Source organism: Copadichromis virginalis, linkage group LG23, assembly GCF_057382275.1.
Source record: "Copadichromis virginalis isolate Kocher_CV1m ecotype Utaka linkage group LG23, C_Virginalis_male_GT1.1, whole genome shotgun sequence".
Classification (NCBI taxonomy): domain Eukaryota; kingdom Metazoa; phylum Chordata; class Actinopteri; order Cichliformes; family Cichlidae; genus Copadichromis; species Copadichromis virginalis.
The window spans coordinates 32833850-32905938 of record NC_140639.1 but is presented as its reverse complement, the minus strand read 5'-3'; the positions used below and the strand labels follow the sequence as shown (position 1 = coordinate 32905938).

The following is a 72089-nucleotide window of genomic DNA, read 5'->3' as shown; positions in this document are numbered from 1 at the left end:
TAATTTGTCAATTGTTTGTTACAAATGTTCGTATTTTAATATTCAAAAATGTTTTTGCCCAAAACATATGTGCACTATATGTCAGTAAAAATACTATGCAAATATTGCTGTCCTTGAATGCTGAGTAAACACTGACAAAGCACTGATTGTATCTCTTGTACTTTATCAACACAGTATCTAAAAACTTTGCACCGTAGTGGTTAAAATCTCATTCTAATAAGAGTTAAAAGCGCATTCGGTTATTAGGTTTATAGGGTTATTGAATTATGGTTAACGGTTGGTAGAATTTTTTTTAAACATTATCTGCCAATTACATCTGCCACCCTTCTCCAAATCTGTGCCCCTACCTGGCCCCCCCAACAAAAATTTTCTAGACACGCCACTGCAAATATCTGTCCGCGTCAGGTCCCAAACGAACACTGTGTAAATTCTTTCACCTTTTTTTTTTTTTTTTTTTGCTTGTCCCATTTGGTTCTTTTTTTTAAACTCTTTATTTTGTACTTTTTCCTTTGTATTACATACGGACAAGACAATAATAATAATAACACAACAACAAACACACAAAAAAAAAAAAAAAAACCACGAGAGGTCCCGCCCTATAAGGCTGACTGAGACTTATAAATTATCCATTTTGTCCACTGTTTTCGGTGTTTGTCAGATTTCAGTCTCAGAGTGTAAGTCATTTTTTCCATTGTATATATGTCCTCGATTACGTCCATCCAGTCTTCCAGTTTTAAAGGATCGCTTTTCAGCCAATTCTTTGTTATCACCTTTTTGCTTGACAACAACATAATCTTAAACAAATACCAGTCCTCCTTTTTTACATTTTCCCATATTCCAAAATACATTACTCGTGCCTCACACAGTACTTCATACCCCAGCACCTTCGTCATTGTTGCCGCGATTCTTTCCCAATATGATTTAATATATTTACACTTCCAAAACACATGTGAGTGATTGGCGTTCCAGTCTCCGCATAATCTCCAGCATTGTTGGGGTGTTTTCAACTGCTTGCTTTTGATATATGGAGTAATAAAAAACCTAATCACATTTTTCCAGCCATATTCTCTCCATCGTCTAGAGCTAGTGGAGTTATGCTGTGTGAGACATAAGGATCGCCAATCATCCTCTGACAACTCAATTTGTAGTTCCGATTCCCACTTTTGTTTAATATATAATGTTTCATTCCTATTCGAATTTTGTAGGCCATCATATAATTTCGACAGAATTCCTGATGGAAGATTTTTATATGCACCTGTTATTGTTCCTATTATACGATTTCTTTCTCTCGAGAGCTTCTTTCTAATTTCTGTATTGTAAAAGTGTCTTAATTGAAAGTACCTAAATAAATCTGATTTATCCAATCCGAATTGTTTCTGTAGATTCTCAAAAGATTTAAATGTTGTCCCATCTATTAATGTACACATTGCTGTAATTCCTTTATTGACCCATCTTAAAAATGTACTATCCCATTGTCCACTTTGGAATTTTCGAGAGTATGCAGGCCAAATCAGCAATTTACAATCTTCTGTAATTCTATATTTCTTCATTATTGTCCACCAGAGTTTAATAGTAAATTCAGTGATGAGATTTTTGTTCGTGGGCTGGGTAGTTTCTTCTCCCAATCTTGCTTGTGGATGACATGATAGGCAATAATTTAACTCTATATGCTTCCATTTTGAAGTATATTCTGATGAACACCAGTAAACAGTATATCTCAGCTGGGCTGCATAGAAATATTCCTTGAAATTCGGGAGGGCAAGTCCTCCTTTTTCTTTTCCTGATTGGAGTATTTTAAATCTTATTCTTGGCTTTGTCCCTTTCCAAATAAATCTACTAACTAATTTATCCCATTTACCAAACTGTGCATCTGTTATTTGGACTGGTAATGAGGTGAATAGGTACAATAACCGGGGAAGCACATTCATTTTTATTACCTCTATTCTTGAGCTAAGGTCCTTGACAAGCGGAGCCCATTTAATCAGATCTTTTTGGATTGTGTTACTAAACTTCACATAGTTTGCCTCGTATAAAGTACTTGTATCACTAGTTAAATAGACACCTAAGTATTTGATCTTATCCCATTTGGTTCTTTAGCCGTCAGAATTGTTGTCTGAAGGCCAACAAGGATACCCAATGGATTTACCTTACCAAGTGGATCATCACGGCCTTGCCGTATTGGTCCATTTGATCGACCTTTGTTGTTATTATTTATTTTATTTTGTTTTCAGTTGTTACAGACGGGACAGAGGGGGAAGAGGGACAATGAGAAAAGAAGCAAAGTCTGGAACCATTTCAATCTTATTGACAAAACAAAGGCAGAGTGTAAGAAAAGGATATCATATAGGGCTCCACAAACAACATGCACAGGCACCTGAGAACTGTCCACCCATCAGTGCAATGGGAAGATAAAACGCAGTCAGTTGAGTGTGATATTAACATTTCTAGATGCCAACTTTTCCCTTAATTAAAGATCTGGGCGTCCCCCCCCCCCCCATATTTTAATTTATATTTTATTGTGTTGTGGTTTGCAGTGTTTTGTGTTGTTTCACTTTAATTTGTTTAAAAGGAAAAAGCTGAAAATTTAAGTACTTAAGAGTTGAAATGTAAATAGTTGGTTTTTGTATTTTATAATTTATTTATTACATTTTATGTGGAGTGAATAAACAAAAGTATATTTACATGTTTTGTTTTTGGTTACTGATTAAAGGTGTTGGCCTCCAAATCTGCTGCTTACCAATTTAAATGCGATGATGATAACAGCATTTTTTTTCTCATTAAATTCCTTGAATTTCCTCTAATAGTGACTGACCTTTTTTTTTTAGCTCAAGTGCTGAAATAACTGGCCTTTTGTGAATCCTTCAATTTAAAAAATTGCTTTGTTGTTTTAGTGCTTTTGAGCCACTCCTGTGTCCTGTTAAAGTTACCTCAATACACTGCAAACTCAGTGTGGTGAGAAGAACAACACACAAGGGTGGTGATAGAGAGCTGAAATGAGTACCAATCAGCAAAATGGCATTCAGGTTGGTTATACTTAATAGACTGAAATGTGGTTCAAATCATTAAAAAGCTGGTTTATTAATATGTATTAACCCAAGAAGTTGCCACAGAACATCATCTGCCTCCATTTCACCCACCTCCTTCTTCCACATTAACCTTCTGCATGTCCTCCTTCACTACATCGATGAATCTTCTCTGTGGTCTTTCCATTTTCATCCCACCTGGGAGCTCCAATTTTAACATCTTTTGTTCAGTGCATCATCTGTCCTTTGTCTGTACAGGTCCTGATCATTACACTCGAGCTGTACTGAGCTGATGTACTAATTTCTAGTTGTGTCTCTCCAGGCCACTCCCAGCAAACTTGTTAACATCTTCAATTCTGCCACCTCCAAAGCAACCTCCTGTCGTGACATTCAACAAACATGATTTCCTGCACGATCTGGGTGTCTTTTAATACCTGACAGTGAGAGCACAGGGAAAAATGTAACTTACATCTGAAAACTGCCAGGCCATACTTGTCCTCAAGAAACCTCAAGGGTTCAGTTATAGCTACCTGGAGCTTTAATTTAACATATTCAATTCATAATTTTTATTCTGTTTCTGCATACGTCACTTTTTGTCATAGGCTTTCTTTGTTACAGGAAAGATGTTAGCAAACAGTGAATTCAATATAGTTTTAGTCTGCTGAAATTACAATTTAAACTTTGGAGCTAATAAGCAGACACACACAGGCTCTAATCATTCATTTGTCTCACTACATCTCCCAAGTGAATACGACATCGATAGAGACCCTCCATTGCTGCATGTGCTATGTGCAAATGCATTTGTGTATGTGGACGCACGTGCTGTATGTGTGTGCTTATGCATTCCCAGTGTCACATCTATGTTAACAACACATTTATTCTGACTGTACACAATAATGACTGATTAATTATTCCCATCTCCAATTACCATTCCATTACTGCCACACATGCACACACACAAATGTAGAAAACACTTTCATGTCATGATGACTAAGTGCCAGCAGTGGTTCTATGCCACTTTCTGGGGCTAATTGAGGTTAATGAATGTAAATGGTAAGTAAAAACACATTAACTAGAATAATTAAGAGTACCATAAGTTTGCTGGAAACACCACAGGAAATTACACAACCTATCAAACATGATTTCCTCCCGCTCTGTCAGAGACTGAAATATGTGTCTTGATTGAAAATTTATTTTGGCCATAAAAATGTAGTGCCGCTGAATTTGTTTCCTTGTTTTTACACCTCACAGATAACCCTGGAAGAGATGAACAGACTGTATGAGAGTGAGAGATAAAGAGATGTATGAAGAAAGTATCACAAAATGGGGGGGGGGATCAAGACAGAGAAAGAGCCTGTAAGTTAGGTAAACAGACAGGAGGTGAAAGGAGGCAGGGGAGACACATGTTAGTCAGGGGGAATCCTGCACATCACCCTGCATAAGGAGTGCAAACCTGACACTCACAAGCTGCACACCAGGCCTGGAGACAGCCTGAGAAAAAAAGATAGAAGAGGCCGAGATCACAATCATTCAGATGCTCGGGAGACAATCAGGCAAGCCAACTGGACTACTCAGGTGAACCACTGAAAAGAGAACTGGAGAGAGGATTGTAATTTTCTATTAATGTGTGAATGTCACCAATTAAGCTTGATTTGATGTAATCTAAAATAGCGTGACTCCTGGAGAGATTGTATTTGAAAGTATCAAAACAGCAAAAAAGGTAAAATAGTAAACAAAAGATGGAGTAGTTGTAGTTTCCTATGGAATGCAATTAACAACAAAAAAGCAGTCTTTCTATCAAAAAGACATATACATTGCAAGTTATAAGAATGAGCATTGCACAATATGTAAGCTTACTTCATTTGGTACAGTGAAACTAAATTTTGGCTGCACAGATCCCTTTTTTACAGCTCTGTTTTTCTGTGCCAAAAGACTTACGTATCTGCTTTTTCTTCCAATAGAAGCTGGATTTATGTGTAAAATGTAGGACTGAGAGAATGACCCTGAATTGGACAAGCTGTTAAGAAAATGATGTATATTTTATATATAATAACATGCTGTATACTGCTGTTTGAGCCAAGTCTTATAGATCAGCTGCTGCGACTGATTATTTATTAATATTACTGCCCCATCTATCATGGCAAAAAGGACTAAAAAGCGTTCTTAAAAACCTCTCAGCCAGGAAAATTCACAGAGTTGTCTGTCCAGCTGTCCAAAGTTCTCATGGAATCAGAGCTCTCCAAGCACAAGGTTATCAGACTTTCACAGGACAAAAACAGCGGATCCCACTGATTTATTCACGGCTTTTACTTTTGTAAATAGGCCATTATGCACTACTGTCTTCACACCTGCTCCACCACTTGTCATTACTGAGCAAGCAAAGCGACCCAAAAGCAGACTCTAAAGATTAAATAGAAAATCCCCTTTAATAGTGGGTGGTGAGCAGTTCAAAATACAAAATCTGATAAAGAGGAAACACAAACTAAACTGCCAGGTAATACAAAGGGAAGACATATATCACCAAAAGGACAAAGTAAAAAGGGAAAATACACAAACACAGAGGGTAATCAATTGGAAACAGCTGGGAAACAAGACAAAGGCAAGCATAATCAGACAATTGGCTAGAAGGGAAGTAGAACCAAAGAAAAAACAACTTTTACCAAAATAAAACAGGAACTAACAGATGCCAGCCATACCCGGATAAAAGCATACCTGAGGCAAGCTTTCCGGAGTGCACTAGTCTTTGCCTTGGTGGCACCAGCCATTTTAGCCAACCTGGTTTTCCATTTTAGGATGAAACCTCTTCTCACCCACACTCTGTTATTCATCTCTGTTTTTATGTTGCGGCCTTTGAGCCAGGTCGTAACATAAGTGGGGGCTCGTCCGGGATCTTTGGACATTTTAGTGGAGACTGAATGTCAGTTTGTTTTGCTTTTAAGTGGGTGAGTGATGGTGGTCACTGTAATTGTGCAAACTCCCTTTAGTAAGTGTGTTTCAGCTGGGTGGCTGTGCTGCCCTTCCATCGAAGCACTTGTTTGTTGTTTTGCTTTATTGTTTTAGTTTATTGTGTTTGGTGGCTATCCTGGGTGGGGGTACGCTTCAGAGTTTGGTAGGAGACTATATCTCTGGTCTGCTGCCTGCTCTCGAGTTCGCGTTTAAAGTTGCCTCGAGCCTGGTACACCACTGAAGACTAGGGTAGGAAAAGTAAGGGTTTTGTTGTTTTTATTGTTTTAGGCTGGGAGTTGCACATAGTAAATCAGTGGCACCAAACTCGGTAGGAGGTTTGAGACCATTCATGATTATGGTCTGTAGCTGTGGCGGGTAGGCTGTTTTTAAGTTGGCATTGTGTGTACGCCATGTGTGTGCATATGTCAGTGTTGATGGATGCTAATGAGATCCTTGTGAGGTGAGTGTTTTTGTGATGTGACCTTTTAGTGTTGTGGGGAATATGGCTATTTTGTTGGATCACTTGTGAGTGTTGTTGGCCAGGTGATGGCAATAACACTGTGGGGTGCTGAGCCACCCTTGATGTGATCATTGTGTGGCCATAGCTCTCCAGTTTGTGGTTGGTCACTAGTGTGCTTGATTTACTGAACTTTTTGGATTAAAGTAACTTGTTGTGGTATAGGGCCACTTGTATGTGACTGTTTGTGTGGTGGAGACAACAGATCACTTGTGATTATTTGTTGCTACATTTGGTTTTGTGTTGTAGCAGATCAGGTAATCATTTTGGGTTTGTGACTGTTGTGCTCCTTTGTGTTGGTCACATGTTACTTTTTGTCTGTTCAGTGTGGCAACTTCAAATCCTCATGCCCATCCATGCTTAGAGATGCCAACTATAACGTGAATACTGTGCTTCTGTTAGCTTTAACTTTTATTCCAGGTTTGTGGGTCAAGGAACTGAAGGCTTCAGAGGGGCTTTTAATAAATTTAAGGGTCCTAGAGGAACCCTTTTAAGGGAGGAGGTGTTACGTCCCTCTGCAGCTTCTAATCGTCTCAGTGTTTTCAGCTGGTGCTAATTGGCCACACCTAGTCAGGTGTGGATAAAAGCATACCTGAGGCAAGCTTTCCGGAGTGCACTAGTCTTTGCCTTGGTGGCACCAGCCATTTTAGCCAACCTGGTTTTCCATTTTAGGATGAAACCTCTTCTCACCCACACTCTGTTATTCATCTCTGTTTTTATGTTGCGGCCTTTGAGCCGGGTCGTAACACCCATACACACACCAACTTTACACTAAAGGAAACACAAAGGAGGCCAGGAAATTAACACGAAACCTCTGCCTCAGGATCTCTTACCCGGACACTTATGAAAGTACATGAAACATACAACATAGTTCATACAACACCAGCTAAGTCAGCAGTTCCCAAACTTTTTTTGTTTTACAGGAAAACTGTTGCCTCCCCCCCCAAACATCCTCCAACCACACACACCCATATTTTGCTCCACTGTGGTTTATTTCACACCTCAAACATTTAGTAAACAATTAAGCAAATACAAGTAATCTGCAATAAATTACAGGTAGGAAGAAAGTAAACTACTAACTCTTTTACGCTACGTCCACACTTACGCGGGTATTTTTGAGAACGCAGCAGTTTCGTCCACACGTAAACAAGGTTTTGAATCACCGGAAACGGAGATTTTTTAAAACTCCTTTTTTGCGTTTACGTGTGGACGAGGAATACAGAGTTTGTCACGCAACGTCAAAGGTATGTGCCTTTTTTTCACGTCATGCTGTTATTGTTATTGTTTGCATGAGATGAATTGCAGAATAGCAGACAGACACAAAATACTGTTAATCTGACTATCTTCCGGTTTTACACGCTTACACACACACACGCCGTTACTGTCCCTCCATTTAGAAAGGCAGAGGCGTCACGGTATAATTATTTTACGTGTAGTTGTTTTTTTCCTGTGTAATAATATTCAACATTGCTATCAATACATTTTTCAAAAAAATGCCTCTCTGTGCAAAATGGGTTCAAAAACATAAACAACTGTGGGATACTGTTTGTCCGTGATTTGAACCGGGGGAACAAATCGTGGCAGGATCAGCCTGATATTATTTGTATCCCACTGTAACGTTACTGTATAAAGAGCAAACGTCTCCAGGAGCAGTTAGTCATTACAAGTGTTTGTGAACTAAAAATCAAGAATGTGGGATACGAGCCCAGCGCGTCCTCCCGACCAGTGTTGGGACTAACGCGTTATTAAGCAGTAACTACGTTATTATTGTGGTAACGAGCACGGTAACTAGTTATTATGCCAAAATCAGGAACGCGTTAGTCGTTACTGGGATTTAGATAGGGTTGTTACTCGTTACTTCGTGTGGTGGCTATCACGGAGCTTCCACAGATTCAGTAACATTAGCAAGGGGTGGAGGCCATCAGGTGGATGAGAGAAAGGGGAGGCAGAAGGAAGAGAGACCCGAGGCGGCCGCCTGTCCCAGTGTGAACTGAAGTTCAGGTAAGAAGTTATGAACTGCAGTCTCTCTGGGTCAGATATAAACCAAGTTTAGGTGGAGTTTATTTTTGTTATTCTGACTTTTTACGTACTGCGTACTAGCTAGCATGACGGAGTTTCTATACAGCTGGGTGGGTGCAGTGTTGCCAACTTAGCGACTTTGTCGCTATATTTAGCGAGTTTTCAGACCCCTTAGCGACTTTTTTCCTAAAAAAAGTCGCTAAAAAAACGACGTGAAAGCACGTATTGCTTTTACTCTCAACAACCAGCGGGTGCTGTAACGCAGTCAGTTCTTCTTTTACTCTTTTACTCTTATGCTGTTTTGTGGATCACAAGGTTTAAAACTACTTATAAACACACACACAAAGTAACTCTACCAGAGTGCCTATTTCGGGTCACTTTTGCCGGTCCAAGCCCGGGTAAAGGAGCAGGGTTGGAATTGTGACATTAAAAAAAACAATAATTGCTAAAAGAAATTTAATTTGTAGTTCTAAATAAACTCTAAATGCATTTAGGACGTTTTTTACTCATTTTATGTCTCTTCCACGATGTTATTTCTCTCTCCAGCAACATAGGTTACAATTAGATTAGCATGACCAATTATGCAAATTAGGCAATGACGTCATTTAAATGAACTTTATTTTGTTCATAAGGTTAATTATTAGTTGCCAACCGTCCCGTAAAAAACAGAATCGTCTCGTATTTAGAGAAAATATCACACGTTTCATATTGAGGTGAAAAGGAATAGTTTGTCCCGGACTTCAGCTACAATGAAAAAGACACAAAGCTGGAGTCAAAGGAGCTTGCAAAGAAAAGCGTCTGGACTTCTTTAAGTTGCTTGAAGACGTTTCACCTCTCATCCGAGAAGCTTCTTCAGTTCTAATGTCAAATGGTGGAGAGTCCCAGATATAAACCTAGTGGGAGTGACCCCCCACAGAGGGACAAAAGGACCCCCTGATGTCCAAAATGTGAACATTGGCATCCTCGAAAGAGTGTCCTTTATCCTTAAGATGCAGATGGACTGCTGAGTCTTGTCCTGTGGAGGTGGCTCTTCTGTGTTGTGCCATGCGCTTGTGAAGTGGCTGTTTGGTCTCTCCAATGTAGAGGTCTGAGCATTCCTCGCTGCACTGTACAGCATACACCACCGTCTTCAAGCAACTTAAAGAAGTCCAGACGCTTTTCTTTGCAAGCTCCTTTGACTACGATGACCTGGATGACTGAGAACCTTCACAGACACACAAAGCTGGAGTTATTCTGTGTTTGCTGCACAGCTGCCTCTTCTTCTCTCATTCTCTCCCCTTCCTCTCCTGTTTCTACTTCAATCATGAAACTGATCAATGATCAGCTGATCGGCTTTTCTTTTTCTATTTCTATTTTTTTTTCTATTGGTAGGTGGCACAGTGCACTTGTGGCAAGTAAGCAAGCTAGAAGACTGGCAAAGTTATGGAAGCAACACATTAACAAGAGAATTCTGAGTAAAACCAAAGTTACTTTCCCTAATAACTAGTTACTTTGAAAATAACTTGAAGTAACTCAGTTAGTTTTGATAGAAGTAAGTAGTAATGTAACTAAGTTACTAATTTAAGTAACTTACCCAACACTGCTCCCGACGCAGGGAAAAGCAGTAATGCAGGGGAGACCTACCTCGGCCTTGTGCAGGTGAAGCCAAAAAGAAGATATGCTTCACCATATTTTCTAGTCTTTGGCTTAGAGTGAAGTTGGTTTCGAAACATTCAGCGATGTTTCATCTCCTGCTTTGCGTTTGTGTGGACGTCCCGTGTCCAAGCTTTTTTTTTTTTCTCCCCTTTTCACACCACGCCCTCGGTGCAATGGTTCAACAAGGTTGATAACTAACTTTGCCCTTAGAATTAAAACACAGTATATTTAAACTGCTTTTCACCTGTCAGATATAAACCCTACTGTCTACTGGGTTAGCAGACTGAACAGCAACCATTACCTCTATTGATCAACATATTTGTGCCTATAGGCACGTGTGTTTTCAACTGTATTTGTGAATTTGTGTGTGTGTGCATGCAGCAATGTTTGTGAGACCTCCCGCCTGCTCTTCCATTGACTTTCACTTTGGCCGATACAGGATGTCAATTTATCAGTCGATTGAATATCTACCAGTCCTTTATTTATGACAACACTGGATGAAGTGTTGCTGCTCCTTTTTCTTCTTCTCTGAAGAGGTGTGGAGAGAGACAAGTGTGTGCATGTGTGGGGAGAAGGGGGGAGGGGAGGACAAGAGAGAAGCAAAAATCAATGTATTTTTACTGAAAGCTCTTGTGTAGCAGGAACACAGACAGGAAGGAAAGGGGCAGGACAGAGAAAGGGGAAGGGGTTCAGGGTAAGAAAAGCAGTCTGAAAGGAAAGGACAGAGGGTAGGAGCTTTTTTTATGTCTCCACTCGCTTTCGTACTACTCAGAAAAATGTCATACTGGTGTCTGCATTGGACTGGAGTATTTTTGCTGTAGTCCTACAAAGTGAAGCTTCGGCTACGTTCACACTGCAGGCAAAAGCGCATCAAATCTGACTTTTTCTGACCCTATGTGACCCATATCCAATCATGGTATGACAGTGTGAACAGCACAAATCCGATATTTTCAAATCCAATCTGGGTCACTTTCATATGTGTTACTGAATCCGATACATATCTGATGTTTTAGAAAGCAACTGCTGTTTGAACGGTCATGTTGCATTAAATCCGTCTTTACGTCACTGACACAAGACAGACGCCAATTATCAGCGCTGGAGAAGACATCGTGAACGCTTCCTGGCCATCCAGTGTAGATGTTAGTGAAAATGTTGGGAAGACAACGTTGGAGAAACGTGAACATTGTATTTGTACTGTATAATCTGCAGATTTTGACAGAAATCTGCAACTATCCTTTGAAGCACCACTCCTCTTTAAAACAGCAATAATGCAAACCTTCTGTAGATTTTCTGTATTTTTTTAGTTGTTATAAACATCTATAGATATTTTGCTTTTGTTTGTTTTTTTATTAACCATATGAATACTGATGGGGCTCATTGTACTTCAGCTTAAGAAAAACAAGTAATTAAAAAGATTTTATCATTTTAATTGCTTGCACCCTAAATGCTTACAGCATAGGAAATAGATAAACACAATGTAAATAACCAGTCCATTCATTATTAGGCATCTTTTTGTATTTGGTTTTGTTTTGTGTACTTACAGTGGTGTACAAATGGAGGAAGAGTGAAACAGCAGAAGAATTAAGAAAGGAACATAAGATGATATCTCAATTCATGTGTGTCTATTCAGAGTTGTGTGCAAGTAATCACATTTGTAAATATTTAAAAAAAAAAGTAAGGATGCATAGCTAAAAAGCAAGTTTTGTTTGAAGCACTGAAAATACACATAAGTCATCAGTCAACTCAACCAACTTTTCAATTGGCTGCCTTTTTTTGCTTTACTTCTGCCATGGCCAATATGCAAATGAGTGTGGACAATAATCCACAAGTGAGTTTGTTGGTAAATTGTGGGTTTTGTTATCTCCGAGCTGAGGCTCAAAGGTTGAGGTTATACCGTGTTACCTAGAACCAGGGTTGCAGAAGTTAGCGATATAAGCGTGATAATGGACAGCTGCTAGTGGTGGCTGGCACATGCAAGGCAGGCATATGTGGGCATACTACATCCATTTAAAGGATCTGCTATATTTATATTTTTCAGTAGTTGTCATAACCAGTGTTGGGTAAGTTACTTTAAATTAGTAACTTAGTTACATTACTAGTTACTTCAAAACAAAAACTGCAGTCGTGGTGCTTTCGATTGTACTCAGAACTCGGAAATTCTGCCTTCTGAATAGGAAGATGTAGGTAACACCAGACTGAAGATGAGCTGCATACAGAGCTGGACTGGGACAAATAAATCGCCCGGGCATTTTGACTAGAGACCGGCCCACCATTACAGGAAAAATCATAAAGCCTTTGAATGAAAATACCGTAATTGTCGGGCTATAAGCCGCTACTTTTTGCACAAGCTTTGAACCCTGCGGCTTTTAGTCAGGTGCGGCTTTTCTATGGATTGTCCATGATTTTTGTCATATCATAAGACGATTTGTTTTGTTTGTTCCGCTGTTGTACGGCACTACGTTGCCTGGCGGAAGGATCGGGGTTCAAGAGTGGTATGTTAGTCACATGTCCGTCCGCCAGGCAACGTAGTGCCGTACGAAGTAGCGTGAAAAACAAACTTCAAAGTAGCGCTACGCGTTCAGCTGGAGTCGTGGATGATGAGCGGCGATAAACTTGCGAAAAGCAAGTTATGCCCAACTCCACCGGTGGATTCTGACAGCGTGGAAAAGTGTGAAAACATCCACGATCACCAACGGATTTTGAAGGGCTGGACTGCTGCATGATGGAGAGGAGGACACCGCCACGGCCCTTCTGAGGGTGTTCAACTCTGACACTGACAATGAGGATTTCTTTGGTTTTGAAAGTGACAACGAAGGAGAGAAGCGGAGAGTGGATGACGAAGCCATCCTGAGCCTGTTTGTATCCGACACTGGAGGAGAGGACTTTGGTGGTTTTAATGCGCAGGAAGAAGAGAAAGATGGTGGTGAATGACTGACTTTTCTTCTTGTTAAAGCTGTGTCACTGCACCTGAGCCTAAAAGGTAGTCCAAATCTATTTTTCTGGTGTGCTATAGGTTACTGTTATGTACTACATTTGCAAATATGTACCCATAACTTGTTTTTCAAAATATTAATAAAAGGGGTGTGTCTCCAAACAGCCATCTCTTTCCTGACAATTCCCTTTGTGCATATTCTCTTACATATGATAAGTCAACATTGAAACACCTGCGGCTTTTAGTCAGGTGCGGCTAGGATTTTCCCCTGATTTTAGCTTGTGCGGCTAATATTCAGGTGCGCTTTGTAGTCCGGGAAATACGGTAAACACTCTTGTGACAGTGATGTATACTGTTCGGATGGTATATATGTATCAATCTATCAATTGTTTGTTGCAAGACTCAGATAATTATTTTTTTTAAAAGTGAGACATTTTAAATGAGTATAAGAAAGTATTTCCTTGTGCCCCCCTTTCCCTTTTAATGCCCTACATGGACCCCTGGCAACACTTTGCTAGACCCGCCCCTGCATAGTTACCAGCTGTCAGCTACTTAGAAAAGGATCCTGGTGTTATTTGTCTCTCAGAAACAGTTCATAACTTCCTCATAACTCATTCATATCACCTAAAAGGTAAACCTGTTTCTCCATCACAGCTCTGATGATTCAGTAAGGACATCTCCTGGTTTCATCTTCATGTTTCCCTCTCATCACATAACCAAACCGACATCATGACCAGCAGGTTTACAGCTGTGGCTCCAGCAAACATCAGCTGATATTAGAAATTAATATTAAATAAATTCTAACAACAGCTGATCAAGCTTAAAAGTGCTGCTGTTTTTTACCGCGACATCCGTTGGTTTCCTCTTTCTGGCGCAAAGTGGGCGATAAACAAACAAGAGAGAAAAGCCGATCAGCTGATCATTGATTAGTTTCATGATTGAAGTAGCAACAGGAGAGGGAGGGTGAGAGGATGAGAGAAGAAGAGGCAGCTGTGCAGCGTAAACACAGAATAACTCCAGCTTTGTGTCTTTTTCATTGTAGCTGAAGTCCGGGACAAACTGTTCCTTTTCACCTCAATACGAAATGCGCAATATTTTCTCTGAATACGAGATGATTCCGTTTTTTACGGGACGGATGGCAACTCTAATAATTAACCTTATGAACAAAATTAAGTTCAACATCAGTAACATAGCACCCACCCAGCTGTATAGAAACCCTGTCATGCTAGCTAGCACGCAGTACGAAAAAGTCAGCATAACGAAAATAAACTCCACCTAAACTTGGTTCATATCTGACCCAGAGAGACTGCAGGTCATAATTTCCTACCTGAAGTTCAGTTCACCTGACACTCTCGGACCAGCCCATATGGAAAAGATATATATAAATCTTATAAAGTTTGTATCTGTCTTGTGTGAAACTTGTATGAAAAGCATATAAGAGTGAAAACAGATATAAGATCCCTTGAAAAATTATATAATGAAACTTGTATGTTTTGGATACTTACTAAAACAATGTATGAAAGTAATGCGAAAGTGGCCACTTTCATGAGTAAATCATGTAACCCTTATATGATTTACTCATGAAAGTGGCCACTTTCATGAGTAATCACATATAAGTTTTTACTATTTCTTTTCCATATGGGAACGGCCGCTTCGGGTCTCTCCTCTTGCCTCCCTTTTCCTTCATCCACCTGCTGGCCTCCACCACTTGCTAATGTTATTGAATCTGTGGAAGCTCCGCGATAGCCACCACACGAAGTAACGGATAACGAGCCTATCTAAATCCCAGTAACGAGTAACGCGTTCCCGGTTTTGGCATAATAACTACTTACCGTGCTCGTTACCACAATAATAACGTAGTTACTGTAACGCGTTACTTAATAACGCGTTAGTCCCAACACTGGTCATAACTAGCTAGTATTGGAGCAAAACAAAACAAATTAAAAAGAAAACAGATGGCTACAGCTATGATTGGTCATCTTATGGTTTACTGAGCAAGTTTTAAATGAAGTGGCTAAAATAGTTAGCTAAAAAATTCACTGTACAACAATCAGTGAAGGATTTGATATCTACCTGGATGCCATGGTGGCCGTTTATGTGTGTTAAATATGTTCTTAGGATAGCACCAAATCACAACAATAGTCACCTTAAGATGCTTCATAGTGTAAGACAAATACCTTACAATAATAGAGAGAAAACAACAATCAAACAGCCCCTTGTGTTCTGGTCAAGCACTTGGTGATAGTGAGAAGGAAAAACTCAGTTTTTAACCCTTGTATGGTGTTCGGGTCTGTGAGACCCGTTTTCAGTTTTTTTCAAAAGAAAAATTAAACAATTATTTTTTCAACCTGAAATTCATTGGCTTTGGCTTATTTTCTGTGAAGAACATAAATCCGAACTAATTTTCAATGACCTCATACTGTACCTCCCCCCACGCATTTACATTACATACAAGGTGTTCGGGTCCACTGGACCCAGGTCTAATAAAAGTGTTGAAAGTGTAGGTCCTGTGTTCCCACACTCTGTCTTCCTCCTTTCTGGTGCTGCTGATAGTGTTTTCTTCCCGTCCTGCTCCCGCACAAAGTTGCAACATTGTTGAAAATTCAACTATCAACACGTCTGCTCTTACATTCCCACACATTTTACCCTCTTTCTTTAGGGATCCAAATTTTATTTTCTCATACCCTGTCCCACCTGCAAATTAGGGGCATAATACTATAAATAAGACTTTGCCAGTGTGGTTCTTTATCACAACTGATCAAGATGGCAAAAGATTATCTGCTGCGAGGGCCATTCAATTGATTTTGGAAGAGAGAGGAGCTTCTGATGATGATGTTGACAAAGAGGTTTCAGAATATTTCACATTTCTGAGTCTGACAGTGACTTTGAAGAAGAGGATGAGGTTGAGCACCATTTAGTAACAAAACGAAGACGAGTACCCCATCTGCAGCCAGCTCCAGGACCAGAACAAGCCCACCAGACAGCAAGTGAAGAAATATGGATGTCAATAACTGGTGAAATTGAATGGTCTTCTTGCCCAAGAAATGAGCCACCCTGCAGAGCTGCTACTGTGATAAGCCAGGGCCAACACGGCTGACAGTTACTCATGTGCAGGACATTAAGTCTTCATTTGAGCTTTTCATCCCAGATTCCATCCAGAAAATTATTCTGGATTGCAGTAATCTAGAAGGAAGGTGTGTTTTTGGAGAGAGGTGGAAGGAGATGGACCAAATCCATCTAAGAACCCCAAAGGCCTACTTTGGGGTTCTTATCCTTGCTGGAGTCTTCAGGTCCAAAGGGGAATCCACAGAATGCCTGTGGGATGCAGAAACCGGCAAGAACCTTTCCATGCATCAATGTTTCTGGAAAACTTCAACAAAATTTCCAGGATTATCCGTTTTGATAACCGAGACGACAGACCAGCTCGACGGCAGAGAGACAAGCTAGCTGCCATCAGGACAGTGTGGGATAAGTGTGTGCACCACCTCCCCTGTTTTACAACCCTGGGCCTAATGTCACCATTGATGAGCAGCTGATCCCATTTAGTTGTGAAACACATTGCTTCACGTGTAAATGTGTTGTGTCTTTCCACTCACTCCACTTGATTATAACTGATTTTTTTTATAACATTTTATATAAAAGAAAAACGAGAAGCACATTAATTCATAAATGTGATCTAATAAAGGTAAAGGGAAAAAATTAACCATGTTTGCTGTTCATATGGCTTGTAATTGGGATGAAGTCAACATCTGTTGAGTAATTTAACATAAAATTGTTTGATAGTGTTAATTTGGAAAGCCAAAACTCTAGCGGGTCCACCAGACCCATGAACACTGGCTGAGTAACAAAAATACGAACACCACACAAGGGTTAAAGGAAGAAAGGACTAAAGTCACACTGTGAAAGAGAGCCAGAGATCATATTTCATTTTCATTTTCAAGTTTCACAGGTGTAGTTTCATAGTAGTGAGTGAGCCTTTGCAGACAAGTCAGCATCTTCCATGCAAACTGTGAGAACTGTTAAGTTCTCTGGGTCACCATATAGTTCTTATTTTGGAAGATCAAAGCTATTACACTGACCATAATCATTTAACATTTTTAAACACCTCCATCTTTTATGATCCTGTGAAATATCCTGAGCTCACAATTTGACTTGGCTTCTGCGATATTTGCAGCCCTACATACCTAAGTAAAACCTGCCTTTTTTCCTATAGTAAATGTAATGAATAATAATCATTGTTGTTGTTATTATTATTAATAATAATAAGCAAATCATCCAATCACATGGCAGCATGTAGACATGGTCAAGACAATCTGCTGAAGTTCACTCCAAGTATCAGATTAGGGAAGAAAGGTGAATTAATTGACATGTGCCATAGCATGGCTGTTGGTGCCAGACAGTCTGACCTGAGTATTTCAAAAACTGCTGATCTATTGGGATTTTCGCACACAATCATCTCTAGGGTATGCATAAAATGTTTATTAAAAAAAAGAAGCTATGACATGAGCTATGCCATTTACAAGTAGCTCTTGTAAATGGCAGAGGTCAGACGGGAACTGCCAGAAATCAATACGCAGCCCTAGTAAATACTCTAAAATAATACAGAGAAAACCCCAATAACAAATGATTCCTTTTCAGCAAGCCCTTTGCAAAAGAAAAACTGGGAAGGAAAACCTCCCTTTTAACAGGAAGAAACCTTCAGCAGCCACCTGCCACGACCGGTTGATTTTTCTACCAATGTTCCCTCTAAGCTGTGCACGTACGCACTGCTGGCACGGTCTCTGCACACAGAAAATCTGCGTTGTGCACAGAAAAAAAATCTAACCTGAATTGAAATTAAAATTAATACTTTAACAATTCTTTTTTGCAGTGTTAGTGTTAGTCGGTAAGTGACTGGCTGCTCCCATATGGGATTAGAACGATGCCACCTTATCCCATAGTCCAGCCAATAATGCAATCCACATTCGTATATACGCAGCTAATCAACGTCGTTGACAGGCTATGAAAGCGTCCTTATGTGCTGACACCAGTGTTTTAGCTAGCGAAGCGGCGTGGCTGATGTGGAGTGAAGCCACGTTAATGACAACGTGTACAACTATTGGAGATGTGAGCAGGACAGACGGAACAATTGACGGAAAAAGTGTGGACTTTATACCAGTTTTTAAATTGTGTTGATAGGCCACGTAAAACCAGAGTTATGATAAAAATATCTGCAATGTTTGGTTTTCTTCCTGAATATTATCGTTGCTTATATTTACTCATCAAATTTGATGCAGAACAGCTGATTGTTCTGTAAACAGTTTGAAATGTTTATTTAAAAAAACGCCCTGGCTGCATTTTTAGGTAAACAGCTGCAAAAAACTTTGTTGTTTGCATAACTCAGTTACTTTTTTGAAGAAGTAACTATATAATTAATTGCCCAACATTGGTCATTATATGCTGTATTTTGCAGACAGAGAGTTACGGGACTCTCTCCCAGACCACAGACTCATACTCATAATACAAGTCAGAGCTTTATTTAAAAAAAAGAAAAAAAAAGAAGAAGGAAAGTTTTGTTTTCAAAATTAGAGTTCAAGTTATTTTTATTTTTTTATTTTTACAAAATGTTAACATACTACACAGGTCAACAAGATTCTTTTTGAAATTTTCATCGTAAGTGGGCTAAAGCAGTTAATTAAAAGTAGTCTAACATAAATGTAAATGCTGTAATTTGATTATTTTAGTAAACCATGTAACTTGGATGGATTCGATGCTGCCGTGACCACAGTGCACACATCTGCTGTTGCTCACGGTGGTCCAAGGGACCGCTCAGGGAGTTTGTGTGTTCACTCAGACACATGAAAAATTAGAGGGAACATTGTTTCCTACAGTCAAAATTTAAAAGAAGAACTAAATGTGTTTTGTTACAGCAGTATCTAAAAGTAGAAAGAGTTCATGGACAAATAGTTTGTGCACTGCAGGATCTTATTCAAGTGTGAAAACTATTAGATTTCCTTGATTAAATGTTGATCACACATGTGATTTTACAACATAATGTGTGGGGTGTAGGCTTATTACTCTGAAATTAACTTATTAATCTCAGACGCAGTCATGATTTTAGCACTGTCTGTAGCACTGTTTAGCTTACGCGAGTGTTATTTAGACCCAGAGTTTCTGTGTTGATCGACAACTGCTCTCACAAACTCACGTGCACACATATACACACTGAATACTCACTTCAACTTGTGCTTCTTCCAGTAATTCACACTAAACTGCATTACTGAATTCTCTTCTATTATTGAATGAAAACATATTACTGTCATTTTTCATTTACAGGGAAATGCAGTTCACAGTAAAAAGTTCCTTTCCCATTAATTTCCTTTGCAGAATATGCTCTTCTTCCCCCCAGAGAAATGGGAAAATAAGGCTGATAAACAATTTAGACAGATGCTCGATCAGAGCATAGCTGAGGATGTCCCGCTCCTTATTCAGATCAGCTTTTTACTTGCAACGCTAAGGTGGATGTGGAGGCATTTGATGACAGCATATTGTGCAGATGGTTATAAATCCTCCAGCTTTTGTCCATGATGGTGATTCTTACCAAAGAGAGGTCTTTCAAACTAAATGAAGGTCAACTTGTGACATAAGGTTTGCTGCAAATAAGCTGCTAATGTAATTTTACATTTAATGAATATTTCCCCATGAAAGCAAATTGCAATTGCTAGAGAAGTGATGATACTGAGAATAAAGAGTGACAAGCTGTTAAATCACTAAAATAGGTTATGGAAATGTGAAAATGTACAAAGTAAATGTGTTTCACCACATTTTAAAAATTAAGAGCAAATTCCCTCTCTATTTTTAATTGAATTATATATTATCCACTTTAAATTTTACTGTGTTGTGTTGAAAATATATGAAAACAACTCAACATACCATCTAATTAAATTCTGCCCTTGGTGATGAAGGTTTTTTATATTTTATTTTATTTTTTTACTATTTTTAAAAAGCGTACACTGCCTCAGGTGTAAACAGAATTCACAATTCTATCAGTTACGTTCTGTGTACACTCTGGCTGGCAAAACAAGTGAAAGAAAAGCAACAGCATCTGTAAATATGTATGTATATTAACCATATGTATGTATGTAAAAGACAATGTTTTGTGCCATTGATCTAGAAATATTAAAAAAGGTGGCCTTTATTTTTATACAGTTTCATTCATTCTTCGAAGCAAATCACTAGTTGTCATGGTATTCAGTTTAAGTTCAGTTTCATTTCCTATTTAGCACATATTCACGATGACAATAATCTCTAGATTTCAAAGTAAAGACCCTAGAATATGAGAAAGAAAAGCAGCATCTATCACACAATAGCAAGCAAGCTATGATATGGTTTGGTCCAGGTGTCAGCTTCCACTTGGCGCTATACATCAGAACCTGTAGGAAAGAGACAGCAGTATGTATTCATTAAAAGTAAAGTTCAGGTTCCAAAAAAGAAAAGAAAGCAAAGCAGAGAAAGGACAAAGCACACAATTTATTATGACACAATTTTTTTCAAAATGTGATGGGTCTCATTCTGGAAAGGTGAACATTAAATAAACTGCCTGACTTTTCTAGTATTAGTCAGCTAACTTCATTCCTAACAGAAAATAATGTGTTTGTGTGTCATTAACATTTGATCAGTGACTGCAGAGCCTTTATACATATTTCTGCTTAATCAATTTTTTCTGTACCTGTAAACCTGCTTCCAGGCCAAAGAGATTAGCTGTCCCACTCTCATCTCCATGTAGTCCCTCACTCCTCACACTGAATTCCCCTGCAGATCTAGGAAGAAGCTGGTGATTTCTTTTATTTCAAAAATGTGTCTAGTTGCAGGAAGCTCCTGGTAACGTTTATTTTCATTCCACACGTTATTTTGTAATAATATATTATGAACATATCCCACATAAACAAATCATTTTTGCAGAAGTGTACATCACTGCATACATTTTGTACACTGCCAGTCACTGTTCTAGGTTCTGAGAGCTTTCAGTAAGCTAAAGTGGGTTAAAAACTATTTGAAGTGCACTAGGTCTCAGGATTGAGAGATTTTTTTTAATTATTATTATTAAAATGATTATTAAAGCTATATTTTCCATTTTAAAGATAAGAATTTAAATTTACTTCCATCTAAACTGTTAATGTATATTTTGTTTGTATTTATATTTGGTGTAAGGTGTCAATCAGCATAAAAATAATTTAAAACAATACAATAATTTTATTATAAAAATAGTATTAAGATGCAAAAAATGCCCTGCACATTTGCCATCATTTGCACAAAATTGTAAATCTATCGTAACCAGAATACCAATACATGTCTGCACAGTGTTATGTTTTTGGGGTTGGCATTGCCTGTGGTGCTGAAATGGTTGAGTTCAAAGTGATATTTTTTTTTCAATATCCTCAAGTCCCTAGTGACGCTAGGTGACAGTGGGAAGGAAGAACTCACTTTTAGCAGGAAAAAACATGAAGCAGATGAAGGTTCAGTGAAGGGTAGCCATCTGCTATTACTTGCTGGGAAAGGCTGGACTGGTAACCTGGCCCACCAGTCGTTTGCACAAGATGCGCTCATGCACCTTGTACAACAGAGTTTAGTGTGGGAAAAACAGGGAAAAGGTTTAACTAAAAATCTAAGAGAGAAAAAGAAAAAAACAACTTTAAAAAAATGTGTCAAATTAAAGAACATGTTTGCTGTTGGGGCTGCTGCGGGAGCGTCAACAGTAGTACCGGCAAAAATTAATAACAAGCCTTCAAAGTCACAGTGTGCTGCTGCTGCTGCTAGCATAAGCAGGGAATAAGTGCAGGAGGAGGGATAGCAGTCCCAACAAGAGATTGAGGAAGAAAGAGGAAGGTGAAAGACAATAGACAGAAAGGCATAATTAGGAAGGGAAAGATTCAAGAATTCAGGTAAAATGATGCTGATTGAAAGTGTGGCTTTTAATTGTCACATGCTATAATACACTATTTAACACATAAAATTTATTGGCACCACTTTAACTCATGGTGCCTGGATTCGAGTCCAACCTGCTTCCCTTTTCTGCTTGTTAAAATGCCATTAAGCTATTTGTTTTCAAATGAAAAATAACTTTATTTTGCTTATTCTTGATATTTCATATGGGCATATTTCACATTTGATAATATCTTCATAATATTACTGGTAATATTAGTAGCAGATAATAAGTATATTCAAGGTTAAGATTATTTTGGGGTCAGTTGAGGTCAATGTTCCCTCTAAGCTGTGCGCACTGTTGTCAGGCCTGTAGGTATCAGGCTTGTGATGTTCTCCTTTATCTCATAGTGGACAGAAATTATTTTTTGGAGTGGCACAAATAATTTGTGTGGCATCAAATTTGATGCAGAACAGCTGATTTTTTAAATGTTTATTTTAAAAATCGTCTTGGCTGCATTTTTAGGTAAACAGCTGCAAAAACTTTGTTGTTTGCATAACTCAGCTACTTTTTTGAAGAACTAACTATATAATTAATTGCCCAACATTGGTCATTATATACTGTATTTTGCAGACAGAGAGTTATGGGACTCTCTCCCAGACCACAGACTCATACTCATAATGTAAGTCAGAGCAAAATAAATAAAAAAAGAAAGTTTTGTGAAAAATTAGAGGGAACATTGGTTGGGGTGGAGTTATAGTATTAGAAATGCACAGAAACACATTATGCTGCAACTGAGAACCATTTCTTTTCAGCTTTGGCTGGCACACACACACACTTGGGAATAACAAGGATAAAGAAGGAAAAAAAATCTGTCAGGGTAAAAAACTCAGGAGACAATAACTGAAAACAGAAAGTCAACAAGAGGGAGAGGAAGAGGATAAAAGTTGAGAAAAGGAACCCTCCCTCCCTTTGAGAGTCATGTCAGCCACTACTGATGAATGTGGTCAAACATCAATACGGTGAGAATGATGACATCTGGCACACACACACACAAGGTTACAACACGCAGTTAAATGTGCTTTGGTAAAGTACCTGCTTTCTTCTTCATCCCTTTAACCTCCATTTCAATTTCCATATTAAAATGTCTCCCATTGTTTTATGTGACTTGGCACATTGCTCCTTGATCTTCAATGACATCAGGCTGATAAATAAATCGATGTACAGTAAAGGGCAAAGTTATCATATGCCACGATGGGCCCATGTGTTCGGCAGCAGCTCAATCTCTTATTCTAAATTTCAGTTTTCCTTTCTGCGAGTGTAAGGCTGGCCTAGTCCACGCCCTGCTTTGTGACATGTTGTCTGATATGAACTTTTTCAGTCTCCTCATTTTGCATTTCTCTGAACACACTTTAGGTGTCAAAATTGAAGGAAAAATTCCTTAACCCTGGAGATAAAAATGTATAATATTCAAAAACATATTAAATCAAATGCAGTTTTGCAGATAACTGAAAAGAAAATGTCCTTAGAAGCCATCATTTTGCTGTAACTTGCATCCTATATGTCTGCTACAGTTGAACTAAACTAATCATTTTTGTATTAGCCCATTTAAATGCTACATATGTGTAGAAAGAGACATTTTGAAATCCTAACAAAAAGTCATCATTTTAATTGTTATGCCATGTTTGTTTATCTTACCTTTCAGTCTCAATCATTAATGAGGAAGCATTTCTGGCTATATACCAGTGAAATTTCAGATATTTGTCTCTATGCCAATTAAAGAAAATGATTGCCATTGTGGAAGCGGACAAAGACTGTAAACCTTTCCCTTAAGGGTCTTGACTATTCCAAAATGCTGACTTTAATGCTTTTTAGCCATTCTTTACTAGAACAATGATATTGATTCCCCAACCATCCAATGTTTTTAACTGTTCATCCAGGTCAGGATCTTACAATGTACACTGGAACAACTGTTTGCTGACAATTTATGCCAGAAAACCGAAAGAACCAAAATGAATTTCATTTATTTAGCCTGATGTTCTCTACTAGTTTTGAACTGTAATTTCCCTAAATATGTACTTAAACATACTGAGAGCTATAATTTGGGTTGGTGCTTAACTAGGACCAGATCTCATCATCAGATTTCATTCATTAATAAATCACAGAAAGTCTGTTGAAATAAAGATATATTTTCAGCGAATGAAAATTAATTTTTGTTGCAGTTTGAGAAAGACTACCTACATTATACATGCGGTGTACACTGAAAAAAGGCCATGTTGGATTTACTTGATTCAATAGTGGACATTGGTTGCACACAAATGTTTTGCTTTGGCAGAAACTTAAACAACAGAGTTAAATCAACACAACTTATTCATAGTCAATAAACCTGGGAATTTATTGTTCATAAAACGGGACTGAAACATGTTTAGATGAAGTAAGTTGAGCTCTTGGAATATTTTAATCCTTCACAATTTTGTCGTTTTATTTCAACACTATTCAATAACCTTTACCACAATACTACTTGATCACTTAAATACTACATGTTGTCTTCACATGACATAAGGTTCAACAAAGGGGGCTGGGTACACACTGGACAGCTCACCAGTCAATCACATAGAGACAAACAACCATTTGCACTCACATTCATGTGGAATTCAGAATCACCAATCGACCTAAGCTAACTCTAATAACTGCATGACTTTTAACTGTGGGAGGACGCCAGAATACTCAGAGACAAACCAGCGCAAACTAGCCAGATTGTGGATTTGAAACCAGGACCTTCTTACTGTGAGACAACAGCGCTAACCACCATGTCACCAATCCAGGCTTAACAAAAGTAGGAAAGCTATGATTTCAAGGCTTGATGCAGAATTTTCTGTACATTTCTGTCCTTGACAGGTTAAACCACAAATAAAAAGCAATAGCATACATGTTGTGTGTGTGTAGTTGTCTGCCTCTTATAACTCCAGTGATTTTCCTGCAGTTTGAAATCTCATGTGATCTCGTTAATTTCATGAGTCCAGCAACTAACCACTCTTACTAGATTGTATCATGTCATCTCAACAAGAACAAATTAAGTTGTTGAATTTCGTACAGATCCTACATGATTTAATTACGTTCAAGATAGAAACATGAAAATTTTGTGTTAAAATTACAATGTAAACTTTTTTAATGTAACAACCACCCAATTTACTTCTTTCGGTATACCAAAAAAAATAGAGGCGGCTGCTCGACTTGACTGAGATGGATGCCTTCCTGAAACCACAATCCAAAGCGTGCGAGACTGAAATTCCGTGCAGTGTCGCGAGATTTAACATTGCATTTAACATCATATCATTGACTTACTTCACTCGAACATGATATGAACAATTTAATCTACCCGCCCTGCATATTATGTCGTTTCTACACTATATACCGTGCTGCCATGTGGCACGGTGGTTAGCACTGTTGCCGCACAGCAAGAAGGTCCTGAGTTCAATTCCACCATCAGGCTGGGGTCTTTCTGTGTGGAGTTTGCATGTTCTCACCGTGTTTGCGTGGGTTCTCTCCGGGTACTCCGGCTTCCTCCCACCGTCCAAAGACATGCAGCTTGTGGGGATAGGTTAATTAGATAATCCAAATTGTCACTAGGTATGAATGTGAGTGCGAATGGTTGTCTGTCCCTGTGTGTTGGCCCTGCGACAGACTGGCGACCTGTCCAGGGTGTACCCCCACCTCTCGCCCTATGACAGCTGGGATAGGCTCCAGCGCCCCCCGCGACCCTGAAAAGGATAAGCGGAAGCGAATGGATGGATGGATACACTATATAGTTACACTTAACTTTAAACCATGAGGCAGTTGTGTTAAATACACGCAAGATGCTTACATAAATCCAAGAGCTGGCCAATCCCTTTTTTTCAGTGTAAAAGGACTTAGCCATCTGCAGTATTTTAAAGAAGGGGTGTATTTTGCTCAAGAAGCATTTTAGAGAAATTACATTGTGTTTCTGTAACGCATCCCTGGTTCGCAGGTTGAGGTATGCCACCTTGATGGATCACTCCTGCCCTTTTCTTGTTTTTCTTTTCTCTTCACTTCCTCGAAACATCGAGAAGATGTAATACCACTGACTTTCAATAATCCCACAGATTTAACGGGTTGTAAACACACTGAGGTTTAATCAAAATCGCTGTCGGTTTGTTTGTTTATTTGCGAGTTTATTTGTAACGTGTACGTTCCACTTGATTTCTCCATTTCTTCAGCAGCGCTTCCAGTCGTGACAAGCACTGTTTCATTTTAGTGTAATTGCATACACAACACTCCCTTCCCATAATTACTCACTAGCTCATCACACCCAGGACATGAAAAACTGAAAATGACCACATCTACCATTTGCAGCAGTGTGTGTCATCTTCATCGCATCCCCCTCCTCCTTCCACCTCCTCAGCCCCTGAAATGCCTCCTTTACCATTCGTTAGCATAGCATCTCCGCTCAGCCTCGGCCTACCATCTATCACAGCAGACCAAGGCAAATGGAGCTTTCAGCTGAGTGGTGATAAGGAATCGCAGCCACATTAAAACATCTGTCACACCTCCAAAGCCATACTCGGCGTGTGTTACAACGGCCAGGGAGGAGGGAGGAGAGTGAAGGGTTCAGGGAAGGAAGAAAGTAGGATGAAAGTAGGGACAAATAAGAGACGGGATAAAATGTGGATAGACAGATCATTTTAACAATACTTACATTTCTGACATCTTTGTTTGTTTTTTACTTCCATCATCATTCATATTCTACACTATAAACCTTAGTTATCTTAATCAAGTGCCCATAGGTGGAAGCCATTCAATATAAGTCTGTATTTGTTGTTGTGTTTTGACCTTGTTTTGTACTACTGATGCCACATACTGTAGTTTTTAATTGTCTTTTTTAACACCAGCAAAACCTCAGTGAAAAGACATTGGCTTCTTTTCCAGCTCTATAAAAAATGTTTGTTTGGGTAAAACATAAAGTTAAAATGCTGTCTTTTTTAAAGCTACTGAAGTGTAGAAAAGAGCATTCCATTAAGCTGAAAAAAGAGGGTATCACATCCTTCTCAGCAGCTTTACCTTTGAACCCAGAACTGTCTTGCTGTGAGATGACATTGCTTGCCACTGCACCATTATGGTGTGTGAGGACAATAATTTGACTGTTTAGAGGCTTGTACAAATAGGCATTAGATTGTAGACATATCCAATGTCAATTATATGCACTGGGGGAAAAAAGCATGCTTTTGCTTTTTCTTTTTCTTATTATGCCCTTCCAACGCCTCCACTAAAAATCTGCCTTTTGTGTTTATGGCAGTTTATGTTCAATCTTGTTGGAAAACAGAAAAAAACAGTAGTGACCACCAGGTGTAAATAATGGAAACCAAGCATGCGGTTTGTCTGAATCCAAAATACACTGACTCTCATTCAGTCACAAGGGTTTATTTTACTTCAGCTAAATTTTGATCTGTCCTATACCCAAATTGGCAAAAAATACCTACAATTTGGTATAATTCTTCTTTTAATTTCTATACATATATTTTATATATAATTTTATTATATAATTTTTATACTTTAGCTTTGATTATCCAAACCAGTATCATAGCAAAGAAGCTATAGACACATGCATTTCACACTTTGGCGATACTTGCAGAAGTTGCAGTACATTGCACTACCAGCAGAGGGAGGTATTTTATTTTTCAACCAATCATTGGAAGGTGTTTAAACAGATATTGCTAACACATTTAAATGAAAATACACATCAGCCACCTAGGTTAATCCTTTCTGGCATAGTACCCTGGAATTTAATTCATAGCTTCTTTGGTCACTAGCAATTTCTTAGACTTATTGGAAATATATCTTCTCCCCAATGCTGGTACTGCAACTTCTGCATGAGTGTTCATTTCACGCTTTGGAGAGACAGAGTGAAATGGACATAATGGACTGACGTGTCTTTTGTGATTAAATCGTGATTAAAGGTTGTTACAAGATCAAGGACTCAACGTAATTAATATTAACTTAATATTAACTTGACGTATAAGCACGTCGAGGTGCATCACTTCCTATATTGTTATTTATTATTATTCTTGCTATACAGAAAATGTAATCTTTGGTGTGTGAAAAAATTTTTTTGAGGTGCTTTTTTTTCTAAATGTCATCTTAAATGTTATCTTTCTCCAAAGCATGGGGTCAAGGTTTTTGTATAGGTCTAACTTTAACCTTATTCTGTTTGGGATCTATTTTGGATCAGGTCTAATCACTGGAGTTCTTCAAAAAACATAGTTTTCCTTTGAGTGCTGCTCAGATGGGACATCCAACCCAATCAGACCAGGTAAGATGACATTCAGCATATAAAGCCCACACTAACATTTGATAACTGGTACTAAGCAGTTATACCAATACTGTGTCAGTGTTATTCTGACCCAAATTTTTTAGCCCAGTGTATTTGTGTGTATATATATATTTTATATAGTTTAGTTCCAGCCTTAGCACAACACATTTTACTTCTCTCCCTGGTAAGTCCACACGTTGAAAGAAGAGACCAATTTGGCATTTCACATAAACACTAGGATTAGGCTTTATTGATTAGACATTTGCTTTGGTGTCATTGACACATCTGTACATGCATGTATTTCCACCAGTACTTTTCGTACACAGCATCTTTTCTCAAAGTTTTCAGCAATGCCACCCTTTAGAAGAAGCACACGTTTTGACAAATCTGGAAAGAACAATAAAGTAAGTCTCCAAAGGACAACGCAATTACAGCAGCGCACATCAAAAAGCACAAATTTGACAAGATGTAGTATCTATAATTACTTACCTGCCTTGTTTTACTCAGATTAAGCAAATTACTTGAGTGTCTTTTGGGCAAACTGAATGATTGAGATAAATCCAAGCAGTAACTGGTGCATCATGTGTATTATCCATGAATGGCTTTGTATCTTAGTCCAATAAAGAAGCCAATCTAACCTCAGTTTTAGATTTAAAGCTGTTTTCTGATTAATTAACTCCAGTCTTTCAGGGGTGTTTTTTTCTTGTCACTCTGAATGTGGATTGGGGTGATCAATGCACAGCTACAGCTGGTTGAAGGGGACCAAATCCATTGAACAGTTGATTTGGTTCCATTTTACCAGCTTTAGCAAAGCATTTTAGGGTAGAATCTGGTCCAGAAGAGGTGACAGGAAGAAGTGAAGATGCCTGAAAGAGACAAAGCCAGAGAAAGGAAATGATAAGAAATGACGCTGTTCACACCCACGTGTCGTCAATAAGCAGTAATAAAACATTTGTACAAGCTGCAACAAACCAAACAGCACAATGCATCAGCAAACAGGCATTGATTGCTAGAAAAAAATGTTGCCCTTAAAAGAGTGCATGTTACTGCTTAGAAGAAGCCAGATGATACAAAAAAGGTATGGGTTGCAAAAGACCAAGGGAAAACGATGAAGAACAGAAGAGAGTGAGTGAGCCAGAAGGTAAGACAGAGAAAGGGGAATAGCAGGTAGGACGGGTGATGAAAAAGAGATGAGAAAAACAGAAAGTGGGGCCCTGAGAGATAAGAGAGGAGCACATATAAACAATGGTTGCAGACAAACTTGAAAAAACAATGAATTCATCACCTAACTGCCAATACTGCTAATGAAGCCAGTGGATAGGACAGCAGGAAAATTAACTCACATTGACCTCTAGCCTTACACATGGAACATCTCCTCCTCTCTCCATTTCACCCAGTCTCTCCTCACCAGCCGTTACTGTTCTCACGTCTATGCACTAAGTTCTGGCCCATAGTTGGGCCTGTTCAGTGTGGTGGCACAAAGATGATGTAATCAGCAGTCTTGCTGCATGGCTCTGCTCGTCTTTGGAACAACTCACTCATTTCCTGGTTCAATTAGCCTAGCTAATCATTTAATCATTAGAAAATAAACTTTTTAAGCAGACTCATGGCCCTAGAAACGTATTGATATATGTTGTGTTTGGACTGTACTTTTTCATAATTGACTGATCTTATATGATAATCAGTGGCTTAACTGAAATGACAAACCTGCTAAAGACTGTTTTTATATTAACAAAGGATCCGATACATAAGTGGACATGGGAAAGGATGGCTCGTACTGAAAATTATTAAACTAAAGTTTTGTTTTGGACTCTAATGTGAAAAGATGCGTACCATATGTGCATTGGTAGCATCAGATACAAACTAGCTGGAACAGACCACACTAATCTGCAAATGGAGCTTTCTAACAGAACGGCCACAAGTAACTCATCGGGTATCCTTCCACACTAAGCTTATATAGGCTGAGATTTTTAAGTGCCTTAAGCCTGCCCACGGTTTCTCTGTACTGAACACGGTCCCACCCCTTTCTCATTCAAATCCCAGAACACAGACATGTGGTCCTATATAAACTAATTCAGATAAATTCAGATATTTTTATATTTTCAAAAGCATTTTTTTCTTCAAGCTTTCGCCCTGAGCCATCATTTGTGAGGTGTTCACCGGAGTCTTTTGTGGCAGGACTGGGTTTGTTGGTGAAGGTCATTTTGAACTGTGGGGGAAACTCAACGGGTGAGTACGCTAACGCTGACTAAACTTTTAACAGTTTTCCTAGTTGTCAACAAATCTCAATTGTCATCTTTCCTATTCCACTGGTGACAATGAAAACACACACAGTTTATTCTAACTCAGTCCCACCAACGCCATACTGGAACAATAAATATGGGTAAATCCACAGCTGAAGAAATTCACTGTTTGTGTCAAATTGAATAAAAAAAAATGTTGTCCAGCAGTCACAGCCTGCTCTGTGTAGCTCTACTAGGATTTAGCACTTAAAAATGACACGTGTAATTGTGAACTTTCAGTTCTGTATTAAATCTGTCAAGATAAGAAATACAACAACCTAACACAAATTGCATAAAAAAAAGTGTAAATACTAGCTGCGGATGTAAAGACAGGGTCCGTCCAGTATTTCTTTCTCTCTCTTTCCATCTATTTAATAAACTTGCAACCTATGAGACCGGCAAATTGATGAGGAGGACACATCCTTGAGTGAGGAGGAAAAAAGAGGGGGAAGAGAGAAGGGAGAATGACAGGAGGAAGAAAGCTGGAAGTAGCACACATAGGAGAGGACAAGCCTGCATGGCCTGAATTCTCTACCTGTCCTCGAGCTGCAGTTGCTCTACCTCTGCAACATGCAGCACTGCAGTGTGCACGTGTGTGCGTACTCTGTGCTTCCAACAGAGTATCCTGTGTTGATTCTCATGTCTATATTTGATCCTGGTGTTGCAAGTGTGAACTGTGCCTGTGTAGAATGTTCACACAGGATGGATGGTGAGGCCAAGTACTACCCGGCAAGCTTCTCTGTGTGGTCAAGCACAACTATCAACTTCAGAGGAGAAAGCGCTGCACGCTGAATCCTTTTCATAGCAGGATTTTCAGTAGATTGAGGAGAGAATTCCTGCCTGTGCTTTATTCTTGCAATCTGTGGCCCACACACTCATCAAACAGGCAACCCTCCTTCACCCCACACACCTCCACTCAGATCTGACATCAAACAGAATCATTATAAACAGAGCGTTTTATCATTAACCTCGCTCAGATGCCTGCTGAAGGCTTCACCGGTGAGTGCTCTTTCAACATTAAACTGTAAGACAGCTCTGTCAAGTTCACAACTACAATAAGTAAAGGTGTTAAGCATTCATAAGTTTAGCAGTTCAGGAGCTCAGCGAAGTGGACTTTATATATGTGGGTCGGTCGGAGTGCTTAGTGTGTGTGTGTGTGGGCCCTCTTGCTTGCTGCTACTGTAGGTGCCCTCTATGAGGCTGACTGCATGGTTGGAGATAGGCTGGCTATTTTTCTATTCTGGGACCGTGCTGTCCGCTGCATTCCTGCCCTTATATTGGAGACAGAGGGGAGGAGGAGTTGAGGGTTAGGGACAGCTGGACGCCTGCAGAGGAGCGAGGGAGAGACGGAGCGGTAAAGACAGTTAGGGAGTCATAGTGGGAAGGTCAGTGGGGGTGCACGGCGTCCCTGGGGAGGCTCACACAGTACAGGTAGTGTTACGTAGCAGCTGCCTGCCCACAGCTAAGTAAGGCCCCAGCAGGAGGAGTGACACTTTGAAACCAGTCCCGCTGTGGACTCTGTCACTCTTGCTCACCATGATATTTTCATTTCAGATGTATGGCCTGACACTGGGGGCTGCACTAATACAACCTGCCATACGCAGCCACTCCCCTCACTCTATCAGTCTCTTCTCTCGCTGACCATGTCATGCGTTCTGCCTATCAGTGTCCTACTGCTTTTTCGGTGTCTAGCTGACTGACTGCCAGACCTTGGTTCTCCATCAAGCGCCAATACTGTGGGAGGGCGAGGCCAGGAAACCTGTCAGACCATCACTTCCTGTCACATCAGTGTGAAACCCCTGATGGTTCTGAGGGCCACTGTTGCAAAATAGCCATTAAAATCCACTTAAAACCACAATAATCTTCTGTAATGCGGCATTTAAATGAAGCAGATTTATACAAAGCATCCTAATGAAGGTCTGTGTGCATGTCTGATGAAGATGTTTGCCAGCTGGTAATTAGCTTAATGCAAGGCGCACCATAGTAATGAAACAAGTTGACCTGTGGTCAGGCTGTAAACTTTATCTTCTGTGGCTGGCTGTATTAATTCCCTCTAATTACCTAGTGACTAGAGGCAGAGGGAAAAGTGGGACGTATATCATCAAACTAAGCTTAGACATTTCAATTAAACCTAATTTCTATGGGAGATGTGATGTAAAATAAAAGTCCATAAGCAGAGACCAGCCCTTAAAGACTTGGGGGCTGGTGGGTCAGCACCTCTCAAAATGAAAGGACCTGTGCCACGAGGTTAGCAGTGCTAATGCTGCTGCAGTCCACTGCAGACACCGCCTGGCTGCCTGGCTGGCTCTTCTTCTACCACCGACCCCTCCTCCGCAGCATTCGGACGTGAGCAGCGCCCAGCGGTTGACTCAGCATTTTTCTCACGCCTGATTGGTTGATCAGAAGGGGAGGCAGGAGTGTAACAGGGCCCGTTATCCTCTGCTCAGCTGGTTCCTCGCTCTCTCCCTGAAGATAAAACACGTCTATTGGATTAAAAAAAAGAAAGTTTCCTGACCTTGTGGCGACTGCTTGCCTCAGGTGCCGCACCGCGACTCTTTCTTTATCAACCGTCTCAGGGTTGCTACGGCCTTTGATGATTCTATCTCAATACTGTAGTTCAAATTGTGGAGCAACGTTGACATAAACAGTGAGGGCAATTGGTAGACCTTTGTGTCTTCCAAACTCACCTCTCTTTGCAGTGGATAAAATACCATGATCGGGTTTGCTTGTGGCCAATAAATGCATCTTAGCTTGGGATCTTTAATGTCTCTTTCATTAAGCGTGTATGCAGCACTCATACTTTGTAATTATTGCAGCGTTTATCTTCTGCTGCTTTTGATTTTACCTCACAATGATTTAATCCTCAAAGTCGCTTTATTCCTTAACCTTTTAATCTAACGGCAACACCCTTAAGACGATCAATACCTATTTAGATGATATATTTAATTATATCCTCACGCTTTGGCCCTCCCACCACCACAACATTTAAACAGGATTTGACTGTTTTCAGCACTTTAATTTCCTTTTTTACAAATAGGACTAAAGCCTGTTTCCTTAATAAACCCTCTCTTCGAGGACTTTGTGAGTTTTCAGACTTGGCAGGAGTGAAATACTTTTCATTTAAGGAGCTCTACACAAACTTTTGCCATCATGCACTTTGGATGCAGACTGCATGGGCTAGCCATGAGCCATGAGACAAGCATTAGACTGTCCTGCACTTTTATACTGCTATGTTATATGTCAAAGATATATTATGTATATATAATGAACATTAGCATAATGACAACAAACACACTTAGACATGACACTAGCTATTCTGCCCTCTGCTCTCATACTGGATATTACTGTAGAAAACAAATGTTAGTTATGCATTTGTTTGGCTTTGTGCCATTGCATGTTTAAGACAAAATTCATACAGTTTGACCCTGCATATAAGTTAGCATTGTGACTAATATTTTCTGGTGTAGTAGCATTTCTTCTCAAGTATGACTTTGCTAGTGACAATGTTAGCAGGTGAGATATGGTTAGTCAGTTGGCTGTAAATAATCGGGCCATGGTTTAAAAAAAATGGTAATATTAACTCCTCGCTCTTAAAGTCAAGAACGTATATTTTTAAAGTTACATTATAGTCGATTTACAAGGACAAGACTTTGATAAATGAAAAAAGTTATATAATGCAAATTTAAGAGCAAAGGGTGAGACAGTAAGTGTCCTTAATGAGCCATTTTATTTGGTAATTTCACCAAATATATATTCTGAAAGTTGGAGCCCTATTTGGATCTCCTCACATAGCACACATGTGAGTCTACTACAGTTTTACTGCCCTTTGGACCTATCCACACTATAGCAGCACACCATCAATAACTGTAATGAGATTAAAACACACCCACATTAAAAAAAAGCACAGGAAAGCTCTTATTCCTGCCAATGTAGCTGTGTGTGATTTTATGCGATAGAAAATGCTGAGCTGTAGCTTCAAAACTTAAATGGAATTGGTGTCTAAATATGCTGGAGACAGCCAATATCTGTAATTACACGCTCATAAACTAACGTAAAGATATAAAGAATTCCTGCATACTGGGCTGTCAGTAAACTTCTTGGGAAAGCAGAGGAGATAAATGGCTCCGATAGACAGTAATGAAGAGAAAAGCCCCTGTTTCTCAAGGAAAAGGAGATCAGATAAGGAGAATGAGGAGTGCTCCAGAAGTTAAATTAAAACAATTTAATGAGCAGGTTTTTGATTTTTAAAAGAACTCTTTGAACGATATTAAGGGGGAGAAGACGTCATCCGGTTCGGAGAATGATGTCATGATCCATATGCAGTGGCTGCCAAACCGCAGCAGACCTGCCTTCTGTCTTCACCTTTCTTTCTCCCCCTCTCTTCTCTCTCTCTCTCTCTCTACCTATGCAGGCTGATTGTCACTCTGAGCACGCTCCCCCTGCCCCTGCCCCTCCCCACCCCCACTCCCCCTCACCCCACCCCACCCCCTTTCTTAACGAACCACCGCTGCCACTTAGGTGTTTTAGTCATGCATTACAGGCTGCGGCAGGGCCACAAAGGCGTGTTTGATATACACTCTGTTGTGAAACAAAAAATCCAATGCAGTTAAAGTCAGAATGGGCGCTCGGGTGTAAAGATAGCCCCGGCTGACGTGTTCTTTTCTATCGCCAGACAGTGGGACACCCACTCTTTTAAAGCTTGAAAAGCTCACAGAGACGGAGAGGCTTCATAACAGTGTCCTTGTTTTAACGTGGGACAAAAAGGAACTAAAAGAGGGCCTGAGCTAGTTAGAGCCATCTAGATTACAATCAGCAGCAGATGAGTGTCTTGGTTGTTTCTGTGAAGACGTGTGTCGGGATGGATAGGTGTAACTAAAGTGATAAGGTTTTCACTTACAGGCAACATAGTGGGAATAAAGAAAGTTACAGTGTATCATTCTATTGATACATTTTATTGGTCTTCTAATTATTGGTTGGTCATAGATGAATAATTTGGCTATCATGTTAAATTATGAACATAAGTAAACTACAAGTTTGAGCCTTCTGCATCATTTAAAGCAGGGCTAATCAGTGTCAGTATATGAATAAGGACTACTCAGGTATGTGAAAAGGGGCTGCTCATATTGAGCGACTCAACAAGGTTGACTCTTCAACTGTACAGTTCCTTTTAGCTAAAAGATCTTCTTTGACATTTGATTTTGCAGTTTCCAGTTTTACTGCTTAGGTTTATTCTTACTATCATCATTCATTCTTTCCACTTAACAGTAAAAACGATAAAGAAAAAATGAAAAGCAACCTGTTCAGCAACGATACAGTGCACAAACTACAGATAGGTTCTCATTATAGGGCGTCAAACTACGGTGTTAATCACAAGTCTCTGGTGTCACAGAAAAACATAAATGCATAAATGATGTCCTTCACATACTTTATTGCAATGGCCAATACGTCACGGCACTGACGCCACAGAGCAACAAAGTGCACTGAAGGAGTCAATGGTATGGATCACAATCATGTGGAAGAAAACAGGACTCTAAATAAATGTCAATGTCGATCCGACTCTAATAGAGACTGTAAGAAAGTTTAAGGGAACAAATCTGTGCTGCTTTAATCTCCACTACGTTTATATAAAACAACTGTGCTCTTTACTCCACCTTCAAGTCATTTTTGACCAGGATATGTCCTTCAACGCACATATTAAACAAAGATGTAAGACTGCTTTCTTCCATTTGCGCAACATCTCTAAAATTACAAATATCCTGTCTCAGAGTGACGCTGAAAAACTAGTTCATGCATTCATTACTTCCAGGCTGGACTACTGTAATTCATTATTATCAGGAAGTCCTAAAAACCCACTGAAAAGTCTTCAGCTAATCCAAAATGCTGCAGCAAGAGTACTGACAGGGACTAGAAAGAGAGAGCATCTGTTTAAATCCAGAATTGAAGTCAAAATCCTGCTCCTCACATACAAGGTCTTAAATAATCAGCTGATAAAGACTTGCTGATTAGAGGGCTAGTCTGGTCTTGTTTTTCCTTTACTGGCCAAGCAGGCATGATAGATAGCTGCTCCTTCCTGATCTTGGTTCTGCAGGAGGTCTCTGCCTGTTAAAAGGCCCACGTAAGGCCTCGAGCAAAAACAGTTGGACTCGACGACTATCTGTTCTGATTTTAGAAACAGAATATCACTTCAATCACCAGGATCATTTTAGAGAGTCACTCAACTTGTTCTTTTCAAATTCACAATGAGATCTCATCCCATTGAGGTGCCGTGCTGATGCCCCCAGATCCGACAGGAAAAAAATGTTTTCACTCTACGAAGTGGAATTCGTTGAAAAGAAACCATAACTGCTACAATAGCCCCAGGCTAATACACAACCCACTCATGATGTTCACTAAACCTATAGTTTCTACTGTAGCCCTGCTGCTGATACAGCACTACTTCTGGTGTGTAAAGCCCACTGTTACAGATGGTAATCCAGCTATCATATACTGTAATAGTCTCTGTGCAACAAAATGGAAGCAATTATCTCAAAGCACACAACGATCGTTGGAACAGATCACAACGCATAACTCTTTATTGGTTTGGGAGATTTACTTTCTGCGACTGGCTCTCTCTCTTTGTAATTCATGTTCTTTACAATTCTTCTCTTCTTTTGTTTCTTCTCTTCCTTTGTTTATTGATCATTTGTTCCTCGGCTTTCTCGTTAGGCTTGAACCCCTTCCTGGGGCTCTAACGTAGCCTTCGTGCCACCACAACTGCCTTCTTCCTTTCTCTTTTCTGTCCCCTACCTTGCTCTTTTTTCCTTCCTCTTCAATAACAGAAGTTCTGAGCAGTGAGGTGATGACAGGGGAATGCTAAGTAGCCTTGTCCCGACGCCGCACTCTCCTCCTTTTAGATGTATGTGTACTTACAGGAGGGAAGAGAGGCCAGACTCTGCGCTCTGCTTGCTTGACTGACGGACTCCCTGACTGACATGGTCATTTTACCAGCGGACAGTCCACAGCTGACTCACTGCTTTTGCTGCCTTGCAGGCTGCTCCACTAATCTTCCTCTTCTATCGTCCTGTATCACCGGCTGTGGCAGGCTGGCTTGCTGACTCCCTGACACTCTGCACTCCAGCACACTGCTCCCAATTACACTCCTCCTCTGGTAGACTGAAGGGAGAAGGATGCATGAGACCCCACTGAGACAGAAGACGTGCTGTATGCACATAGAAATCGCATGGGTAACTACTGCACTTAATGTAGATCATTGACGCTAAGACACCAGACACGCAGGCGCCAATTTATTCAATAAGTAATGTATTTTCTCCTAAATTTGGTCAAAATTACGATTTCAATTACTGCCTGTTTCAAACATCTACAAACCACCAATATCAAAACTCATAGTTGCACTAGAGGATATGTGCAGACTAGACAAGATTCAGTCTCTGGAGACAATGAAGGTCTATGCAAAATGTTTGTGCTCTTGACTAGATAAGAGCCACAGGGTTAAATCTATTGTATTCTTTCATGTCTTCTCTTTTCACTCACCCTGAGATCAGTTGTATTTGAGGGCTGCCCCTGCATAAACCTGGTTCAAGAAAGGTCTTCCTGTTAGAAGGCCGTTTTTCTGCCCCACCGTTACCAAGTGATTGTTTGTAGGAGATATACAAAGAAGAAGGCGGGATCTCTAATACTGATTTAAGCTTACTCATAATGTGCCCTGACATTGACAATATTGCTAACTATCAATATAACTGAAAAGAATTCATGTTCTTGACAATATGATTAAAACATTAAAATGTTAACTAGACTTCATGATGGAAGTCTACACCACATTACCAGCACAAACTACAGCAGTCTCTGTTTTTTTTTTTTTTTTTTTACTTTAGCTTAATTAGCTTTAAATTCAATTCAGTTTTACTTTAAATTGTACAGCACATAGCACCAAAATCACAACAACTGTTGCCCCAAGGAGCTTTAATAGATTGATACATATTCATAAATATTTTATACAGGTTTTAAGAACTATAACAGTTCCTCCTGTCCTTCTTCATGAGAATTCCTCTAAAAATGAATCTAGAGTACATGAAACCATTCTTTCCCACAGTCTTCCTTCACTATTCTCATAACCAGTAATCAAAATAACAATGTGCCCAGGAATGCATTATATTCTGAGATATACCTTATGAGATACATCAGTGAAACTCTACTTTATATTCCCTGAGATGCCTCTCCAGGCAATATATTTTTTGAAATACTGCGGGACATGGATGGTAGTGCTCTCAGGCAAGAGTTGCATTACAAAAGACACTGGAGCTGTTCGTTCAATAACCCAAATGTATTTTGAAATAATTAAAGGAAAAAAAAAGTGCTTATTCTGGGACAAGTGATAGCCACAAAAGAAACAATTAAAGTGAGAAATGCCTTTTTCTAATTTTTTGGTCAACGGACAACTATTGTGTCGTAAAATTGTAAATGTTATGACCTTATAAACGCAGACAGAGTGTAATTAGAATATCAGGATAACTGTAAACCCTAGCGGTAATCATGGGGAGGAGGGGTGTCAATATAAGGGGACCTCGCATGTGAAAATATGTGTGTAATCTCCAGCGAGCAGAGAGAAACAGTAGCAGAGGGGACGCAGAGGAGGGGGATGTGGTCCACCACCAGCACCACCACAGTGCCCTTGTTCCTTTAATTACTTCCTCTGCTTCACAGCTTCACTGCATAACAATTATCCTGCGTGTTCATTTGAAGGGAGCAGACCCCCTCTCCTCATATCGTGCAGTAACGGACATCAGACAGGCTGTGATGTCAGCAGCATCGCTTGATGTAAAGAGAATACTAGTGGGAGCCATTAAATTAGACTCGGGTTAATGCAATTGTCTTTTACAAACACCCCTACCCACCCATCTCTACCTCCTGCACAATAAACATGAGCAAAAGTTGCCCGTAGCATTGCTCAGTCCACATGTAAAGTTTTGCCTTTTCCTCTCTGCATTCCATCTTAAGAGCATTCAGCAGATACTAGAAGAAAGGCACTACAGATTATAAACCCCGCTTATGTCCCATAACTGCTACCATCAATTATGCACTGCTGGAATGTTAGATTCTTCAGCTTTTAGTGCTTTAATGTGAACTTACTATTTTTGCAGTGCAGCACACTCACAAGGATAGGAAGGGGTTGGGTCTTTTGCAGTCTATTGGAGTCTAATTCAAGCAGATGTCTGTTTAATTGATCGAAACAAATTACCTCAACATTGATCTCTGTCCCGGCCTAAGCGGCTGATCTGCTTTTTGGAGCCACACTGTGTGTGTGTGTGTGTGTGTGTGTGTGTGTGTGTGTGTGTGTGTGTGTGTGTGTGTGTGTGTGTGTGTGTGTGCGTGCACGCTCGGGGCAGGGTGAATCTTTTTTGGCTCTGACACACTCAAAGAGAACGTATGGCTTAATCGCTAAATGATAAATAGTAATTTGCTTTCTGATTGTGCTGTGTTTTCTTCATTGATTGTGAGGTTTCCTTTGAACTAATGCACCATCATTCTAACATTAAACTGCTGGGCCAATTAACTAATTGACTTTTAAGGCCCATAATTATGAGAAATTCATTAGATGTTTGAAGCCGTTTATTATCAAGGCCTTATCTTCTTTCTTTCATTGGTTGTAAATTGTCTCTTATAATTCCAGAGGCATATGTACTGTACGACACATGTTCCATCACCAAAAAGCTCTTTCTGCGTCTGTACAAGACTCCGTTAATGTCTAAGACCAAAAGAACTTTTATAGGCCAAAAAGAGACATCACTACTCATATAGGTACACGTATTTGAGTTTTTATATTTTTTTTAAAGCTCTGCATACTTAAACCAAAGATTATACATATAAACTTTTTTTAAAAAACTTTTGGTTTTGGATTCAATATTTTTTAAGCCTCAGCATCAGTATTTTGTTTACAACATGCTAGGTTTAGGACCTAGAAGCATGAGCACTAAGTTATGCACTAATGCTAACTTGTTTGGTTAGCAAACTATAACTATAAATTGCATGGAGTCAAAGCAAAGAAATCCATATCTACTAATTAGTGCTAAGTAAAAAAGTGATAAAATACCACAATTTCATTCATCAAAACTGAAGTACAAACTTTCAGATTACCTGAACCACAAAGTAAGCTATACTAGTTGTCAAATAATACTTAGCCTAGCCTAGCAAAATATAGATTGGTTACAGCTGCTTGTAGTGGCACAAATCTCAAACAATCTACCATCCAGACAAGTGGAATATTAAGTTAAAAATAAATAAATAAATAAGCGTAAAGAAAAAAAACCACACCCTCCAATTAGCATATTTATCCTTCAGTCATTTTTCATTCATTCAATGAATATAAGTCACACACACGTATGTGTTTATATATACTGGAAAACTGCAAACTTTGGCTGAAGCCTATTGCTGATGCTACAGATAAAAAAGCTTCTACAGCTAAAGAAACAAATCACTGAGCTACCGCCCTCAGAAAAGGTGCATTACAACCATGTAATGTGAACATTAAAAAAAACAGAACATAAACAGCCAGATGAATCAATACTGTGGCTGGGTCTGTTGGTGTTACATATACATTCTAGAGCTACTTTCTGAGTGTTTATGTGGCCATACCCACATTTCATTTAGACCGGTATGTGTGACGGTATCTATGTGTGTGTTTTATATATGTGCCCATTGTGTGAGCAATGACTTTGCAGGGGGTTTCAGATGTACATTTCCCCTGAGATTAGCTTTTGAGACATAAACATAGAATGGGATATAATAGGCTATGTGTGTGTCCTTGTATCAGGGCGAAACGACACATACATTACCACTCCACCGCATCTGTTTCAACTTCCATTACTCTTTACCGCTATTATATTCCGTAGATTGCTGCCGAAGCACACTTACTATAAACATGATTAAAAGAGAAAAAAGTCCCGGCAATAAACTCTGACACTTAATATCAAACGGCTGACTTTACAATCTTCTCTCCTACAGTCTTGTCTTCTACTTCCTTCTGTCTTCTGAGATACACAGAAATGCAGTGCAAGGAGGCATATTAACAATTTAAGAAACTAAACTCACCTATCTAGGGCACCATTAAAAATATAAAGGCCTCATTTGGAGCCATTTGTTCTTCTATCACTACACACCTCATGATGCCACATAAAGTCACCCCTGATTAAAATTCGAGTTATATTCAGGGTTGCGGGTATCTTGTGTACTGCAGAACCCTGCAACCATGTTTTCACCTTTTTTAGAATAAAAATGAAAAAGGAACTTCACAAATGTATCATTTTTCCAAATTTTGAAGTGAGCCATCAGCACTATAACTAGCTTCTGCAAGTGTTTCTTGTTGGTAATTGCTTAAAACATGTTTCCTTATCGTAATGCACATAGGGGCACTGACAAAATAAAAACACACATGGTGTGTTTTTGTTTAAGTAGACAGCAGCACATTAACAAGATTTTACATTCTGAAATACAATAATGTACCCTGTGTGGTGTGCACTGTGTAAAGTCACAGGATATACACCAAACAGACCCTCCTGATTTGGTTACGCTATAAGCTGCAAAAAATTCCCATCAGTTGCCATTGCTGCCTTCTATCACTAGTTGCTGTTTCAATCGTTACCTATCACTTTTCAATGCATATGTTAGTATGTTCTTTGCAGAGCTGACAAGCTTGGTGAAAAGCTTTAAAATATATTCTGCTTCTGTAGGAAATTATTTCAAATGCCTTGTAGTGATACTAAAGATAAGCTATATATGAGAAGAACAGGTAATTAATTTATGGTATGGGTGGTATAAATAAGGCTACTGTGGTGTCAGAAGACACACCTACTAGTTGGTAGAAATATCACTTAATCTCTAACATTCTTTACACTAACAGAATCAGAATCAATTAGTGGTGGACAGAAACATAAGTATATTAATACATTTTTTTAAATCCCAAAAATTTGGTGGCATTGTCCAACAAATCATCAACCTAACAGTACGATTAGCTGTTTCAGAGAGGGTGAACATCTAGTGAGGCACAGTCAGCAGATTAACAGCAAGTGTTGCTTTATCAGTCTGAAGAAAGAAAAAAACACATGAATCTGGTCTCTAGCTGTTTCTTAAGGAGAAATACTGCTCATAATTAAATCAAAGTCTTTGTCTTCATTTTGATTGTGAATCACTTTGTATATTCTGAGTTAAGTTGGTCAATTTGAATTGAATTTAAATTAAATGTGTTTAATTAGTTTGTGAGAAATTTGAGCAGGAAGGGTCATTAATTAATCCTCTGAGCTCTAATCCTACAACAGACACTCTTGTCTGCGTGGTTGGTGAAACATCAATTTACAATCCATTGATGATTAAAGCTAGGGTTGGGGTTCAGTTAATGTTGACTCCTTTTTATAGAATTTAAAGAGAAATGTAAAGAGATTTCACTTAAAATGTAAAACATTCTTGTTTCTGTTTAATATATCTGGCAAAAACCCAATGCTACCCCTAATCTCCAATGACCTTGTGAGTCTTTAGTGTTAAGATGCAACTGCATCACTTTATGCCTAGGGCATAAAATCATAAACATCTAAAAGCTTTTGGACAAATGCCTGTATAAACTCAGAAAAAAAGCAGGTTTGGCCTCTAACATAATCTTGCCCTGGTTGATTGACTGGTTTGCTTCAGCTGACAGAGAGTGGTGAATCAAGCACTTCTTTACACATGCGTATAGTCAGCTGGATTGTAGGCTCTGCATTAAATTCCATATTCACAGAGGCAATTTTTTTGTAAGTTGCTACAGTCAATGTTCCACATGACTGATCTGTATGTAACTACCACTAATCCCTCACTGGGCCTGTGGATTACAAGCTTTGCCTTTGCCCTTGTGTGGACTCCAAATGGGGAAACAAGTCAGCCAGCCAGCCAGCCAGCCGGTAAGCTGGCAAGTCAGCCAGCTTTGGCATTGGACTAAACAGCCAGCAAAGAAAAGCTGGAAGAGAGGGTCGGGGAAGCCCTGAGAAGAAGCTGGAGTTCTCAAGGTGTGTGCATGCCTGTATGTGTTTATGTATGCGTGAGTATGTGTGTGTGGATGGATGGATAACTGTCTAGCGCAGAGCGAGTCAAAGCGGTGGCATTGGTTTACTTTTAGCGGGGCCCCCCAGTCGTCCAGCTTTGGCTGTCTCAGCACGGTGCCGCAGTCAGCATTGTTGCATATTTAATGTCCTGATGAGAGCTTCCACCTGCTGACACAGGCAAAGTGACAGAACAATACCCGCCCAGCCCCACCTCATACCCCCCCCCCCCCCCCCCCACACACACACACACACACACACACATACACACAGGAGGCCCTGAACACCATCATCAATCCAGCCTTCGCCTCGCCTCATCTCACACGCTCACTCGCCACAACTCCCTCCGCTACGATCCTACTTCAGTCTACGCTGCTCTCTCGTTTCCCTTTTTTTCCTTTACCACCCCCCACCCCATCCGCATCTCCTCTATCACACACTTACTACTGTGCCCTTCTATCTTTGAATTCTCCCACAGTACAACGACCTTTCCCGCTGCTTCTTAAAAATCACTGCAATAAATCCCTCCAACATAAAAACACACTCACACACTTGTACTTACTCACACGCACACATACTTTACGTTTCTTTGTGTGTGTGTGTGTGTTGGGGGCGCTGGGCAGGGGGTCTTTATGAATATGTTCTCCAGTGATGTGTGGAGCCTCTTCATTTGCGCCTGCTAAGATTAGAACTGTCTCTCATATTGAAGCTTAATTAGCTTTGAAACAAACACACGACTGCGTGTATTGTAATGTTAAACAATTCTTCCTGGCACGAAGCTGTTCTTCGCGTTTATTACCCACCCCTTTTTTTCTCTCCTTGAAAAATCACATTGGCAGGAAGTGTAATCCGACTGCATATCCCTGTCAGACCAGTCGCTCCCACGCAGGCACAGCACCCCGGGGTGTACACCTGACCAGGGCCAAATTACCGCACTGAAACTGGCCCAAATAATACCTGAACAGGGACAGGTAAACCTTAAGTAGGCCACATACAGTATTTATATACAAAGTAGGCCAAAATCCATACACTAAAACCTGACATGATTGTTATACCTGCTCCCAAACCACACCCGGATTAGTCACTGTTCCAGCACACATAGACATACTGTGCCTCCCATACATACTTAATCAGAGCTAAAAAATGATTACACAAAGACCTGCATGTCCTGCTGGCTCAGCATCCTGAGACAGATATCATACAGGCTCACACTGTGGGTTTGCCTCATCGTAAGTCTTTTTCGTTCACTTTTCCTGTCACTTTTCTCTCTCTTAGCTGTCTTGTAAATGCCATAAGACATAAACTTCCCCCACTGCAAAGAAGTTGACAGAACAATCAGACCAAGTAACTTGAACGAGAGGTGAAAAATTTAGACTTCTGATTTCAAATGTCTACAAGTAGGCCAACAAGTCGAAGCCAGATCCAGACAGCGTGACTGCACGCAGGCGTCTGAGCGCAGTAATCTGTTAGAGAGGCCTGCAGCCAGTCTCTTCTTCTTCCTCTTTCTGACCGTCCTCTCAGGCCCATGCTATCCATTAGCAAGCATTTAATCACTGCACCATTTACTGGAAACCGCTGTCTGTCTGTAGTGTGGGTATGTCTACTTGTGTGTCATTTTGTAGCATTAGCAAATTCACACAATGTATTCTTAAAGTAAACAAAATGGACTTCTTAAAAACTAATCACCATCACAGGGTGTAGGGAAAAAAAATCCACTTTTGGCCAAATGAACTAAGAATGAAAGACAAATCTGAAAATCTATGACAGCCATGTGGAAAATGTCGACCAGAGTTTAGCTGCATCTACACTTTACTGATGTATGTATCTCATTGAGAAGCTGACTGGACTCAATTGGGCCACATCAGGGCAGAAAAAAAATTTCACATACCTTGCCTGTGATCATGTAGCATGCAGATAGATTATCTACAGCTAGGATGTGGAACTAAAGTAAAATCTTCTTCATCATGGTGGATTTGCTTTGCAGTTAAGTTTAAAGTTCCTTTCAGGTTGCTGCGCTGCAATTTCTCCCGACCTGGGATACATACTTCTTTACATTCCATAGTTGCTCTTGTTCATATGGGCATATAAAGAAGTATGTCCCCCAAGCAGGCCACTGTCCTTGGTGGCGCATCAGGCCTCACACCTCCTCCTCGCTGCCAGCCCAAAACGCTCGTCAATGGGGAGGGGAAAAAAAGTGTCGAATCAGGAACTGCGCTGACCACTGAATGCATTTATGACACTCACCAGTAGCACAGGCTTCAGGGTTCACTCCTCCCATCCCAACAGAGAGAGTTCTTTTGATGCTAACATGCCAAACTTTTCTGCCTATTAGAATAAGGACCCAGCTTTTTGTTCTGACCCGTGGACCAAAAAAGAGCCGAGATGATTTAAAACTTTAATTAAAGGAGAAATCCATGCAGCTAGTTTACACTTTTTTTCATTGAAAAGAAAACACCTACAGCTACCACCAACAAGTCACTATCAACGCTTAAAACACTATGAGTAGACACTTGTAATAAGCCACTATGTCTGCCCACTATGTGACCGCTGAGCTTTGAAATATTGTACATTATGAAGTGATTTTTCTCAAACACACACACACATGCACACACAGCACGCAATTCACCTTGAGTGTCATACTTAGAGGTTCAGCTGCTATGGGGTGAAGGAGGTGTGGGAGTTAGAGAATGATGGGAAATAAGGGAGATGTTGCACTTACCTACAGGCAGATGTTGGCTAGAAGCCCCCCAGCATGTACACACACACACACACGCACACACACACACAGGCACACAGATACAAGCCCCCCCACCCCCCATCCCCCCACCTCCTCCTCCCCTCGTCTCTCGCTTCAGCTGGGACGATGCACCAAAGAGAAGAAGCAATAAAGCGAAAGCACAGAAGAAAAGGAGAGTAGAAGAAGAAGTGCTTCGCTCTCTCTTCCCTCAGTCTGTGTCCCAGGTGCTGCCTCTGCAGTCTGTGTGTGTGTGTTTCGCCACACACTCACTCTCTCTCTCTCTAACATCCTCACTCTGATTCTCTCTTTCTCTCTCACCCTATCCTCTCTTTATAATCTCTCCCTCTTCCTCATACTGAAAACTTTTAGTCCGGTGAACAGCTGCTCGTCCCACCGGTCCTCCACCACTGACAGCAATTCCCCCCCTTTTTTTCCCTCACCTCCCATTCATCTACCCTCTCTCTCACTCTCGTTCTCTCTGTCTCACACACACACGTAAACATTGTCCCATGTAGTCTATAGGCTGCCATGCTATGCAGTCACCCCCTGACTGCCCACTCCCCCTCATGTAGCATGTGCTCTCATTCCCTCTCTTTTTTTCTCTCCTGCTCCCATGCGCTCTCTCTCTCAGCCTTCTACCTCTTTCCCAGTCAAACTATAGCGGTGTTACACTTCCATGCTGAGCAGACGGTGGTGGTGATGATGAGGTTTGAATGGCACATGTGGTGCTGCACATGGTCAAAGTGGGGGAAAAGCAAGGGGGAGAAGGCCGAGCGAATTAAATTAATCTCTGTATATGTCGTGTGTTAATTTGTAAATGTATATCAGTGTGCATAGATTGTGTGTGTGTGTATGCGTGTGTGTTCAACTGCCCTTGTTGCTCCAGTGAATCCTATTCACCTGAAGTCCCTTCCCACAAACACAATCACAGACACACAAACACATACACCCTACCTGCTGGCACACACTATCTGCCCTCTCCTATTAGCCTCAGCCCCGAACTCCAACCAACCAACCAACCAGCCAACCAACCAACCACCCGATCTCCCTCTGGTACACACATATAAATACACACATCCCCCATCTCCTTCCCTTCCCCCTTCCTCCCCCCTCCGCATCCTCTCAGAGATCAATACCAATTTATAGGCAAATGCACAAAGGCTGAGTCGCGCTTTTAATGAATTGAACCATTGCTAACGTCAGACATCTAATGAAGGCTCTGAGAGAGGCGTTAAGAAAACCTATGGCGGGAGCTGCAGAAAGCGTGTAAGGGTTATTGGGAGTGTGTGTGTGTGTTTGTTTGCAGAACTGTAGGTTTTTGGATCACAGGTTTTACTCTAATTTCCAGTCAAGATCCCCATTAAGGTATTTAACTAATATAAGACAAGTTCAAGGATAAAATGCGCATGTTCTCCATCCACAAAACACTAATGCAAAAAAAACCCCTAAACTATTAGTAATAGAAAAGAAAGAAAAATGGGGCATGCACTGCTTCTGCTAATCTGCAATGTCAGGAAGTCTCTCTTTGTCTTTGTTCTGTCAAACTTTCAGCTTGAAGGACAATTAAAGCTAATAAAATCTCCATGAAAGCGTGCATTAAAGCATACTGTTGACACAGCACAAAGTTCTCCCCAATATTCTATTTGCTAACATACAAGGAACAAAAGACACATTCCCCTATATAAGAGTCCTTCCACAGTGAAGTGGAAAATGGATATTTTGTAAAAGCTTCTACGTGCATACATTTTCCACTTGTGTTTGTGCCTAACCACTCACATATTGTATATTGCTTTTCCATGCTACATAATCTGACTCTCATGTCTTGTCCTGCACTTTGAACACACAAAATGCCTGAGTGTATCAACTGCAAATGCAGAAGCTAGTATGTCATCTTCTCTATAGCCGCCCCAATAGCCCTTTTGTGTGTTCCTACCACTGTGTAACCAGTGCTATGGGGGCTGCACACATCAGCCCTGCCCGCCCAGTAATTAAACTAAAAGTCTCTTCCATAAATCACAGTCGTCTTCTTCTTTTCTCCTCTCTCGTTCCTATCCTATTTTCTCTCCCAGGGATGGAACGAAAGTTTTGTAAATTACCAGCTATGGCTGGTAAATGAGAGGGGCTATGCACACTACAAATCCAGCTCTAGACACAGACACATTAAGAAGAATTAAGCCACCTATCTAGCTTCTTTGCCATCATAGTCACAATATTCCTGGCGGGAATTACAATTCTCCGGGGAGAAGTAGCCAGTTCCTGCAGATTGCAAGAGCTGCTCAGCATGTAATGTGCACCCTTGCTCCACTACAATACATAGTTGGGAATGTACCATCAGACAGGACTTCTTTAGAACAAGGTGAAGTACTAAAATGTTTTCTCATACATGCAAATGAAATTGAAACAAATATAAACCTCTTCATTCTTGTACCCTCTCAACATTTAGAGTCCCTATGGTTAAGCTAACACAGTTTCACACAGGCTTCTTTTCATACCAAGTGGAGGATAGACACATTCCCTTCAGTCAGCTGTGTCTGCTAAAGCATGTAAAGCTATGGAAGTGCTCTCTTACAGGGATGGGCAAAGATACCCGACACTTTGCCACCTCCTGTCAGTGCTCTGCATGCTTGACAGACAGCTGACTACTGCTGATCTCCCTGGTATCTGCTAACTGGGTAAAATTAGCCTGGACAACGGCAACACAGAGAGAGAGAGAGAAGGAGAGACACTGGAAGAGAAGTAGGGGGAATGATAGAGAAGGATGGGAGCATATGCGGGACACATTTAGAACCTTGCTCTTACTTTAAACTTCTCTCGCTCCTTCTCTCTGGAGAGTGACACATGTGTGTGCCCCGTCTATAGATAGAGCCGAGGCCCCGTTTGGACGGCCGTCCCAACACAATGATGCAACTGATAGAACTCACCTGTGCTGCACCATGTTCAACACCATGCATTATGTTCTGCTGCTGCCATATGGAAATATAGTGGCTCACATGCTGCATAAAATGCAGTGGAAAGTTTTATAAAAACTGGCAAAAAAAAAATGTGAAGCGATGTGATAATTTCACATGTGTATCATGTACATGTTCACAATCTGAGCAAACAGACAAAGGCAATAGCACAATAAATAAATTTTTTTAAAAAGTACTTTAAACTTGATGTACATTGTGTAAATTCATATTCCATAAAGAGAGACTGAGTCATTTCCACCATTTCCAGTTTTCATTCTAAGGAGTTTTCACTGAGTGTGAAATACTTGCTTCATCTGTCCAGAATGTTGAGTCTCAGAGATAACCCTTGACCTTTCAACCCTGTCCAACATGCAGCATGTTGTAACACTTTCCCTGCTACCACCAATAAAAAAAACAGCGGCGCAACAAATAAATAAGAAGACTGTTTCCAGCTCGCTCACTCACATTTGGAATTTTTTCTTTCAAACCAGCAGCTAAAAAACAAAACTAAAATAACAAAACTAAATACTTTACTCTGTGAGAAGGCGGACAAAACAATGGTACACATACAGAAACACACAATATATGCAGTGTGTAAGCACTATGAAAACAAAGAAAGCAAAATTTTAAAAACACTTATTCTACAAATCTCTAAACACACACTGAGGCACTTCAACACCTACCGTAGTAAAGGTGATCCAGATGGGGATGGTGGCCCATGCGGAGTGAAGCAGTCGCTGCAGGCGGAGTCTCGCCTCCCTGGGAGCTGAATCAGCGATGGAGAGTTTAAGGATGCGGAGAGGAAAAGGGGAGGAGGAGGAGGAGAAGGAAAGAAGGAGTGAAAGGAGAGGAGAGAAAAGAAGAAGGGGGTCATGGGACTTGTGACTATCTCTCTCTCTCTCTCATTGCTGGATGCAAAAGGAGGAGGGGAAAAACAGGCAGACCAAGAATAAAAAAAAAGACATGCATGTAGAATTGAGAGTAAAAATAGTGGCCATAAAAGAAAACCATAGAGGTTTGTGTAAGAGGATTCGATTTTGAAGTGATGACTGGGCAGTGAAATGCGTCAGCCGGCAGCTGCCCGTCCTTGCGCACCACACCAGGCCATGTAAAGTTAGAAGGAAGACAGCTGATCAGACTACCAGAGAAGGAGATGGAGAGAGATAGTGAGTGCTGACAGAGCTGAAGGACAAATCGGGAAGAGGGACAGGGAGAGGGAGGGGTTGGGAGAGCGAAAGAGCGGGAGTAAAGAGAGGCAGTGCGCAAGGAATTGAGGGAAAATAACGTAAAGAGTAAAATGAAATAGAGAAGAATGAAGGAAGGATTTGGAAGGTAGAAAGGAAAAGGCAGGAAAATGAAAGACAGGAAGGTAAAGTAAAAGGAAATGGGAAAACAAAAAAGAAGGGAAAAAGAACTGAAAGAAGGAAATGCAGAAACGCAGAGGTGCAATGTTTGGAAGAGGAAAAAAACAGAAAAATAAAAAAGAGCAGTTGAAGGGGGAGCTTTTAAAAAGTAAACTTAATTATTTCTTACTCTTTTCTGTCTTTCTTGTCCTTTTGCTCCCATATTCCACTCAGTCACTTTCCAGATATGTCGTCCAGAGGTTGGTAAAGGCAATTCCTCCGCAGAAAAAAAAAGATGAGGGAATGACTACAAAAAAGAAACAATAACAAACCCCCCCCCCAAAAAAAACAACAACTTAGATATCAAATTCTTAAAGTAAAGTAAAAAAGGGTTTTTAATGATAAAAGGTCATCTGATACCGCTTATGAGCAGTGATTTGTACGTTGATTTTTTTTCAATATGGGTGTCAAAAATAGTCGAAAGAACATTAGAATGAGAACACTGTGAGTGAGGGAAAAGCAGCGTAATCAGAGGAAACCCCCACTGTCCCACGATTTTTATACCAAGGTAAGAACCAGAGACACACACCCCTCTGTCAGCCCACCCATGTAGGCAAGATCCACGGCCTTATTTAGAGAAGCATGGCAAAAAATAGCCTCCCAAGTGTTGCTTTGAGGTGTCAGGGGTGGGGTGGGAGTGTCTGTGTACAGAGGGTGGGTGGGAGAATAGGAGTGACAAGATGGGAAAGACTTGGAGATGAGAAAGGTTGGGTCAGTGGAGGTGGTGATGTAGCCGCTTTTAATCATTCTATCTGCTATTTGACTAGTGTGGCCTGAGCTTAAATTACTCAACAATCTTCTCTTGTTTTCACCGGTGTCATGTGACCATCCTATAGCTTCCTCTGCTCAGAATGCATCATCTGCTGTACTTACAGATTACCATCCCTCTCCAGTGTTTCCTCTGTAAGTGATCATTACATTACCACCAGCATTGGTGGTAATATAATGTTGTAATGGATTTTTTTGGTATTTGCTCCATGTTATATCTATTTGGTGCTAAAAATCTGCACTCCACTATTTGCATATATGAAGTAAATGCAGTGAAATCTGTAAGTATTTGGACAGTTTCTCAGTTTTTATGAGTTTTCCTCTGTACGATAGAACAATGCACTTTGATCCAAACAGTCAAGACATGATTGAAGTGCAAACTTTCAGCTTTATTTATTCAGTCATAATTGGTGAGAGCCTCAACTTTGACTTTATAACACCAACCTTAACTCTTCTGAAGAGGCTCAAAAATGACTTTTAAAAATGTGTTATATTTAGCTTTCCACATGTTATAAAAATGTGGAAAGTTAAAAATTTTCTTTATTTATCTAACCAAACCTCAGAGAACAATTTTAAAAAGTAGCCCTGGCACTACACACTGCCCTGTCACACCTGGAGAAGAGAGACACGTATGTGAGAATGCTGTTTGTAGATTACAGCTCAGCATTCAATACCATCGTTCCCTCGAAGCTGGACAGGAAACTGCAGGATCTAGGACTGAGCAGCTCCCTCTGCAGCTGGATCCTTAGCTTCCTGTCTGACAGACGCCAGGTGGTCAGACTGGGCAGCATCACCTCATCCCCCATCACACTGAACACTGGTGCTCCACAGGGGTGTGTACTGAGCCCTCTCCTGTACTCACTCTACACCTACGACTGCACAGCCACTAACAGCTCCAACATCATTGTGAAGTTTGCGGACGACACTACAGTGGTGGGTCTTATCACCAACGGTGATGAGACGGCTTACAGGGAGGAGGTCAGCGCCCTGACCCACTGGTGTCAAGACAACCATCTCACCCTCAACGTCGCAAAGACAAAGGAGTTGATAGTGGACTTCCGGAGGTGCAGAGAAGTACACACCCCCATCACCATCAACGGCGCTGCTGTGGAGAGAGTGAGCAGCTTCCGGTTCCTTGGAGTACATCTGGCTGAGGATCTTACGTGGTCAGTACACACAAACAAAACAGTGAAGAAGGCGCAGCAGCGCCTCTTCTTTCTCAGGAGACTGAAAAGATTCGGCATGAGCCCCCGCATCCTCAGGACCTTCTATCACTGTGCCATTGAGAGCATCCTCACTGGATGCATCACCACCTGGTATGGCAACAGCACCGCCTACAACTGCAAAGCTCTCCAGCGAGTAGTGCGGTGCTCTGAACGGATAATTGGAGGTGAGCTTCCCTCCCTCCAAGACATCTACAGGAAGCGCTGCCTGAGGAAAGCGGGGAGGATCATCAAGGACTCCAGTCACCCCAGCCATAAACTGTTCAGACTGCTTCCATCAGGAAGGAGGTTCTGCAGCATCCGGTCCCGTACCAGCAGACTGAGAGACAGCTTCTTCCATCAGGCCATCAGACTGCTGAACACGTCATAGACACCTCAGCTTCACTACTGGAACTTCAACATTATGCACTCCACACTGTATATAAATGCCACTTGTTTTGCACATATTCAACTCTGTATATTTTATATATTTTATTATTATTATTATTATTTTTTTTTTTTTATTTATTTATTTTTTTTTACTATTTAATTTGTAAAAATGTGTATACACACACACACACACACACACACACACACACACCCACACACACACACACACACACACACACACACACACACACGTAGGAAAATATTTAGTATACACATCCAGAAATGCATACACTATTATATATTGTACATATATTTATTAGTTTCAGGTTGGCCATTCTTGTATTTTGCTCGTTTGTGTTGTTGTGTTTGCACATCTCTGTTGCTTGTGGGGCTCGCACACAAGAATTTCACTCGCATGTGCTGTGCCAGTGTGCCTGCACATGTGATGTGACAATAAAAGTGATTTGATTTGATTTGATTTGATTTGACGTAACCTAGTGGTCAATGTCATTTTCCACAATTATGCTTGTGTATGGTTACATGTTAATTACCACGTGGTCATGTCCTGCGGTTACAGACAGTGTCAGCCGGAAAAAAATTCAGTGCCGGGACTTTTTTCTCTCTTTGGTCCGGCTCCTATTTTTTTTTATTTTTTGGAGGCAAACATTTGCTTAGGTTTCCATTCCTTTGTTCTTCATGTCCATTCTGGCAGTTTCCGTAATGTCCCTGTAGTTATATTGATGATTGTTATTCTGTCAATGATAAATTCAAAAACTGCAGTGAAAACGTAGCCGGAAGTGCACAGGAGGAATCAAGGGTGCTGAACAAGGCCAATCACAATATTTGAGGGATGCGTCCCGACGTGCAGTTACATTTCTTGGGAGGTGCACGTCTGGACTGAAAGCTTGAAGAGCATCTCAGCAGGCAAATTGCAGTATTTGGTAATGTCTATGAGGAGACAAGGGGCTTACATGCAAGTATAAAAAATAATTATGCAAAATTTATAATTTTATAAACTGGACAATTACTTTTGAGTCTCTGAAAATAGGGGACTATGTATAAAAATGGCTGTAATTCCTAAAGAGTTAATGTCAGTACATGCACTGTCTTTATAGGCTTGCCCTTTAAAGTTGACAAGCTTTAATACTGGCACAATAGAAAAAACCTTCTTAAGCCTGAGATCCCCTATCTTCATCCCCTTGTCACCACCGCCCTGCTGAATCTCCCTGCTGTATTTTTAGAGCTGCCAAATAAAGATGCACGGGGCCCTCCACTGACAAACCGGAAACCAACTATCACACACACACGCATCCCCTCCCCGAATTACAAAGCTGTAGTCACAGCACCCAACCCCAGTCCTGCATCACATTTGGCGACACCATGGGGTGGTGCTATATATGTATGGACCCTAAAAAATTAAGAGAGAAGGGACCCACATATAGACAAGCAGGGTTAGAGGTGTTCACTCTGTGAGTCTCTGATCCAACAAAGAGTCTCACAGGAGACAAATGTATCTGTGAAGGAAGCAGCCAAGAGACATGGCAAGATGGAGAGAGAGAAAGAGAGCGAATGAGGGGGCCTGGGAATTGAGAGGACAGGAGAAAGGGAGGAGAGATGGGGAAAGAAAGGATATTGATTTCCACCTTAAAGAGGCAATCTCCGCTTCTCAGGAGCTCCAGGGAGTAAGCGTGTATCTGTGCCTGTATGTGTGTGTGCGTGTGCGTATGTGTATGATCTGTCCTGGGATCGCAGACTGAAGACACGGGTGCACACAAGCGTGCACACACACACACACACACACACACACACACACACACACACACACACACACACACACACACATAAATACACAATTTGGAATGTTAACAATGTTTAGAAAAAATGAAACAAAGCGCAGAGCAAAAGAGAAAATAACACCTTTAAACTAGTCATTTTATGCCCTGCCTCCTTCAAAGGCATCCCACTGCTCTAATTAGTTTTATTAGCTGCAATCTTTTTCCTCTTTTGAGTTTTATGTTCTCTTTTTATTTCACACCTTCTTCTCAACAGTTTTTATTTTTTTAAACTTTCATCAAAAACATTAAGTAAAGGATTTTTCAATTACTGCTTACTGAATGCTGAAGATTCAAACTACACTAAGACTACATCAGAGTAAACAAGCTTTTTCCCCCTCAGAAATAGTTATATAATAAAATATAATAGCACATTTGTACATTCTTTGAACTACAATATATAAAATGAGTGGCAGCTTTTCATCTTTCAGACATTGTTGGTTTTTATATTAATGACCCTTATATCTTTGGGCAGACACCAGAGACTACAGACTTTAGAGAAAGACCAACATTACACACAACTCATAACTAATATGTTATGCCGTTATTTTTGTGCCATTATTCTGAGCGCACGTAAAAAAAAATTGCAGGTGCAAGTGTTGCATTTTGGGGAGAAATTTATTTTGAGCGAAGAAAAGCTAAATTTGAGTGAACAAAATTCATTGCTGCGTGCAACAAATGTATTTCAGTGTTTGCTATTATCCATATACACACACAATAGCAGCCCCTCTCGCTCAGTTTTTGCATTTACGCTCGCTCGCAATGTGTTGCTTGCGCTCTCAACATTTCTGCCCATGCGCATTCAACTCTTTCTCTACACCGTTATATTTGTGCCACAAAACCAGCCAATCACAGACTTGGATGCAAAAAAATCTGATTGGCTGTTTTGGTCTCCAATCAGCTCGAAATGACGAAATGCAATATCCCAGAATCCATTTCATCCAAAACTCAAACGAGGCAGTGGCGGAGGAACACAGAGTGGCAGAGTTTGAAATATTACTCTTTCTGGGTGACAAAATAAACTTTTAAGATATTTTCATGCGAGAATGGTGCTGTGTGAACTTCAAATGTCTGCTCGATTTATCAAGACATCACATATTTGCAAAAGTGCTCTAACGTTTCGGAGATATGAAGCGCCTTGAGGCGACTTTTGTTGTGATTTGGCGCTATATAAATAAAATTGAATTGAATTGAATTGAATTGAATAGATGCCTGTTAACCACCAGCTGACCACATAGCTGGACTGGCCATTGGGCATAGCTGGACTGGCCACTGGCCGGTATCGCTCAAAAAAAATTTCTCCTCAAAATGCAACACTTGCACCTGCAAATTATTTTTTACGTGCGCTCAGAACAGTGGCACAAAAATAACGCCATAATATTTGAGACCAGTTAGTATAGAAGATTGTAATTTATGAAACATTTACAGCCCTATTAAACTCTCAGGACATCTTGTCAACTGCAAGAAGAGAGAGTGCCTCTCTTATCTCTGGATTAGAAAAGTATCCATTTTTGAAAATATTACCACTTTTTAAATGTCACGTCTTTGGCTATTTAACTTTGGTAATTTAACCCCAGCTCATGTGCCTCAAGGTCATCTCCTTGGGCAGTGCTGCACCACTTTCAGCACAGCTATTTTTATATTGCCCTGCTGTATTTACCCTCACACAAGTGTGACACACACTGAAGCTTTTTCTGTTTGTTAAAACTGACTTCTTAGTCTTTAAGTTTACTCTGGGAAAGAGGATGAAGTGACAGGGAGTAAAATTCAAGTGGGTTGTTATGCACAGGTTATGTTGATGAGCCCAAAAAAACTTCCCAGTGTGCTGTGCTGAGCAGGCACACTTGGACCTCAATGAAGATGAAGAAGGATACCCAGCTCTCACAACACAACACTTATGATCATCTCAGGGACACAGCTCCAGCTGCGAGCACAGAAGCCCATCCACCTGCTGTTCACACACACACACAACCAATCAGAAGAAAGCCAACTCAAAGGGAGGGTGGCCTGAAAGGTAAAGAAATAAACTGCTATTTTCAAACCTCAGATAAAGGCAAACATAAAAGGGATACATTTATTATTTTGAAGTGTGATTATGCAAAGCTGCTCTAATAGTCTAATAGTCCAAGAATTAAAATAGAACTTGTGTAAGTACAGCTAATACAGCTGGTGGCCTTCTGAGGCTTTCCTGTGATAACTATGTTAAAAAACAAATACACACCATAACGTATTACAAATCTACAGGGTGGGCCATTTATATGGATACACCGTAATAACATAGGAATGGTTGTTGATATTAAAGTCCTGTTTGTGGCACATTAGTATATGTGAGGGGGCAAACTCCTCAAGATGGGTGGTGACCATGGTGGCCATTTAGAAGTCGGCCATCTTGGATACAACATTTGTTTTTTCAATGGGAAGAGGGCCATGTGACACATCAAACTTATTGGTAATGTCACAAGAAAAACAATGGTGTGCTTGGTTTCAACGTAACTTTATTCTTTCATGAGTTATTTACAAGTTTCTCTTTGTTCACAGCCATTGACATATCGAAGAGGTTAACACATGGGGAGCGGATCGAAATTGTGTTGATATCTGGTGAATGCAGTAACTGGGTCATTGCAGCAGATTTCAATGCAAGACACTCTACGAGACCACTCATCTCCCATGCTACAGTTAGCAAACTGCTTGCTTTCGTGGAACTGGTTCAGTGTTGGATTTGCCAAAATGTGGACGCAAGAAAACTGTCACTAATGAAGAAACATCAGTGGCTGTCCTAGCTTCATTCAGCAAGAGTCCACAACGTAGCACATGCCGCATGTCACTGGAGAGTGGCATTAGTCGATATTAGCTACTCACAAATGGCACCCTTACAAACTCCAGCTACTGCAGCATCTCAACAAGGATGACCCAGATTGGCGCCCAGAATTTGCAGAATGGGCAAAACAAAAATTGGAACAGGACCCTCAGTTTACGCAGAAGATTTTGTTCAGTGATGAGGCAACCTTTATGTGAATGGTGAAGTTAACAAACAAAACCACCGCTATTGGTCTGACACTAACCCACATTGGATGGATCCCTCCAAGACTGTTGGAACAACAAAAGTGATGGTATATGGAGTGGGGCATAACAGGTAACATAACAGGTAGTGGGTCCATTCTTCATCAATGGAAACCTCAAGGCTGCTGGATATTTGAAATTGCTACATGATGATGTGTTTCCCTCTTTATGCACTTAAGCTGGCACGTTCCCTGAGTTTTTCCAGCAAGATGGTGCACTACCACATTATGGGGGCCAGGTCTGAGCATTTCTAGATGAACTGGAAAGTGGATTGGTCGTCGTGGGCCAGTTGAATGGCCCCCATGGTCTCCCGATCTGACCCCCTTAGACTTTTATCTTTGGGGTCATCTGAAAGCAATTGTCTATGGTGTGAAGATACGAGATGTGCAGCACCTGAAACTACAGATACTGGATGCATGTGCTGGCATTTCTCCTGCGGTTTTGCTATCAGTGTGTGAAGAGTTGGAGAAGAGGGTTGCATTGACAATCCAACACAATGGGCAGCACATTGAACACATTTTATAAGTGGTCAGAAACTTGTAAATAACTCATGAAAGAATAAAGTTACGTTGAAACCAAGCACACCATTGTTTTTCTTGTGACATTACCAATAAGTTTGATGTGTCACATGGCCTTCTTCCTATTGAAAAAAACAAAAGTTGTATCCAAGATGGCCGACTTCTGAATGCCCACCATGCTCACCACCCATCTTGAGGAGTTTGCCCCCTCACATATACTAATGTGCCACAAACAGGACTTTAATATCACCAACCATTCCTATGTTATTACGGTGTATCCATATAAATGGCCCACCCTGTATATTCAGTTTTGTATTTGAAAAAACAATCGAATCTTGTAGCTTTAATTTCTCTTTTTAAAGAATGATGTATCTGAGCAAAAAACGATGACTATATTATAAAATCTCTTCATATGTAGGGGGTTTTCTTGTAGCAGTGCTTCTTTCCTGTAAAGTATTTGTCTTTGTGATTGGGTCAGCATGTGTTGAATTAGATTACACTGTTAATTTCTGAATGCACAGTCATGCGTGCTCACTGAGTGAAGAGTTTGCCTGTTGTGTGTGCTTTTAATTTATGCTTAAATGTGTGTGTATTCAAGCATGTCTTTCTATGCCGGCCACTTACCAGCCATACCTGCAGTGCTGCATGTGTGTGTGTGCTGATCTGCGTTTTGGTGAGTCCCAGAGTGTCAACGGGCACTTTAGAGTCTGTACACTCATCTGATTTGGCTTGGTGAGCCAGCAGAATAATAAGGTTGTGTGGTAGGACAAAAAAACCCAATAAGCTCCTTCAAACTCCTTCTGTCTGTGATGGGGCTGTCCCATCAGAGACAAACTGAAACCACCAAGACAAAACACCTAAATATTTCCTTGATTTTTTTTTTTTTTTGGGGTGGGGTGTATCCTTATTTCCTCTCCCTCCTCCTCTCTGTATGATGCAGTTAAAGTTCCCAGGGGACTATTACTTTAGCTGGCATGTGGAATGGCCGAGGAGATGAATGCTTTTTCTGCATTACCTGGTGGCGGGGGAGAAGCAATGGATACAGTGCACAGATCCTGCAGACACTTTTTAATCTGGGAGAGAGAACTCTCTGATCCAAGCTAGTGACAGAACTGAAAAAAGGGAAATGTAAAAAGAGACGGCCAGAAGGCGAAAAAAGAAAAAGAAAGAAAGAAAGAAAGAAGGAAGGATAACGGAGTACGATGTGTGATTGTATTTTTAATTAGTACAACTAGAGAGGAAAGTTAAACTCCTGACTTTGGATAATTCTTCACCACAGGGAAGGTTTTCAATCTAATGAAAAGACTTTGACTTTCAATTTGGCTCTAACGCTAATTGTGGTGGACTGAATGGAGCCATTTGTCCCAAGCAGGGGGACTAAACCATATTTAGGGGGCTACTGCCCATAAACAACAATTAGCTCATAGTCCACAGTGTCCACACTGAGGAGCCAGAGCCAGAGGAAGCAGATGCTCTCAGAGGTCAATGAGCAATTCAATCGGTAAAGTTGCAAAATGCAAATAAAATACAACATAGATTAATGGATCCAGCCCATATTGTCTTTTGATGCCACAGTAGAACAGCCAGTGACCTTGTGCTTTTTAAAGTTCAAAATAAATTAAAATCATTTATTGAAGTAAAAAAATACCCCTTCAAAGGAGCTGTCCCTTTAGCTTTCAAGCCAATGACTGTTTAGGCCACTAACTAATTAATATTCAATGCTAGGAGGTGCAGCATCAGCAAATGGGCTCCTATTGTAACTGGAGTGTCCACTCAAAGACAATCCTTCAACTATCTGTTCATAATATCAGACTTTTTTCATGCTGGGCCTTCAAAATTTATTGGTGTAGTTACATTTTGGTAAAACCAAGTTAACAGAGAACAATGGCTGCCAAAAGACAATTGTAGCTATTACTCTCTACAAACAATTACCTTAATATACCTTCAGGGATATTGCTGCATTTATGCTACACTCGTGAGAAGGGCTACTTATTTCTGCGTTTGTGGTTTGTGTCCCTTTGGAGACCAGTGAGATGACTTTTTTTTTTTTATCTTAACCCTCTCTGTGAGGTGTTGTTCTTTATTGGTGACGACCTTAACACTATGGCATTTGAGGTTTTTCTTTGATGATCCTTAAAAATGCTAACTCTTTTAACCTTAGTGACAAAAAAATTGCAACCTGCTGTAAAAATATGACTATATACTATTTGCTTTCTAAACTATTATCTTTTAAAACTACTTAAGCCTGAAATATACATATAAAAAAATAATTACAATTCATTTTATTTTAACCCTTTGAAGTTCAGTTTGTTTACATAGCTTATTTTTATTAGAAGCTGAGATGGGTTAGTGATTTCAGCCACACTGATTTTTGTGCATTATTTTTCTCTACAGTGTCAGATTCTTTTTTTTTTTCATACTAATGAAAAACATGCCACCTTCCCACAAATGGCTTTTTTGCCTTTAAATGACATAGTCTTTTGAAAGTACTTCAGATGAGCATCCCTACATAAGTCTGCAGTTCCTCTGTATCTACATAAGCAACTGAATGTTTCTCATGCTGATTTATCATGGCTACAACTTGCTTCTGGATGTCATCCATCAGCAGCAGTGCATAGCTGGTGGCATGGTGTGTAGGTCCCAGGATCAAACCTCTGACTGATGGGACATAGCATTGCAGTTATTGTGGAAGACCAAAGTATGGAAATGACAGGGCCGTGCAGAGATGTTTGAAGGGACAGGTGCTCAAAGTTAAAAAGGAGCACATAAAACCAGGCTAAATAACAACAACCCACATTCATCAAGAATCTAATATGGAATCATACTATATCACTATGGTCACAAGTATGCATCATGGTGCTGATCCAGAATCCTTCCCTTATTATTTATTCTTAGTTATACAGGGTGGGCCATTTATATGGATACACTGTAATAACATGGGAATGGTTGGTGATATTAAAGTCCTGTTTGTGGCACATTAGTATATGTGAGGGGGCAAACTCCTCAAGATGGTGGCCATTTAGAAGTCGGCCATCTTGGATACAACTTTTGTTTTTTCAATAGGAAGAGGGCCATGTGACGCATCAAACTTATTGGTAATGTCACAAGAAAAACAATGGTGTGCTTGGTTTCAACATAACCTTATTCTTTCATTAGTTATTTACAAGTTTCTCTTTGTTCACAGCCTGTTGGGACCAGGAAGCAGAGTTGCAGTCTTACACGCCTCTCTGCAGCTTCTCTCCTCCTGCTACCCCCCCCCAAAAATCCATCTCCATAGAGACTGTGTCAGCTTCCAAAAAGACAAAAAACAAACTAAAAACCAGCAACAAACAACTTAAACATAAACAGTCACAAAGAAAGAACAATACAGTATCCACATCTGAACCAAAGAGTAAAACAGTGAAATGTGGATTATTAAATATTAGGTCTCTCTCCTCCAAGTCTCTGTTACTACATGACTTAATAATTGATCAACAAATTGATTTACTCTGCCTTACAGAAACCTGGTTGCAGCAGGATGATTATGTTAGTTTAATTGAATCAACACGCCCGAGTCATTCTAACTACCAGAAATCTCGAAGCACAGGCCGAGGGGGCAGTGTGGCAGCAATTTTTCACACCAGCCTATTAATTAATGAAAGACCAAGACAGACTTTTAATTCATTTGAAAGCCTGATGCTTAACATTGTCCACCCCAGCTGTAAAACTCAGAAACCAGTCTTACTTGTTATCATCTATCGTCCACCTGGGCCTTACACAGAGTTTCTGTCTGATTTCACAGAGTTTTTTTTTTTTTTTTTTTTCAGAATCAGAAACTTTATTGTCATAGTCATGAGAACAACGAAATTAAGAATGGTCCCCGATCATTGCATCATCCCTAGCAATATCAAAATATAAATAAAACAATAAAATTCAATAAATAAAATAGATAGAATACTTAAAATACTAATAAGATATAACAGTAAAACATTCACATACATTCCCACACACATGCTTCAGACCGTGCATAGATTAACACAAGAGTGGCGTGATGGACATTTTTTTGTAGTATTCAGATGTGTTATTGCAGTTGGATAACAGCTGTGTTTGAGTCTATTAGTCCTTGCTCTGATTGCCCTGTACCGTCTGCCTGAGGGCAACAGTTCGAACAGGGAGTGGCCAGGATGTGAGGTGTCTTTTATGATGTTTTGGGCCTTTTTAAAACAGTGGGCGTTGTGTAGAACTTCCAGTGTGGGGAGAGGGCAGCCAGTGATCTTTTGGGCGGTGTTTATATCTAATTTAGTTCTGAGCTCAGATAAAATAATTATTGTGGGTGATTTTAACATCCATGTAGATGCTAAAAATGACAGCCTCAACATGGCATTTAATCTGTTATTAGACTCAATTGGTTTCTCTCAAAATGTAAAAGAACCCACCCACCACTTTAATCACACTCTAGATCTTGTTTTAACATATGGCATAGAAACTGAACATTTAATAGTGTTTCCTGAAAACCCTCTCCTGTCTGATCATTTCCTGATAACATTTACATTTACAATAATTGATTACACAGCGGTGAAGAGTAGACTTTATCAAAGTAGATGTCTTTCTGAAAGTGGTGTAACTAAGTTTAAGAATATAATCCACCCACTGTTATCATCTTCAATGCCCTGTACCAACACAGAGCAGAGCAGCTATCTGAACGCTACCCCAACAGAGGTCGATTATCTTGTTAATAATTTCACCTCCTCACTACGTACGACTCTGGATACTCTAGCTCCTGTGAAAACTAAGGTCTCTAATCAGAAGTACCTGACTCCATGGTATAATTCTCAAACACGTACCCTAAAGCAGATGACTCGTAATCTGGAGAGGAAATGGCGTGTCACAAATCTAGAGGATCATCATTTAGCCTGGAGAAATAGTTGGCTGCTTTATAAGAAAGCCCTCGCAAAGCCAGAACATCTTACTATTCATCACTGATCGAAGAAAATAAGAACAACCCCAGGTTTCTCTTCAGCACTGTAGCCAGGCTGACAAAAAGTCAGAGCTCTTTTGAGCCAACCATCCCTTTAACGTTAACTAGTAATGACTTCATGAACTTCTTCACAAATAAAATTTTTATCATTAGAGAAAAAATTACCAATAATCATCCCACAGATGTAATATTATCTACAGCTACTCTTAGTACCATTGATGTTAAGTTAGACTCTTTTTCTCCAATTGATCTTTCTGAGTTAACTTCAATAATTACTTCCTCCAAACCATCAACGTGTCTTTTAGACCCCATTCCTACAAAACTGCTCAAAGAAGTCCTGCCATTAATTAATTCTTCGATCTTAAATATGATCAACCTATCTCTAATAATCGGCTATGTACCACAGGCCTTCAAGCTGGCTGTAGTTAAACCTTTACTCAAAAAGCCATCTCTAGACCCAGCAGTCTTAGCTAATTATAGGCCAATCTCCAACCTTCCTTTCATATCAAAAATCCTTGAAAGAGTAGTTGTCAAACAGCTAACAGATCATCTGCAGAGGAATGGTTTATTTGAAGAGTTTCAGTCAGGTTTCAGAGCTCATCACAGCACAGAAACAGCTTTAGTGAAGGTTACAAATGATCTTCTTATGGCCTCTGACAGTGGACTCATCTCTGTGCATGTCCTGCTAGACCTTAGCGCAGCATTCGATACTGTTGACCATAATATCCTATTAGAGCGATTAGAACATGCTGTAGGTATTACAGGTACTGCGCTGCAGTGGTTTGTATCATATCTATCTAATAGACTCCAATTTGTGCATGTAAATGGAGAGTCCTCTTCACACATTGAGGTTAATTATGGAGTTCCACAGGGTTCAGTGCTAGGACCAATTCTGTTTACATTATACATGCTTCCCTTAGGCAGTATCATTAGAAGACATCACTGCTATGCAGATGACACCCAGCTCTATCTGTCCATGAAGCCAGATAACACACACCAATTAGTTAAACTGCAGGAATGTCTTAAAGACATAAAGACCTGGATGGCGGCTAACTTTCTGCTTCTTAATTCAGATAAAACTGAGGTTATTGTACTCGGCCCTGAAAAGCTTAGAAATATGGTATCTAACCAGATTCTTACCCTGGATGGCATTACCTTGGCCTCCAGTAACGCTGTGAGGAACCTTGGAGTCATTTTTGACCAGGACATGTCCTTCAACGCACATATTAAACAAATATGTAAGACTGCTTTCTTCCATTTGCGCAACATCTCTAAAATTAGAAATATCCTGTCTCAGAGTGACGCTGAAAAACTAGTTCATGCATTTATTACTTCCAGGCTGGACTACTGTAATTCATTATTATCAGGATGTCCAAAAAACTCGCTGAAAAGCCTTCAGCTAATCCAAAATGCTGCAGCAAGAGTACTGACAGGGACTAGAAAGAGAGAGCATATTTCTCCTGTTTTGGCTTCCCTTCATTGGCTTCCTGTTAAGTCCAGAATTGAATTCAAAATCCTGCTCCTCACATACAAGGTCTTAAATAATCAGGCCCCATCTTATCTTAATGACCTTGTAGTACCATATCACCCTATTAGAGCACTTCGCTCTCGCTCTGCAGGCCTACTTGTTGTTCCTAAAGTATTTAAAAGTGGAATGGGAGAGAGAGCCTTCAGTTTTCAGGCCCCTCTTCTGTGGAACCAGCTTCCAGTTTGGATTCGGGAGACAGACACTATCTCTACTTTTAAGATTAGGCTTAAAACTTTCCTTTTTGCTAAAGCATATAGTTAGGGCTGGACCAGGTGACCCTGAATCCTCCCTTAGTTATGCTGCAATAGATGTAGGCTGCCGGGGGATTCCCATGATGCATTGAGTCTGTGAAGGTTCTCAGTCATCCAGGTCATCGTAGTCAAAGGAGCTTGCAAAGAAAAGCGTCTGGACTTCTTTAAGTTGCTTGAAGACGTTTCACCTCTCATCCGAGAAGCTTCTTCAGTTCTAAGGTCAAATGGTGGAGAGTCCCAGATATAAACCTAGTGGGAGTTTCCCCCCACGGAGGGACAAAAGGACCCCCTGATGATCCTCTAATCGCCTGAGCCAAGGTGTGAAACTGGGTGTGGGTCCCCATCAGCCAGAGTTTCGGGTGTGTTCATTGTGAAACCTGGCCCCACCTTATCATGCGAATTCCTGAGGTCAGATGGCCCAGGATGTGAGTGGGCGTTAAGGCGTCTGGGAAGGGATCTCAAAACTGGATTATAGATGGCAGAGAGTTGGTGTCGTAAACCCCCGCCTCTGTTCAAAGATGGTCGCTTTCCAGTCTTTCCAGTCACCTTTCTCACTCACTATGTGATAGACCTCTCTGCATTGAATCATATCTGTTATTAACCTCTGTCTCTCTTCCACAGCATGTCTTTATCCTGTCTTCCTTCTCTCACCCCAACCGGTCGCAGCAGATGGCCGCCCCTCTCTGAGCCTGGTTCTGCCGGAGGTTTCTTCCTGTTAAAAGGGAGTTTTTCCTTCCCACTGTCGCCAAAGGGCTTGTTCATAGGGGGTCATATGATTGTTGGGTTTTTCTCTGTATCTATGAAGCGCCTTGAGGCGACTTTTGTTGTGATTTGGCGCTATATAAATAAAATTGAATTGAATTGAATTGAATTGACATATCGAAGAGGCTAACACATGAGAAGCGGATCGAAATTGTGTTGATATCTGGTGAACGCAGTAACCGGGTCATTGCAGCAGATTTCAATGCAAGACACCCTACAAGACCACAAATCTCCCATGCTACAGTTAGCAAACTGCTTGCTAAGTTTCGTGAAACTGGTTCAGTGTTGGATTTGCCAAAATGTGGACGCAAGAAAACTGTCACTAATGAAGAAACATCAGTGGCTGTCCTAGCTTCATTCAGCAAGAGCCCACAGCGTAGCACTTGCTGCATGTCACTGGAGAGTGGCATTAGTCGAACATCCCTTCGGTAGATATTAGCTACTCACAAATGGCACCCTTACAAACTCCAGCTACTGCAGCATCTCAACGAGGATGACCCAGATTGGCGCCCAGAATTTGCAGAATGGGCAAAACAAAAATTGGAACAGGACCCTCAGTTCACGCAGAAGATTTTGTTCAGTGATGAGGCAAACTTTTATGTGAATGGTGAAGTTAACAAACAAAACCACCGCTATTGGTCTGACACTAACCCACATTGGATGGATCCCTCCAAGACTGTTGGAACAACAAAAGTGATGGTTTGGTGTGGTATATGGGATACAACGATAGTGGGTCCATTCTTCATCAATGGAAACCTCAAGGCTGCTGGATATTTGAAATTGCTACATGATGATGTGTTTCCCTCTTTATGCACTTAAGCTGGCACGTTCCCTGAGTTTTTCCAGCAAGATGGTGCACTACCACATTATGGGGGCCAGGTCTGAGCATTTCTAGATGAACTGGAAAGTGGATTGGTCGTCGTGGGCCAGTTGAATGGCCCACATGGTCTCCCGATCTGACCCCCTTAGACTTTTATCTTTGGGGTCATCTGAAGGCAATTGTCTATGGTGTGAAGAGACGAGATATGCAGCACCTGAAACTACGGATACTGGATGCATGTGCTGGCATTTCTCCTGCGGTTTTGCTATCAGTGTGGGAAGAGTTGGAGAAGAGGGTTGCATTGACAATCCAACACAATGGGCAGCACATTGAACACATTTTATAAGAGGACACTGGAGTATATTCTCCAGCATCTCACACTTCTGATAATCAGTTGACTGCTTGACGTTTATTCAGTGGTGTAAAACCTATAACTTTAATCTTACCCGACCCATCCTTCAAATTTGGGGAAATGAAGGGCGCAATTGTCGGCCGCATTTGTCGGAGTCTTCGAATTTGGACAGTCTTGGTCGTGTCGCTGTAACGTAATTGGCCTACTAATGCAAGCATAGGAGGATGTGATTGCTGAATTTTGACACAGCTACGATACCGGACACTGCTTCTTCTTCTTCGAGGTTTAACAGCAGCTAGCATCTTTATACATACCAACTTCTGTTTCAGTCCGCTATTACATTCTTAAATCCTAATACTTATCCCTGCTTCTTTTGGGATCTTACAAAGCTTCAAACGACGCGTCAACTATTAAAATAGTCGTCGACAATTTTAATAGTCGACGTAATCGTGACTAGTCGACTAATTGTGGCAGCCCTACTGTCAAGCACTCCACCAGTAGATTACACCGTCCACCTCATAGGTCCCTATCCGCTTATTACATCAGTCTTTCAATCCATATAACAGCTCTTGCAAATAAAATGTCCTCTGTATTTGTTGTCAGCTTTGGAGTATATTGAGATTGTAGAGCTAATTCATTACTTACAAGTACAAATTAGTCTTCAATTTTCAATCTCATAATAAACTTATAAAAACACAGCTCCAGCAATTCATTCATTTTTACAAATGCATTGTCGAAATATTAAACTTCAGTATCTCATTTGTATGGAGTGGTGAAACTACATATATTGAATAATGTTACAACTAAGTACCGTAATTGTCGGGCTATAAGCCGCTACTTTTTGCACAAGCTTTGAACCCTGCGGCTTTTAGTCAGGTGCGGCTTTTCTATGGATTGTCCATGATTTTTGTCATATCGTAAGACGATTTGTTTTGTTTGTTCCGGTGTTGTGCAGCACTACGTTGAATGGCGGAAGGGCATGTGATCAGACACACAGTATCGGGTTCAAGAGTGGTATGTTGGTCACATGTCCATCCACCAGGCAACATAGTGCCGTACAAGTAGCGCGAAAAACAAACTTCAAAGTACCACTATGCGACACTGGAGAAGAGGACTTTGGTGGTTTTAGTGCGCAGGAAGATGGTGGTGAATGACTGACTTTTCTTCTTGTTAAAGCCGTGTCACTGCACCTGAGCCTAAAAGGTAGTCCAATCTATTTTTCTGGTGTGCTGTAGATTATTGTTATGTACTACATTTGTTACTCATTCATGAAGCACAGTACATGTTTCGTACTTGTAATTACCGCTACTTGTACATATACCTAAAAAGTTATGTAAATATGTACCCATAACTTGTTTTTCAAAATATTAATAAAAGGGATGTGTCTCCAAACAGCCATCTCTTTCCTGACAATTCGCTTTTTGCATATTCTCTCACATATGATAAGTCAACATTGAAACACCTGCGGCTTTTAGTCAGGTGCGGCTAATGTATGTACAAAACAGGATTTTCCCCTGATTTTAGCTTGTGCGGCTAATATTCAGGTGCGCTTTGTAGTCCGGGAAATACGGTATTAAAATTTGCGTAAAATGACTTACTTTTATTTAAAACCTTCCAAAAATATGGATTTCAACACAGGAAAAGAACAGTCTCCAAGGCAGAACGCCTTGGGAGGCTTAAACATCATCTCTATAATCAAATAGAAAAACATACGGTGGCTGGGAAGTGCAAAGCGCTACAAATTAAAAAACGGCAACAAATTAAAAATCCACAACAAATTAAAAAATCCACAACAAATTAAAAATCCACAACAAATTAAAAAACCGCAACAAATTAAAAATCCTTGACGGATCGTCTGAAATACCGGAAGTGGAGAGTGATGTCACGAGAGGGGGGCGTGGCCAGGATTTTTGGTTGAGGCGCCATGTTTCTGGGCCGAACAAAGCGCTAGCGAAAGAGGAGCGAAAGTACACGGATAACACCAGCTATGGTTCGTACTTGCTGTGCGGTCGGTTGTAAAGTTAGATCGCACGACCGGCAAGGGAATAAGGTTGAAAATGGTTTATCTTTTCATTCTTTCCCCACCTGGAAGCAACATGAGGCAGCTCATGTATCGGATGTTACCAAAAGAAGGCGTCTAGTCTGGATAGCAGCTGTGAGACCAGCTGATATCCAGTTGTCTTCCATCTCCAAATATCTGTTGGTGTGCTCCAGACATTTTCATTCCGGTAAGTTATAGATATGTTCATATCACTCTTTATCGGTCTTTGTCTGACATCACTAGCCGTGTCTTGGCTCAAACTCCCAAGAGCACCTGCAGGTCCATAAATCACACGATCACTGTGTCATCACTGAGTGTTGAAAAACTATCTAAAGTCTTTCATCTGTAATAAAATGATCAGCGTTCTGCTCTACCATGTGTAACAATTGAGTTTATCATCCAGGCATCCATGAAAACGAAATTAGCAGGAAGTTAGCTCGCTAGATTCCATCTAAATACAATATAGCATGTCCTAACTGAGGGATTTTGGAAACAAAGTCAAACATACAGCTCTGCTATCACTTCCAACATAAATGAAGACAGAAAACTAAACAGCAGTGACGTTTGTAGGGTACTGTGAGTAAAATGCGTTTGATTTTCCCCCGAACATTCAAATTAGTGCAATCATAAATTCATTCATGAGGGACAAATTACAGTGAGAGCATGTGGAGGCTCTGGCTATGTTCACACTGCATGCGAAAGCGCATCAAATCGGACTTTTTTGACCGTATGCGACCCATATCCAATCATGGTACGACAGTGTAAAAACAGCACAAATGCAATATTTTCAAATCAGATCTGGGTCACTTTCGTATGTGGTACTGAATCCGATACATATCTGATGTTTTAGAAAGCAACTGCTGTTTGAACGGTCATGTCGCATTAAATCCGTCTTTTATGTCACTGACACGAAACATATGCCAATTATCAGCGCTGGAGAAGCGTCCGAGAAGACATTGAGAACACATGAGCGCTTCGTGTCAATCCCGTGTAGATGTTAGTGAAACTGTTGGGAAGACAACATGAACATTTTATTTATACTGTATAATCTGCAGATTCTGACAAAAATCTGCATATCCTTTGAAGCACCGCTCCTCTCTAAAATGGCAATAAGGATAATTATTAGGCCATATGTAAATAACAAAATAACTTAAAGCAAAGTCTGAAGCAAGTCTTTATATTAAGGGCCATCAGTCAAACAATACTGTTTGGTCTGGGTCTAAACAGAGCGTGTTGGGTGTGACATCTGCTTTTGCACATGTGGGCCACTTTGAGGGTTCACAAAGGAGCGCGTTTGCTGTCACATTTTATTTGTAGTGTGAACAAGCAGACAAAAAATCGGAATTGAGCATTAAGACCTGCAGTGTGAACGTAGCCATAGTGAGTTCAGTGCATTGATGTGACATTGTCCTGAAGGATTTAGTTATTCTCAGTGGTTAAAGAAATTGCAATTATTTATTCATATTTATTAGAAATAATCCTAATTACATATCTTGCTTCCGTGTTTGTGTCCTGTGTCACAAAAATACATTTTTTACTATAATACATTGATTAATGACCTGCAGAATCTCCTTATCATATTACGTGTCCATAATTGTCACCTAAAGTCAAACTTTATGCTTTCTCCATAAAGTGATTACATACTTTAGTTTCATTTTCTGAAGTCAGGTTTCTGAAAGAGAACAGGCAGATTTGGAATATAACATGCAGCGTTCTATAGATGGATACATAAAAAAAAAAGGAAAATTACATGTATGTGCTAACTTTCTAAACACTTTGTTACATTTATGATAAATGGATTTGAAAGTAGATAAAACACATTTATGTTGGCCTTGGCTCATTAGAGTCTTTGTCTTTAAATTAACTTGTAACTTGTATGTTTCAGGTACTGCATTCTCAAAGACTGAATGAACCAGCATTGCAGCCATGGGTCATTGTGAGCATCACAGGGAAGGTTGAAGCCGCCCACTGCACCTGTATGGCCGGAGTCGTGGAGACCTGCAGCCATGTCGCTGTTCTTCTTTTTAAAGTAGAATCAACAATGCGGATCTGTGGCACAAGGGCTGTTACAGATGAACCTGCATACTGTGTTTTGCTGGGTAATATGACCAAGATACAGCCAGAGGTTGGCCATAAGATAGACTTCTCCTCTTCAGCTGCCCAAAAACTGCTCTGGATCAAAACATAAACAGACCATCCGTATTGAAAGGTAAAAGGAGCCGTCCTCAAAAAAGAAAAATCCCACCTGCTACTGTGGAGGAGTTGTCACTGCTATTGGATACTTTGCTAGAGCACAGTAAAGCTGTGGGTTGTGGGAATGACCCATAATGTTTTATATTAGGGTCTAGATTTATGCCTGAAGTGCACTGCCATGTAAATAATTTGCATTTACTGAATATGTACTGACTGAGTACCACTGTTCAAAAGTTCAATAAAGAAACAAACTAATTTTTGCCTCTTTTTTATTATAGAACATCACATCAGTTACAATGTAGAATCCATGTCATTTATAGTTTATAAAAGACAAAATGTTTACACAAAATCATGACAGCATTTACACGATATCACCCACTACTAACACTACTTAATTTACTATCAATTACTTCAATTTATCTTCTGAAAAATTACCGCTATTTATACAGCACAAGACTTAAGAATATTTAACGGGAACAAGTTTCATTTTCCCCTGGTTTTACTACCACACTGTTCATCAAAATGGCAGCAAACCTTCACCATCTTATCCAGAAGGGTCACCTCTTCACCCTCACATGGAAGAAGTAATCTGATTGGCATGGTGGTATGTTTGAAGCAGGTCCCTTGTGTAGCGCTGGAACCCAGTCACGATGTTTCATCCATTTCATTGGCTGGTCTGCTG

General features: G+C 40.3%; 1 long non-coding RNA gene across 2 annotated transcripts; it reads right to left on the bottom strand.

The window, feature by feature from the left end:
• Nucleotides 1–24143: 24143 nt before the first annotated feature.
• On the bottom strand, nt 24144–51253 carry LOC146681411 (uncharacterized). Of its 2 annotated transcripts, none has more exons than XR_014917831.1 (3): nt 50864–51253; nt 50014–50096; nt 24144–29168 (listed from the first exon to the last, which is right to left on the bottom strand). It is a non-coding gene; the product is annotated as an uncharacterized LOC146681411 (long non-coding RNA). The 2 variants fall into 2 exon arrangements; XR_014917832.1 differs by lacking the exon at nt 24144–29168 and adding an exon at nt 35091–37736.
• Between the last annotated feature and the right edge of the window lie 20836 nt (nt 51254–72089).